The sequence below is a fragment of the Dipodomys spectabilis genome, unplaced genomic scaffold, assembly GCF_019054845.1.
Source record: "Dipodomys spectabilis isolate Male_0828 unplaced genomic scaffold, ASM1905484v1 ptg000050l, whole genome shotgun sequence".
In the NCBI taxonomy this organism is placed as follows: domain Eukaryota; kingdom Metazoa; phylum Chordata; class Mammalia; order Rodentia; family Heteromyidae; genus Dipodomys; species Dipodomys spectabilis.
The window spans coordinates 12,183,849-12,255,937 of NW_024870727.1; positions in this window are offsets into that span (position 1 = coordinate 12,183,849).

Here is a 72,089-nt window from a genome sequence, read left to right on the forward strand (position 1 = left end):
ATTTGTTCCCTGTCTATTGACATTTCTTGAAAGACAAAATTCTATATACCCCCCCACACACATACACAGTAATAAACCCAAGGTGAAGATAAATGAATGTACCACAAATGGAGCACAAGAATTGATACCATGCACAGAAGAGATGTGCTTTAGACTCAGAAGACCCTCAGTAATATTTGTTGACCTTAATTGCATAGATTTCTTCCTACATTACCTCAAAGTAGATTTGGAAAGTGAGATCTATTTCTCCACAATTAGGGCAGGAAAGCAAGTCTGGAGTAATAATTACAAGTTCACAAGAGCTAATGGTTTTTCAACCATTTTGTAATATTGAGAAAATAAGCACTTAATGAATTCTAGGTCAAATGTGATAATAGTCTTCAGAAGAAAATCATCTCTAGACTCAGAATGGCTCCCATGTCTTAAAATACAGAAAATATCCCCTTTACCAAAACATCACTAGATTTAGAAGTTTGCTGAGGCTGTGTAAGCCAGCCATAGTGCCTGCTTCTCAATTTGTGTTCACTAGAGCAGACATTCCAGCCTCCATTTTACACTTCCTATCTGAGGTAATGAAGTGCTGGTGTTTGACTCCTACCCTGCCATGTGAACTGGTTACAGTATTCATTCCTCTTGGCAACGTGTGGTTCCTAAATAGGAGCCACATGATTTAAGCCATTGCCAGTTGATAAAGAGTATAGACTCTTTGTCCAATGAGGTAATGCTCTCTCTCTCTCTCTCTCTCTCTCTTTTTCTCTCTCTTTTTCCTCTCTTTTTATATGGGAATATGGGATCGCAGTAGCTATGTTGTTACAGTTTTCATACTACAACCCTTCCAAAGTGCAAAAGGTATAAGAAACGGTAATATCAAAACAATGCTAGACTAATGGAGCAGCAGCCACGAATTTGTCACTCAATGATATCCTTTGTTATGCAGAATAGCCCAAGAAAAGTTTCTTCAGCCCATGAGGGAAAAATATCCCCACACTGAATGCTGGAGTAGCAGACCCTCTGCCTGTGTTTGAGAACCCCATATACAGAAGCTCTCAGAGAACTGACAGCCATTGGAAGAACTGGGAGTAGTTGTGAAAACATGTAATCCCAGCTACCCAAACTATGTAAGAAGTATAGGATTCCATGCAATGTCTTGGAAAAGAGCATGAGATGTTATCTGGGTCATGGCTCAAATGATGGAGCATCGGCCTAGAGAGTACTGAGCCCTATTTTCATACCCCACGGCCACCAAAAAGAAAAAAAGAAAAAGACATGAATGCAATTTGAATTTAATATGAGACAATAGATCAGAATAATTATAAATGATTAGCTACTGAAATTTTTAAAAAAAAAAAAAGCATTGCATTTGACAGAGAAAAGTATTTGAACAATTTTGGCATTCATTGTAATAAAAGATCTTACTTGTAGTTTTTCCATTAAGCCGATGATAATAAGGATTGGGTTTCTTTTTCACTTGATGATAAAAGAGACCCAATATTTGAAACCACAATTGTCAAGATGTTAACTATCAGAAAATAAAGATGCAGATCCTTGGGAGAGAGGAAGGTAATGACAGTCTTAGAATACAACCTCATGGAAATGTTTGGTTGTGTCCCAATTTTACTCTAAGGGAACTATGACAGACCTGATGTAGGTTTCCATTCCACCTTTCATCCCAAGCCCATGGCCTCTCCCTGCTTCCTTTCTGCTCCTCCTCAGTGTCAGCCCCAACTAATCTTTTCCAGCCTTTCAGGTGCATTTGCTTTCATGGTCTTTCACCAGTGGGGGAGGTATAATTACATCCATTACCTCAAAACTCTTCCTTCTCCGTTGAAAGTGTTTTATTCTCTGAAACCACAGCCTGCAAATGATCTGAAACTTCTGCTCCTCTTCAGAACTGGGAGATCTATTTTAAAAAAATAATTATTTTTCAGTGTTTTATTCATTAAAAAAATGCCTCGTTCCCTTTTATCTCCAACAAGTTGGTTTGAATCAGTGCAGGAACTCAACCTCTAAATTCAGGGAAGCTCATTAATTATCAGACGTAAAGATACCAAAATAGATAGGAGCATGTACCTATAATGCCAATGATGATCATCCTTGCAGAATGCCAAGTCATTTCTGCTTGAGAAATGCATCCTGAAAGGTGTTGTCTCTGCTTGATAACTTCTATGGCTTTATTCATCTCTAATGCCTTACATAGCACAATTTAGTTTCAAACTCCTTGAATATGTCTAAGTCACAAGCTTAGATTGTTTGTGAGCACCAATATATTTCTGCTGGCATTGATGATACACTACACCTTCTCAGTGTGATGACATTCACCCTGTCTTCTTATCTGCAGGCCCTATGGAGAACTAATTTGTTCACAGACCATCTGATGTTGTAAATTAAACATATTTAAGGAGTTTGAAATCAAATATAACAATAACTGTAGAAAAACTTTCTAATTTGATCTATTTTTATAAATACATAAAATGTAATCCCTCCATCTCTGATTCAATGGAATTTGAAGATAAAGGGAATTTGATATAGAAGTAGCAGTTCTTGGTAAATGATAATTACATATTACTGTACTGTAAACAATTACATATACTGAAATGCATCCCAGAAAGGAAAACATGTGACATGTGTTTAATACAAAATAAAAATAAATTCAAAGATGACTGGTTTTAAATAACCATCCTCTGTTTCATTTTATCCTAGAATTCCATTCCTTTATAACTTTGATCAGAGATCCTTTAATTACTTCTCGTGTTAGTTCACCTTTTGAACATTTCTAGCTTAAATTACGTGGTGCTTATAGATGGTGAGATACTGGTCTAAGGAGAAAACTTTAACAGAACTATTGTTTAATCATAACTGCTATGTGGTTATTCAATGATTTAAATTATCCTTTATTGCATTAGAATATCAATAACAAATTAGTATAATATTATAATTACCTAATTATAGCAGAAAATAATTTAGGAAGAATAAAAAAGTAAAGAACATTTCATTTTGATCAAGAAACAACAGGTAGTCATTTAATTAGAATGCAAGTAGAACAAATCTAGCAAATAAGTTTATTAACTTATACTGAAACACATTTTGCATAAAAATGTCTTGGAAAATTGGTAAAGTTATGGTCATTGAATTTTTGTTTGAGAGGTATTTTATTGAGGTAATTTGTATAGTCACTTTAACCTCAGTTTATATTGATGCCCAAATATTATTCCAAAATTACTTGATGGAAATGTTTCTTAAAATCTTATACAAAAAGCATAGATTATAATCATTTGGCCTCCTAAAAATCCATACTACATTTTTGTTAGTTGTGATTTCACAGGCATCAAAATATAATAAAAGATGAAGTTGAAAACAAAATTATGTAATCTAGGTAGATTTATCCTCAGAAAGTAGACTCTGTAGAATATTACAAGTGAGGAGGGGGAGGAGAAACAGGAGGTGGTAAACCATTTTTGTGGTTGCTTTTGTCTTATTCACTTTCCCATTTAGTTACAAATATGTTATTTAAAACCCTTGCTAATGTAGCATTGATCAAAATGCAGTGTCTTCAGACATTGACATGTTGGATCCAATCTCTGTAAAATTGCTTATAGATAATAACAAAAATGAATTAAAAGTTTAACACAATTACAGAACCTTCAGTGCAGTTACATAAAGCAAATTATAGATTACTTATGAGCTACCTCTATAATTCAATATCTCTCTCACAGAAGTCTTCCCTTTAAGTTGAAAACTAATGATCATGTCCCAGTGCATAGGTCTCTGAAATTCACACACTGAGGCCAAAGGCAAATATGCATAGGAAAAGACCACAAGGGATCAATAGCTATGTGCATATAATCATATAAAATTATATTCTATGAGATGAACCCTGTTAGGTTCAGAGGTAGCAGAGTAAGAACAGCACCACACACATGGTATTCAGGTAAAGGGTAGGTTTATTCATCGTTCAGGCTGGCACCAGGCCATCTTGGCCCTCCACGCAGTGGGGAAAGGCCTGGGAAAGAGAGAAAGCTGGGGAAAAGAGCTAAGAGAGAGCTAGAAAAGAGAGAAAAAAGCTAGAAAAGAGAAGAGCTAGAAAAGAGCAGAGAGAGAGAGTCTGGGCCTGGGCTAGGCCTTATCTAGGGTATGGGTGGAGAAAGGTGTGACCACATCAAATTCAGATGTGACCTCAGTGAATGCAGATATGACCTCTTCCAGGTGTCCCAGTTGCCTAGGTAACACAGGTACTGGGTGGAGACTTTGCTGTGAGGAGGGTGGAGTCTGCTAGCCATCCAGGAGCTGACCTTACAAACCCCAGTGAAAGGAAACAAGAAACTATTTTTTTCAGTCACTGCTGTTTCTGTTTTGTTTTCTTTTTCTTTGGTCCTGCTTGTTTATTTGCCTTTGGGAGAGTAAGGAAGGTACAGAAAAGGTGGAACAAAGGTTGAACTAATGGTACTTACAAGGCACTGTGTGGAACATGAACTGTACATCTTACTGTTGAGGACAGGAGGGAATAACTGGGAGAGAACAAGGGAAGGGTGCACATAATTAAAAAAATTGTACTCATTACCTGACTCATGTAACTGTAACCCCTCTGTATATCATCTCTACAATAAAAGTAAAATTAAAAATATATAATTGGTAGAAATTGAATAAATACTGTTTATTTGATTAACATAATAAGATTTCTTACATCTTCATAATTTTCAAATAGTTTTTATTCAAAGAGCAATATTTCAAGACCTTGGAAAATTCCAGGAAAGAACAGAATAAGATGAAAACCTTTATAATAGAGAATGAAGATTTTTCTAAGAAACCGATGCACAATATTTCTTTCTTAACCATTCTTTGTCTTCACTAATTTGAGGGACTTCAGTAGGGTTACCTCTTTAACTTTAGTCAGTGAACATTCCAGTCAATCATAACTACAAGGTTAAATCTAAAAATGCTTCAACTACCTGCAAGAATGAGAAGACAAAGTCTTCAAAAAGAGTATTTGAGTTGAGAGTTGTGTATTTTGATAAAAATACTATACATTTTAATTATACATTATATATTTGTATAAAATATTTTGGTTGTAAAATATACTTTCATCTTCCTCCAGCTATTAGACACTGATGAAAATTATTACTATTAAATCACAAATTATGAACATCTATACATTTTCAATGGCTATTCAAGTGCAGAGGTAGAGATAAAAATTTGCCATTTGTTGTGAAATAAATATTGCTTTTGTAATTATTGTAGTTCTTTCAGAAATAGTAATTTTGTATATTTTTAAATGATAATAATATGATCTTAACAATTATCACAAGATGCAGACTAAACAACTAAATATAAAATGACTTAAATTAGACTACATATTATGCTTATAAAAATGCTAGGCTTTGAGTGGTTCTGTCCTGCATACTTGACCTTTTAAAAATAATCATTATTAAGATGAATCATTTCTCTCTTTTTCCATTGTCCAAGTACTTGTTAATATGATAGACCCCAAAGGTTTAATGAAAAACTCTTAATTAACTAGGCAATTATATCAGCCTTTCTCACTCCAAATTTGTGTCCTCCTGAATTTACTCTTTCTGAAAATAGAAATCAGACAAATAGAAAGACTTGGTGATTATTTTTTTCTTTAATCATTCTCTAACATAAATGACAAGTACAGAAGATTTTATTCTTTCTTGGAGTTTGTTAAGATGACAATATGTTTCTACACCAACCATTCCCATTATGAAACAGGACCAGTTACCTTTAAATGAGGCCTTGTTTGAAACCTGCAGATCTTTCAAACTGATCACATTCAAATGGGAGCCTGTGGTCAAAATGGTCTACAACATGACGTTGGCCTTTTTCAAAACGTTAATACTATTAGAAGACCCACCCACTGGAATAAGTGTACCCACACCCATATGCACCAACACAACTTGTGTATAGCGAAGACTTAGACAAATTCCATCAGACCTACTTCAAAGACTTCCTTCTTTCCTCTGTTGCCAAGATTCCTCACAGGAAATCTATGCCACTTAATTCTAAATATTGATTTGCCAAGAATCTATTCTTGCAGTATATGTTTTGCTATGGCTCTAAAAATGTTTTATATTATGTTTATGTAATTGTACATTGGTGTTTCTATTTAACCTGTCAGTTGATGAGTACAATGTATCTTAAGCAATGTCGCCCCTTTCATCCTCCCAATTCCCCCTATCCCCTGTCCCAGTTACCTGGTTTCATTTCCACATATGGAGGTTGAGTAGTATGACTTCATTCTCTGCCCCCCCCACACACACACACTTCACTTCTCTATTTATTTGACCCCTTCCCCTTAACATTTACCCTCTTCAGAAGAAACTATTTTTTTTACATTCCTGGTATTCACTTTGTGACATTGTTTATTGATTATACAAGTAGTTACACCCTGCAAATCCTCCCTTGCATATACCATATTTTTGTATGTTTTTTATTGTAAAAATACTGTACAGAGGGGTTACCGTTACATTAGCAAGGTAATATGTATATTTCCTATCAAGCATTGTTGCCTCCTCCTTTGCTTTTCTCCTACCATCCCTTCCCTCCCATCTCCACAACTACTATATTTTAAGAAGTAAATGTGGAACCCAGTTCCGGGAAGATGGCGGAGGAGAAGCTGGAGTCTAAACAAGCTCTCGCATAGAAAGCAGTTTTAGAGTTCCAGTGAACAGTCCTAAGCCAGAGAATCACATCAAGTGTGCCATCACAGGACAGAGAGTTAGGCCAGAGAGGGAAAATCCAGGCAAGGAGACACATCTGAGCTTTTGCCAGCAGCCGCCTTGGCGGCTGCAGCGGTGGTGGCTGGCGAACTCAGGCGCCATACCTGAGCCACAGAGAGTCCGGGAGGAAGGAGTCAGACGCAGCGGGCGAATGGATTCTACTCAACACCAGCAAGAACTGACAAGGAGCGGACATCTTCATCCTGCAGTTCCCAGACCAGAGACGACCCAAGAACCAAGACAGGGCATGAGTAGAAGCCTGATGTCCTCATTCCTTCTCAGGGAGCAGAGGAGGGAAGGCCACCCTTCCCCCCCCCCCCCCCCCAGTACCAGAGATCTCCATCTTGGATACCTACAAAGCTCGGTGGAGCTGCTAGCTCCAACTCAAGCCTTGGAATAAAACGAGTTATTTAGCAGGTCACAAGAACTTAACGGCTGCGTGACCTGCCAGACTCAGATCCACCCAAGGAAAAGTCACCCAGCTTGGGCGCCAGCCCTAGGAGTGGCTTTCTTCACTGGGTAATCAGAGCCAGAGGCTGCCCCTCCCTCTAGCAGCCTCGACAATCAATTGAAATTCAGTAAACAGAAATCCTGAGAATGGCTCCAGGCTGGGCTCTGTGAGTTTTTCACAAACTAGCCCCGGGGAAAAGCTACTGTTTGTTGAAAGGACTCAACTCTACCCAGAACCTAGCCTCATCACTGCATCCCCCTCTTTGGTGATACTCAAAGCAGATCTGCCTCCCATTGAACTAGCCTGGGAGGAGGATCGCAAAATCCTGGGTAAAGCTGAGCATTTTTCTGCCTGTTCAAACAAACTGACTTTAGAAACCAACCAAGCCACAGGACCACAAGCAGACCAGAGACTCCAACAAGAGGCTAGTTACGGACACAAGAGAGATACAGGATTTTCCCCACCCCTCACAAAAAAATCAAAGAACTTCTTTCTTCTTCTTGTTCTTGTTCTTGTTCTTGTTCTTGTTCTTCTTGTTCTTCTTGTTCTTCTTGTTCTTCTTGTTCTTCTTGTTCTTCTTCTTCTTCTTCTTCTTCTTCTTTATTTATTTATTTTGGTACCTTACATAAATTTTTTTTTCTTTTTTAAAACTTTTTTTAATCTTTAATTTTTGCCTTTTTTGAAAAAAAATTGTTTTCCAGTAACTTTTTTTCCTCTTATAATTTTTATTTTAGGGATCCGTGAGTGTGCGTTTTTCTTTCTTTTTTTGTTATCTTTCTCTTTTTTTTCTTTTTTAATTATCTTTTTGTTTTTTGTTTAGCTCTACTGAACTTCTGATCTTTTTTTCTTCCTTTCTTATCCTTTTCACCTTTTCCTCTCTTTCGTTCTTCTTTATGTGACTTAATTCTTGTCCTGCACATCCTCAGATAAACCCGCAGTTGACTCTTAGACCCTATCCCCCATTGTGTACACACTTAATCCGCAAATTTATTACTCAATTCAAAACCTCTGAGACTTAAATTCCTTAAGAGCAAACTACCTCTTTATACCTATATAGTATTTTAAGCATTTTTATTTTTAAGTTTTTCACCTCTTTTATATCCCTCCCCTTCTCTCAATATATTCATGTTCTTCTCTAAATAGATTGTTATCGTTCTCCAAAATATTATTAATTTTTACTTTTCTAATTTTTCTGGTCTCTTTTCTTTTCCCTTTCCCTTTCTTCTTTTTTTCTCTCCCCCTACTTTCATCCTACCAAACCTATTTCCTGCTTTGAGATTAGGACTTAGTTAACTCTCCCTGTGCCTCCCCACATCAATCTATTCCTATTTTTTACACACATCTCTCCCTAACCCTAATAATTTCTGGTTTTCCAAATTCTTCTTTGTGGTTCGTAGCCCATTAACATATAGTTGTTTGATGTTGAATAGATGTATCTGTTGAACTAGATTGTATCTGTAGACAATTGACTGTGCAAATTCAGACTTTGGTTGATGCTTGCCTTAAGATAGTGTTCTAGCACAAAACTGGTGCTATTTTCATCTCAAATGCGTAGAGTAAGCCGGAAAAACACAAGAAAAATGGCAAATCCTGGTATCTCAATTCCCAATCTTGCTAATCAGGGAACAGAACAGATAATGAATAATCCAGAGGAGACTTACCAAATAGCTCTACAAACACTGCTGGCAAACATGATAAATGAAAAGATTAAAAACATACAAAGGACTCTGTATGAGCGTGATAGGGAGAGAGAGGAGGCAATCCAAAAGTTTATACAGGAATATCATAAGCATGAGGAAGCTACTCAAAAACTGACCCAGGATTTGCGTGAGCAGCTTGAGAATACTCAAAGAGAAAGGCAGGAATGGCATGAGCAGGCTGAGAACACTCAAAGAGAACTACAGGAATCCCACGAATGGGAGGAAGCTAATCAAAGAGTAATACAGGAATTGAGAGAGCAGGAAGAGAATACACAAAGATCACTAAAGGCATTCATGGAATCCATTAACAAAGAGCTGAAGGAAGTCAGGGAGACCACAAAGGGAATGCTGAATGGAACCAAACAGAAAGAATGGGAGTCCAAGGAAATGATAATCAATCAACTAAATGATTTGAGAATAAACACTGAACAACAAATTAAGGAAGTAAAGAAGTTCATACAAGATCTAAAACAGAGCTTCAACAAAGAATTTGAAGCCATCAAAGCTGACCATTTAGAAGGAAAAGAGATAAAAAACAAAGTAGAGAGTCTTGACAGCAGGTTAGACCATGCAGAAGATCGAATCTCAGGGATTGCAGACAGCCTAGATATTATAGAGAAAGAATATACAACCATCTAAGACAAGTCCAAGAAATATGATAGATCTATCCAACACCTGGAAGACACCATCCGAAGGCCTAATCTAAGGATAATGGGTGTAGAGGAACACCTAGAAACAGAAGTTAATGGTCTAGGAAATTTGTTTAACAGGATTCTAGCAGTGAACTTCCCAAACATGCAAAAAAATAGGCCTATTCAGATACAAGAAGCTTTTAGAACCCCAAATAGACCAGACCAGAATAGGACATCCCACCGTCACATTATAATCCACACAGGATCAACTCAGACCAAGGAAAAGTTCCTTAAAGCTGTCAAGGAGAAAAGATTAATCACCTATAAAGGGAAACCAATTAGAATCACTTCAGATTTCTCAGCAGAGACAATCAAAGCAAGAAGAGCCTGGAATGATGTATGCCATGCCCTAAAAACAAACAACTATCAACCAAGAATACTGTACCCAGCTAAACTCGCCTTCATAACTGAAGGCCAAATAAAAAACCTTCCATAGCAAAGAAAAATTGAAACAATACATCTCCACCAAACCAGCCCTACAAAAGATTCTTAAAGATGTCCTACATATAGAAAAACAACAAGACCACAATAAAGGCCAAGAAACTGCACCCAAACTGAGAATCCAAGAACCATAGGAAGAACCCAGTTTTCACAGCCCCCAAGAAGGTGGATAACATGGCAGGAACTCCCAAATACCTCTCAGTCCTATCTCTTAGCATTAACGTATTTAACTCTGCAATTAAGCGACATAGACTGTCTAGTTGGATTAAAAAACAAGACCCTTCTATCTGCTGCCTTCAGGAGTCACATCTTGCCCGTAAAAACAAACACATTTTCAATGTTAAAGGCTGGAACAAAATCTACCAAGCAAACGGCCCCCATAAACAGGCGGGAGTTGCAATCCTAATATCAGATAAAATAGACTTCAAATTAAAATTGGTGAGAAGAGATAAACTAGGCTGCTACATACTAATTAAGGGATCTCTCATTCAGGAGGATATTACAATTCTAAATATCTATTCGCCAAACAATGGAGCACCCAAATTTATCCAAGAAACACTACTTTCCCTCAAATCCCACATAGATCCAAAGACATTAATTGTTGGGGATTTTAACACACCACTCTCCACACTAGATAGATCAACTCGGCAAAAACTCAACAGAGAAACTGCAGATCTAAACAGCTGCATAGATCAACTAGATTTAACAGACATCTACTGAACATTTCACCCAGCAGCATCAGAATACACATTTTTCTCAGCAGCTCATGGAAGATTTCCTAAAATAGACCACATTTTAGGCCCCAAAACAAACTTGTCTAAATTCAGAAACATTGAAGTTATACCTTGCATTCTCTCTGACCACAAGGAAATAAAATTAGAACTTAACACCAAAAGCCACCAAAGAAAGTCCGGTATCACATGGAGGCTAAACAACACACTGCTGAATCAAGAGGGGGTCATGGAAGAGATTAGAAAGGAAATTCAAATGTTCATGCTATTCAACAAAAATGAACACACAAATTACCAGCTCCTCTGGGACACAGCAAAGGCAGTACTCAGAGGCAAGTTTATAGCTCTGATCTCTTACATCAACAAATTGGAGAGATCTGAAAACAACAATTTAATGACACATCTAAACCTCCTTGAAAAAGAGCAGCAAGATAAACCCCAATCCAGTAGATGGAAAGAAATAATCAAAATTAAATCAGAATTGAATGAATTAGAATCCAAAAAAACTATAAAAAGGATCAACAAAACAAAGAGTTGGTTCTTCGAAAAACTTAACAAAATTGACAGACCCTTAGCAAATCTTATCAGAAAAAGAAGAGAACACACCCAAATAAATAAACTCAGAGATGAGAATGGAAACATCACCACGGAAACAACCAAGATTCAGAACATTATAAGGGAATACTTCTCAAACCTTTATGCTAATAAGTTTGAGAACTTGACAGAAATGGACCTTTTCCTAGCAAATATTGACATGCCAAAACTAAACCAAGATGAGTTAAACCAGCTTAACAGGCCCATATCAAGCATTGAAATAGAAACAGCAGTAAGAGACCTCCCAGCTAAGAAAAGTCCAGGACCAGATGGTTTTACAGCGGAATTTTACAAGGCCTTCAAAGCAGAGCTCACACCAATACTCCTCCAACTCTTCAATGAAATTGAAAGAGAAAGTTCACTACCGAACACATTCTATGAAGCCAGCATAACCGTCATCCCAAAACCAGGGAGGGACTCATCAAAGAAAGAGAACTATAGACCCATTTCTTTGATGAACATTGATGCAAAACTTCTCAACAAAATTTTGGCCAATCGACTTCAACAATTCATCCAAAAAATCATACACCACGATCAAATAGGATTCATTTCAGGGATGCAAAGCTGGTTCAATATACGCAAATCAATTAATATTATTCATCACATCAACAGGAACAAGAATAAGAACCACATGGTTATCTCAATAGATGCAGAAAAAGCATTCGACAAGATCCAACACCCCTTTATGATGAAGGTTTTGGAAAAATTAGGAATCCATGGAACATTCCTCAATACAATAAAGGCTGTATATGACAAACCTACAGCCACCATTATACTTAATGGTGAAAAACTAAAGCCATTTCCTCTTAACTCAGGAACAAGACAAGGATGCCCACTCTCTCCACTTCTCTTCAATCTAGTATTAGAATGCCTAGCTACAGCAATAAGACAAGATGCAAACATAAAGGGGATCCAAATAGGGAAAGAAGAAATAAAACTCTCCCTCTTTGCAGATGACATGATCTTATATTTAAAGAATCTCATAGACTCCACTCCCAAATTACTCAAGCTGATTCAAAACTTTGGCAAAGTAGCAGGTTATAAAATTAACCCCCCAAAATCAATGGCTTTTCTGTATGCCAACAATGAGAAAAGTGTGGCTGAAATTAGGAAAGCAACTCCATTTGTAATAGCCCCACAAAAAATAAAATACCTAGGAATTCACTTAACCAAAGAAGTGAAGGACCTCTATGATGAAAACTTTAAAATCCTGAAAAAGGAAATCAAAATAGAACTTAGAAAATGGCAAAACCTCCCATGCTCCTGGATTGGAAAGATTAACATCGTGAAAATGGCAATACTTCCCAAGGCTATCTACAAATTCAACGCGATTCCTATCAAAATTCCACCCTCATTCTTCAAGGAAATAGAAGAGGCAATCCAAAAATTCATATGGAACAATAAAAGACCCAGAATAGCAAAAAATGCTCCTCAACGGAAAGAACACTGCTGGAGGAATATCAATACCAAATTTCAAACTCTACTATAAAGCCATAGTAATAAAAACAGCTTGGTATTGGCATAAGAACAGACCTCAGGACCAATGGAATAGAATTGAAAATCCAGAAATGAACCCACAGACCAATAGCCATCTAATCTTCGATAAGGGAGCTAAAACAATAGAATGGAATAAAGACAGCATCTTCAGTAAATGGTGCTGGCAAAATTAGTTAACTACTTGTAGAAAACTAAATCTAGATCCTTACATATCACCCTGCACCAGAATCAACTCCAAATGGATCCATCTTCAGTAAATGGTGCTGGCAAAATTAGTTAACTACTTGTAGAAAACTAAATCTAGATCCTTACATATTACCCTGCACCAGAATCAACTCCAAATGGATCAAAGACACTCTGAAAACATTACAGGATGGAATAGGAGAAACCCTAGGTCTCCTTGGCTCAGGCTGAAATTTTCTGAATAGAGACCCGGAAACACAACAAATCAAAGAAAGGTTGGACAAATGGGATTGCATGAAGTTGCAGAGCTTCTGCATGGCAAAGGACATAGCTAGCAAGATCAATAGAAAGCCCATGGATTGGGAGATCTTCACTAGCCATATAACAGACAAGGGTCTCATATCTAAAATATACTTGGAACTCAAAAAATTAAATCCCCCAACAACAAATCCTCAAAGAAACAACTGCCCAATAAGTAAGTGGGCTAATGACCTAAAGAGAAACTTCTCTGAAGAAGAAAGAAGGATGGCCAATAGACACATGAAGAAATGCTCAACCTCCCTAGCCATAAAAGAAATGCAAATCAAAACAACATTGAGATACCACCTCATTCCAGTTAGAATGGCAAAAATCAAGAACTCTAACAACAACAGATGCTGGAGGGGATGTGGACAGAAGGGAACCTTACTTCATTGTTGGTGGGAATGTAAACTTGTTCAACCACTTTGGAAAGCAGTATGGAGGTTCCTCAAAAGACTTCACATAGAGCTCCCCTATGACCCAGCAATCCCACTTTGGGGCATTTACCCAAATGTTTACAAACAAGACCACACTAAAGCTACCAGCACAACTATGTTTATTGCAGCATTATTTACCATAGCTAAGATATGGAACCAACCCAGATGCCCCTCAGTAGATGAATGGATCAAGAAAATGTGGTATATATACACAATGGAATTCTATGCCTCCATCAGAAAGAATGACATTGCCCCATTTGTTAGGAAATGGAAAGGCTTGGAAAAAATTATGGTAAGTGAAGTAAGCCAGGCCCAAAGAAACATAGGTCCCATGGTTTCCCTTATTTTCAATATGTAGTATATGTATGAGTCAAGCGGAAAAGATCAGATAATGTGTTGTTACGAAAATGAACCCTTAGATATATATTTTAATGCTTTTTTCTTTCATGCATTTGTTTCTAAAGCGTTTATAAGATTATCTCTTTGTTCCTTTGTATGTCCCTCCCCCACAGTATAACCCTGCTTTCACTATATTTGATTTCAGTATAACTTGTGGAGGAGATGGGGAAAAACAAGTCGGCTAAGGATACAGGTGGACCTGTTGCAACAATGAGAAGTAGAAGTTGTCATGTCGAAAACGAGCTTTACAACGTTGGTGGGGGGGGAGGGGGGAGGGTTGGGAGGGGGGGTGGAGGCGGAGGCTGGGAAGGGATGTGAAGGGTAAACAAAGGAGGAGGCTGCAATGCTTGATAAGAAATGTACGCATTATCCTGTCTATGTAATTGTAAACCCTCTGTACAGTATGTTCACAAAATAAATTAAATTAACTTAAAAAAAAAGAAATAAATGTGCATCTGGCTCTGTGTATGTTCTCATATAGGTTTATATTTTAGATCTAACTTCCATATACCAGAGATAATGTGTGTGCATTATAGATGGTCACTCCAGACTCTGCCTCATATGCATGCAAAGAGAATCCAGAAAAATGGGAAAATCCCAAGCAAGCACAAAAAGTGTCTTCTTTACCACATACTCCAAAATACCTATCAGAAACAGTCAGGGAAATGCTACAATTTTATCTCTATCTTTCTGCCTACCTTTCTATCTGCCTATCTCCCTATCTGTCTGTCTGTGTGTCTATCTATCTATCTATCAATATCTATCTATCTATATCTACCTATCTATCTAACTATCTTATCTGTCAATAGAACTACTTGTCTATTTATTGATTCCCTTATTATGATGCTAGCATTGGGGCTTGCACTCCAAACCTAGGCACTATCTCTTAGCTTTTGTTCTCATGGCTATCATTTGAACTACAGCTTCACTCATTTTGATTTGTTTTTGTTTTTTTCTCCTTTTATTCTGGTTAATTAGAGATGAGAGTCTCACTGACTTTCTGCTGCCTAAGCTGGTTTTGAAGGACAGTCCTCAGATTGTCAGCCTCCTGAGTAGCTGGCATTACAGGTGTGAACCAATTGGCACTGGGTGTGTGTCATAATATTTTCTTTTCTTTTGTTTATGTTTTGGCAGAATTAGGGTCTGAATCAAAGGCTTCATATTTTCTAGGCAGGTGTCTATTGCTTGAGCCAAGCTCCCAGCTATATATATTCTATTGTGGGTTTTTTTGTATTCATGAAGAAAACTTTAATTTAAAAAAATTTAAAAAATTGAAGAGTGTGTAAATCTATCTACCTATCTACCTACCTACCTACCTACCTACCTATCTATCTATCTATCTATCTATCTATCTATCTATCTATTTAAATAAGACCTTGATTTTTTTTCCCCCAAACTGGAGCAAAAATCTTTCTGCTTCACACTCCTCTTCCACACACATATAACTAAGGTAACGGTGTAATACAACATCCAGCCTTTCCTCCTGAGATGAGTTTTCATGACGTTTTATTTTTGCTGCATTGGAATCCCAATATTTCAAACGCGCGTTTCTGAGTAGCCAGGATTACAGGTGTGACCTATGGTGCCAGTGCCAAGTGCTGTTCCCTCTCCATGTCCCTCTCCTTCTCGCTCTCCCTCTCCCTCTCTTCTCTTTCTCTCCCCCACTTCTTGTATTTTGGTACAAAAACTAGGGTTTGAATTCAGTGCCCTGTGCTCTCACTTGACTTCCTTGTTGACGCTCATGCTCTACCACTTAAAACATACCTTAGCTTGTCTTTTTCCTGGTAAATTGGAGCTGTGATCTCTGAGATTTTTCCACACAGGATGAATTGAGCCATCATGCACAGATTACAGCACACAGAGGTGGACTACTGGTGCTTGAACCCACGTTCCTATTTTCACAAAATTGTTCTCACTTAACACATATTTCTTCATTATAAAATCGTTATAGAAATAAGCTGAATATTTTATCTAAATTAATCTTCCCCGAGTTTTAAAATCTTCTGTTTTTACTTTTAAAAAATGTAACAAAGTGGTGTCCCTTTAAGGCTAACATTTTTCACAGAAATTAGGCTTAAAATTTGTATCACAACGCATCACACATATGTAGTAGAATTTGTTGATAGAAATATTTACCGTTCCTAGTATTAATATAATGACCTTCCTAATAATTTAATTGAACATGATGCTTACTGAATTTTTGTTTATTTCATTAGGATAGGATCCTAAAAGTGAAATTAATGCGTACATAAGTACAAATTTTAATATAGATCTTTCTTACAGAATATCTCAAGAAATAGCTTGCTGACATGAAATGGAACACTCTCAATATAGATGATTCACAATAATCATGCTCTTAGATCATCCTAACACAATTATGTGTTCTCACCAGAGATTACGTGTCAGCTTGCTTCTCTATCAAACTCCTTGCCAGTCCTTCTCTCTGCCAGAGAGGCCAGAGGAGAGTTTATCCATGATATAAAGACCCATCGCAACAATGAGATGTACAAGTCCTTATGTTGAAAACGAACATTACAACTTTGGTGCGGGGAGGGGAGTGTATTGGGAGGGGAGAGGATGGGAAATGATGGGAAACAAAGGAGGAGGCTACAATGCTAGGTAAGAAATGTACTCATTATCTTGCCCATGTAATTGTAACCCCTCTGTACAGTATTTTCACAATAAAAATAAATAAATAAATAAAACAATAACAATAAAAAAGATGTGATTCATAATCATTAGCAATTTTACAAGTGATTCAAAAACCATAAATGAAAATCTGGATTGGAATACATATAAAATAATAACAGCTGATAACTGGTGGCTCACATCTGTAATCCTCGCAATGCAGGAGGTTGAGATCTGTGGATCATGGTTCAAAGGTAGGTCCAACAGGAAAGCCTGTGAAACTCTTATCTCCAATTAAACAGACACAGACACAATAGATACACACACACACACACAAACACACACAATAGACATTTTTTCTGGACAGTTTCAGGTCTTCAGACATTGTGCTATTACATATAATATTTGAACACATTACAGTAGTGCACTGTAGTTAGTAAATTTGATAGCTCTGAATTTAAAGTATTAGCAAATATTATTTGTAACACTTTTTGTGTATAAATTGCACTGTCACAATTTAGAATAATAATTATAACACATGCCAATAAAAATAGTTGAACTTATGTGTAACAAAATACTGTCAAAAGCTGTGGATAAACCAGTAAGTCTAGCAATCAAGATGTATAATCACTAGATACTTTTCAGGCAATTATCTGAAACTTTGGGTGCAAGTTATGGTGGATTGTTCTGCCTGTAGCCAAGAGGTCATCCGGAGATCAAGAGTAGCCAAAACCCAAGATGAGGAATGGTGGACTACAGCAAATGGCCACTTTGGAGGACAGGTCTGGGATTCATATATGCAATCCTAGCACTCAGGAAAGATGAAAAGGAAGAATTGGGAGTTCAAAGCCAACCTGGGCTACATTGAGGAAACATGCTTCAAAAATAAGAAACAACAAACAAAATAAAATCAGTGTGCAATGTAGCACCTACCAAATCCACCAGAACCTTGAACTAGAGAATAAAATATAAAGAATATATTTTTTAAATTCTCAAACTGAATCTAATATAATGAGAGAGTTGAGACTAATTTTTCTGAAGTAGAATTCTATTCTCCTTTATGTGAACTAGGAAAAAAGTAAGTAAGTCTCAAACATCCCGAAGCACTACATAATGAATCTGCAAAGCTCTTAACAAAAATCAAAGTCCTTCCTCAGGAAATTTAAAATAGCCCAATAATTTGTTTATGGGGATTTAATGTTGAAATAGGACTAATTCTAATATGTTGATTTAAATAAATTATCTTATTAAAATTGGGGCATGTTTTCAATCCACATAAGCACGATGTCTAGAACATACTAAATTCTATGCACGTGGTTCCTTTCCTATTTCACATTTTAGACATGAGTGAATAGAGGACACAAGCTACGACAACCATCACCTCACCCAAAGGAAGGTAAAACCAAAGACAAGCCACAGACAGGGAAACAGAACAAGAGGTCTGGTGGAAACTTAGAACTTGGCTGGATGTCAGGTATTTGCTGTTCTCTTTGCATCCTTTCTGTACTAGGTATCTGTTCAAGCTTAACAAATAACCCTCGGAATCAGTTGTTGAAAACAATAAATATCTGTGACTTTGCAGTTCCTGTACAGCAGGTATCTAGATGCAACTCAGCTAAGAACATCACTCACGAGTCTGCCAGGACACAGTCACCCAAGGCCTTGAGCTCTGGTGATGGTTTGACTTCCTGAGAACCTACTACAAGCTCTTCAGATGGTGGCTGTCACAACTCAGTTCCTCCCCGGCTTGTCTACATGGGATGTTAGCAAAAAGCCCCCTTCGTTCCTTAACATATGTGTCTCCACAGGACACCCTGCAACTTTCCATCTGGTTTCCCAAGAGCAAGATGACAGGACAGGAATCTCAAGATAAAGCCACTCATCTCTTGCTGACTGATCTCTCTAATAACTGGACTCTACTTTTGCCACACTCAGTTCGTACAAAGTGAGCGACAGCATCCAGGGAATACTTAAGGAAAATGATTTCATAGGGGCATGAATATTCAGACATTAGGCGTCAAAGCGATCTGAGAAGCTGCCTGCGAGAATTCTTAGAAAACCCTCTTTTCAGTTTCAGAAGCAACTACAACTCGTGGTCACAACCAGTTAGTGAATACCCACTCATCTCAATTTAAAAGTTAATAAAAATCATTGATATATAGAATATAATGTATACAATATTACACATAGTATAATATGTTGCTATAATATTTATTATTTCGTGTTATACCTATAATAATCTTCTAATATATAGTTATACATGATATATCTATAATAATATGCTCTATTCATATTACATATTCTATTATTTATGCTATACATATTAAAATAAATACTATAATATTTATTAGTTTTCCTCCTCAACATTATGTGTAGAAATTATATGCTATATAATAATTATATTAATATAATATATTGCTATAACACTTATTAATTTATTTCTCCTCTCAACATTATGTGTAGAAATTATATGCATAATGAATGTTGTTAATACTAGATAATCCTGTTTATATACAGTTTACCTGATCTCTAATATTTCCCATTAAATCAATAAACCACAATGATTTATGCACACCTCCTACTAAGGAGTTTTTTATTTTCCCCACCTTTAAAATATTATAAACAATGCCATAAAAGACACTGTGGTACATGTTCTCTGCCTACGTGAAAGAATCCTTCTTGAGATGAGATTCTTGAGACACAACTTGCTCACAACCAACTGAAACTTTGTTGTTCATGGAAGAGTTGCTTTCCAAAAAGTGATATTTATTAGGATCTCACCCATAAAGTTATAGTTCTTGTTTCACTGGCAGTTGAAATTACTGGCTTTGACAACATTTTCCTCTTTGATGGATTTAAAAATCACATTTTATTATGGTTTTAATCAGTGTTTGCCTAATTACTCCTGAGGTTCTGCACATTCCACTCACTGATACATATAAATTTTGGCACTCAAAATTCCTTCTCTGAGGCTTATCTGTTTTTATAATTCGTGACCCCTACATAAGTTACTTTTTCTTTCTTACTAAATTCGTGGAGCTTTCTATTTATTAATTCTTGTCGTCCTGAGATTTTGACAACGGGTTCTTACACTTACTAGGCTACTTGAGCCATGGTCTCAGTATGTATTGTCTTTTAGTTATTTGTCACAGTTTTGCCTGGAATTACCTTGAAACCATGATACTCCTACTTCTGCCTTTTGCAACCTCAGATTATGTGCAGATACATGCAATCTTTAAGATCTTCTTTAAGATGAGGTCCAACTAAATGTCTGAGTATTGCCCTGTCCCACTATTAATTCTTTATACAAACCTTTTATTCAGTATGTGGCTGACAAATAATTTTTTCTTCATACCACTTGTTTTGCTCACCTTTACACATTTTATTTTATACAATAGAATTCCCTCTTTCCCTCTTAAATTACTTGCAATATTTCTTTAATTTTTAAGATTTTATATATCATGTAAAATATACCCACAACAATTCCATAAAATATTATGTTTACCATTCTCTTTTTACTTAATTTTCCATTTTAGTGTATTTCATTTTATCCCTGTTACTTTAGCCATTTTGTGTCAGCATTTCTAGTTACTTGGAAGCTATAGAACTTTCAAATATATCATATTGCATGTGTTCTCCAAACCAGAGGTGGGGGGAATACTTGCATAAACTCTCTAAAAATTTTGGGATTTTTTTTCTCATTAATTGTAGCCAAAATATCTTTAATAATGCAAGAGTCAACAAAGTAGATGACATGATAAGGGATTAAGTATTAAATATTTAAAATTATAAAGAAACCTAAGGAAACTAAGTTAAACTGTGCCTGATAGCTAAAGTAGTAATTGCTCACCTAGTTTGGATTGAAATCATAAGGCAGACCTCAAGATTTGGATACACTCGTTCCCTAAATCATCGCAAGTCATCTCCCAAGACAGGAATAATGTATGTGGGGGAAAGGTTAGTTTGGGAAAAGCACAAAGTAGGGGGCCTGGGGTGGGATGGGTGGGAGGCAGTGTGTGACATGGAGAGGTATAATGACAAGAAAGACCAAGTAAGGACCCAAATTGGAGTGAAATCCACCCACACCCGATGTGATTCCCCCATACACCAAGTAGATTGGGAGCAAATGTGTTGCTGTGGGTTATGGCACAATGCTGTAAGAGGGAAGACATAATTCATTCTTTAGGCCAGGTATTAAAGTGATCTATTGTGTGGCATAGCACATGACAAAGACAAATAAGACTCAGAGGTGTAGCAAGTTCATGTGTGCAATGACAATGCAGCCCTTGCCAGCTAGAGCACATGATGTTAAAGGAAAGAAACTATACAGAGGAAATACTGAACTTCTGGATTTCAGAAATGCTACCATTCCAAATTCTGGCAGGATTTTCCATATGGCAAGTCAGTTTTATCCAAGAAATGATGAGGTCACTGGTGTTGTGTCAGATACTTCATCCATGTGTAGAAGATAGTTTAGATGGTAAGATGGCCAGAAGATCAGATAAATAATGGCTGTTAGTTCTGAGTATAATATTCTATAATGCGAAATATGTAGTTGTTAAGACATGACAATTTGAGTTCTGATGCATAGAATTAAATCTAAAACTGTAAGTTGTGTTAATACTATTTTTTGGGGGGTCCGGTTGTGGGGCCTGAACTCTGGGCCTGGGCGCTGTCCCTCAGCTCTTCAGCTCAAGGCTAGCTCTCTACCACTTGAGCCACAGCGCCACTTCCAGCTTTTTTCTTTTTGCTTATGAGGTGCTGAGGAATCGAACCCAGGGCCTCAGGCATGCAAGGCAAGCGCTCTACCACTGAGCCACCTTCCAAGCCCCAATACTATTTGTTTATCGTACTGAGCTAATTGATTTTTACTAATGAGGCTATCTGAAGAATCAAATGTAATAATTGATATTATATTTATCTAATGTGGAAAGTGGTATAGTATTGTCCAACTAGGTAAAATGCTCACATAATAACAAACACGGGATACTATATGGAAGCTGTCTAATATATTCTCATTTGTCTAATATATTCTCATTTGAATTGTGCCAATATTTGAAAAGACCAAATACCTTTATTCTACCTCAAATGAAACCTAATTAGAAACAAAAGGTAGCTTGTCTTTGATTATACGGTATTGATCAATACTCTGCTTAAATAAACAAGCATCATTTGATGTAAGTTATTATCTACCTTTGCCTAGAAAATACAAATGAATTTTCAGCAGGAAAACCAAATTGCAACTCCACTTAAGTAATAAGGCACAGCAGGCCATGGTATTGTTATAGTAAACACCCTGAAGTGAGTTAATGTGATTATAATGTGGTTTCTTTAAACAAACTAATTATAGCATGCACAGGTGATTGGTTATCATAGGTAGTCCTACAGCTAGCCCTTCTGTTTTTTATACACACGAACACTTGAAATTTCATATCCTTGAAAATGAACATCATTAATTTACTCTTTCACAGTTTGTTCAGCTCCATATGCTCCACTTGCCATGAGTTTTCTTTAACGTATTCATTATTTTGTACTCATATAAAACTACTTACACTGAGAAATTCACAAGGAATGCAAACAAATTATAAACACATATACCTGTAGTATACATGTGATAATTATTTTTCTTTATACAGACACTATACTGTAGCCACATTACCTCACTAGAAGGTCGAGAAGAGGGATTTCTTTATTTTAAAATTTAGAAGTCTTCAAGGAGTCTATAATCTGATAAGGAGAGAATGTATTCAGAGCAATAACTCAAATGTCAGTAAAAAAATATTCAAAACTCCATAATAATAAAGCTGGAGATTCGGGAGAGGGACAAATAGTATTTGAATGAGGGAAAACTTTTAAACCAGATAATATTTTCAATGAACCACAAAGATAAGTAAATTTGCTTCAGTCAAACATGAGAGCTGTTGCCAAGGTAGGAAGAATAATATGGTGCAAAAGATCCCAAACAAATGCAGAAGTTTACAGGCATTTACTTTGCAAATTCTTTTTTTCATTAAAATAATATGGAGGCATTTTCATATAATATTTCTATAAATAAATGCATTCATGATTTCCAATGAATTATTTGAGAAATATTTGGTGAAGATTGACTGTGTAGCCTGTGCTATAGAGCCAAGATTCTTAAGATGAGAGAGGGAAATCAAATGTATGTATGATCTATTCAGATTTTAAAGTGCCGGTTTTGCTGATGAGGTATGAAATTGTAAGTGAATAGAAAACGTAAATAACAATACCACCATGGCTTGACTTTACCAATTACCTGGATGATACTGTCATTTACTGAGGATGGAGATCAAATTTGTAAGCTGAAAGAAACCCATGATGCACTGCTGGTGCATCATGGTTCATGAGTGTATGCCAGCATTATATTATATATATATATATATATAAATATATATATATATATATAAATATATATATATATATATAAATATATATATATATATATATATATTGCAGATTTAGGAAGGTGTGGACATGCTATTACTTTTTTCTCTTAAGAACTAAGAAGAGCTGGGCACCTGTGACTTGTACCTGTAATCCTACCTACTCAGGAGGCTGAGATCTGAGATCACGGTTCAAAGCCATCCTGGGTAGGAAAGTCCATGACACTCATATCTCCAATTAACCACCAGAACCTGGAAGTGGCTCTGTGGCTCAAGTGGTAGAGTGCTAGCCTTGAGCTGAAAAGCTGAGGGACAGAGCCCAGGCCTAGAATTCAAGCCCCACGACCAGAAAATATCCAAACAAATAAACCAAAAAACTAAAAAAGTTGTCTGATTTCTAGGATTTTCTCTGCCTAACCCTTGTCAAAATCCATACTTGTCTTGTCTCTGTCATTTTTACACACAATGAGAGGAAATTCAAATGTTGTTACCTGCATTGTGTCAGCTAGCATAAATAAACACAGAAAATATTGTTTGAAAAGAGATGTAGAAAGTGGGGAATGAGAGGAACATAAGGAACTTTATGTCCCTGTTCAAAATACACTGGACATATCTATGAAAATTTCACAATGCAACATCTTTGTACAATGAATGACTTCTTTTTTAGTGGGTCCGGTCGTGGGGCCTGAACTCTGGGTCTGGGCGCTGTCCCTCAGCTCTTCAGCTCAATGCTAGTGTTCAACCACTTGAGCCACAGCGCCATTTCTGGCTTTTTTCTTTTTGCTTATGTGGTGCTGAGGAATCAAACCCAGGGCCTCATGCATGCAAGGCAAGTGCTCTACCACTGAGCTGCCTTCCCAACCCCACAATGAATGACTTCTAAATACATAATAATAAATAATGAGACATACAGACAGACAGACAGACAGACACACACACACACACACACACACACACACACACGTTCTTAATGTGCATTATACCACGTTAAATGATACTGGGTAGCATTCATGAAAATTCCTCACCAGATATTTGAACAGCAAGCCCTGAATTCATTTCCTTACACTTCCATAGGAAGGGATAGCCTAATCAATGGAAGCCACATTTATTTCTTCAGTTGTCAAATTAATTTGGCTATTCTCATGTTTGCGGTGAATCTGGCACACTTATTTGAGAATCAGCCCAGGGAAAATTATTCTGCTTTACCCCTGGAAAAGCCTGCACTGTTCAGCAATTGCTAAATTGGAAACTTTAAATTAGTTAATACAGCAAAATACTGTACATTGCACCTGTGTTTATACTTCATCTTTCAGAAAGAGCAAGCAATTAAAATATACTTCAAGGCACAATGTTGGAGTGTTAAGTATTTGCTTGCTAAAGGAATCAAATCCATTTGTGTAGTAGGTAAATTATTATCAAGTCCTTGATTATACCTCAGTAGAATTCACAGTTGCAAATGTGGACACGTCTTGTGTTCATGGATAGAACTGATCACCATCATGGGTTATAACATTCTGATCAATCCACATTATCCACATCCATTGTGTATCATGAGTGGACTACCTCCATGCATACCCTACCCACACTAGAATAAAACCACCAAAAACAAAGAAAACCATACCTCACAGACTTCACTAAAGATTCTCAGCTTAGTGAGATTTTATTTTTCTGGTAAAGATTATCGAATGTGTTCTTTGGAATTACCTTTTATGATAGGTGATAATTTCTCCCATAACATAATATGTCAAATTCGTTTCACAATTTTTCAATCATATTAAACATTTTGGACTTCCTTCTAATAGCACTAGAAAGTTATTAATGAGTGCTTCACTAAGAAGTGACATAACGTATTCAGTGTGTTAGAAAAATTACTGAGTCCATAGCGTGGAAGAATGTGAATGTGGGTCAAGATGCACTAGGAGACTTTTCAAGGCCTCAAGAGGAACGATGCTGTTATTTGAATTGATAAAATGACATTGGAAGTATAAGCTTTAGAAGTACAATGATAAGGTCAGAAACATACACAGCTAGAGAAACATGAACAAGAGACACATGCATGAAGGCAGATTTCTGGCTTTGTCCAGGAAGACTGTACAGTGCATGAAAGCATGGAACAAATGAGACTTCCCAGTTTTCCTTAGGCTGATCCTGAGCGAACTCTACTCAGGTATTGAACATTGTACTGTGACTGTGGTCCTCTACAAAGATAGGATCTTTGGTTTTCTGATGAATTGTCCATGCTCACGGGAGCTGAATCATGAGAAGATAGAAAACCCTGAAAGAGAACAATGTGAAAGACAGGAAAAAGACTGAACAGGCCAAGAGGATTCTCCCCAAGATAAAAAAGAGGAGGCGTGTATGTATGTGACAGTCTTGCTGAGATTATTTATACGAGGAAAAAACAAAATAATGGCAAGTAGAGGTTGCTGGGAGATTTGGAGAGGGAAGAATGGGGGCTTGTTGCCCTCTATTTTCCAAAGTATATGAAGTTATACTGAAATAAAAGACACAAGTTATGATGGTCTCTGCACAAGATGAAAACTACCGATAAATGTACTGTGTATTTAAAAAAATAAAAATCTGAAAGGGATTTTGAAGGTTTCCCTACCAAGAAGTAATTCCGACTTGAAGAGATAGATATGAGTTCCCTGATTTGAATAGTACATTATGCATTCATACAATGAAGTATCACACACATTTGTTGTTCTTGAAGCACTACAGTAGGTCTGTATTCAGGATTTTGTGCTTGCTAGGCAAGCACTCCACCACTTGAACCAGCCCTCTCTCCCATTTGGCTTTAGATTATTTTCCATATAGCACCTCAGGCTTTGGGCCCAGGCCAGCCTCGGATGGTAATTCTCCTACCTATGCTTTCCGCCTAGCTGTTATTACAGAAATGTACACCCACCTGGCTTTTTTGTCAAGACCTGGCTTACTCAAATCACAAAGCCTTTTCAAATCACAATCCTTCTGATATCTAATTCCCACTTAATTGCATGCATGGGATACCACACAAGCATAAAATGTAATGAGTTAATAAATTATGAAAATGTATGTAATATACACACTTTTTTTTTGGTCAGTCACAGGGACTGAACTCTGGGCCTGGGCGCTCTCCCTCAGCTCTTCAACTCAAGGCTAGGGCCCTACCACTTTAGCCACAGTGCCACTTCTGGCATTTTTCTTTTTGCTTATATGGTGCTGAGGAATCGAACCCAGGGCCTCATGCATGCCAGGCAAGCGCTCTACCACTAAGCCAACTGCCCAGCCCTACACACATAATTTTTTACAATCTAAATTAATCCAATTAAATATATACTTTACCATGCTGGGCTGTGACAATTCATGAATAGAATTCTAGCTACAAAGAAAGTTGAGATTCAGAGAAATGAGCTTCAAAACCAGCCTTGACAGAAAAAGAGACTCCTCCAGTTAATCAGGTAAAAGCTCAACTGGAGGCCTGGTTCAAGTTGTATAGCACCAGGCAGGCAAGTAAAAGGCCTTAAGAAGCCCAGAGTAGACCTATTTGGGTCTACTCTGCCTCTCTTTCATGAAATTTTCCTTTTCTTTTCTTTTTTGATATCTTTACTTGATCATAAAGAGGTTGATATTTTCACAGAAAATCTTTCATGTCCTCAAGATGATTTTAAAATACATCTCTTACTCTGTAGAATAATTTCCAATACTTTTCCAATAATTTCCAATTTGTATCTTCTTTCTCAGTACAAATATAGTATGATTGTGCTTTTTTATTTAGTCAGAGTCAACAGGATGATATATTATTACTATCAACATTTGGTTTCCTTTATCTTTTTGATTTCTTCACTTTTCTCAGTGAATTGATGTGAACCTTTTACATTTGTTAATATCACTAGTTTCCTCCAGCTTATTTTGTTTTTTGTTCTCTAATTTGTGAAGTTATATGTTGTGCTCATTTCAGGTTGATATTTTTTCCCAAAATAAGACGTCACAATTATACAATTGCTTATAAACTTGCATTGTGTCTGTAGGCTTTGATAATCAATGCTTTTTATTAAAAACATTTTTTATTAAAAAACAGAAAGGATATGCCCCCACTGATTTCATAAGTCAAAACTTGTATCCATTGTATGATACAAAAAATAGCTGATTGTACTACTAGAGCACCAGTTTCAAAGGAAGTAAGTTAGACAACAGGTAAATAAAAACATTGAATTATGGCATGAGCCATACTAAAACATATAAAGGGGAAGAGGGAGAGCACAGAATGAGTGGGCACTGATAAGAAATCTGTAAAGTGTCAAGATAGAGCCCAAGAGGAAAAATGGAGTGTGAATATGGAAGACAAAAGCATAATTAAATGGTTTAAGAAGGGACAGTGGAGAAGGAAATTGAAAATAACAGAGGACAGTGGATCGTGAATGACTCCTTAGGATGAGAAGGCAATCAGTTTCACTTGTATGCTAGACAACCTGCTTTAGGAGTAGTAAAATCTATTTTACATATATTTCAGGGGAGAGCAAAGGACAAATTGGGTGAAATGAAGGGTGTTTGTTCAGATGAGATAATTGAACTGGAAGAAGAGTTAGCCTGAGCACACCTTCTGTGGTTGTTACCTCCAGAGTGTGCCTTGGGATCCCCGGAGATTGGGGGAAGATGGACAAGTGCCCTTCAGAAGAAAGGAAAGGATCAATTAGAAAACAGTCTCCCGGACCCCTGCAGACACAGCCAATGTTACATGGCCTGGGATTATAAAGCGGTACATCTGCATAGTTGATCAGCATCAGTTGATGCTGAATATTAATGACTCTGTAATTTCACCTGGATTTCTGTGAGTAAACTGAGTCAAACAGTATCATTATGTCTGCCAAATCTCAACAGAAAATCACACGTGTGGCTTTCATACTCACACTTATTTCTATGGTCCAATGATAAAATTGATGAAACTGTTAGGATTGTTTAGCCTCTCCTTCTTTTATGTTGAGAAATAATTATCCACGAATTCCTTCTGTTTCTATAAATACAGATTGTATAGACCTGCTCCACAGTATCTTCTCATGAATATTTGTTTTTATAGAGAAAAAGAACAGATCTCATTCTGGAGCACCTGGCGTTAGGTTTTCCCATAGTACAGGTGCTTCTCTGCAGAGTGATTGAAAGATGAATTTCTCCTGAGTTATTTCAGGTTCCTAAACAGAGACTTCTAATGTTCTTTATGAGACATTTGCTTGCATGCGAAGGTTAAAAAAAAAAGATGTCTGTCTCAGTAGGGGAAGATGCACAGGCTAGCTCACATTCTCTTTTTAATACAGAGTGCATTAAATATGGAATTCTTCCAGAACAAATGCAACTCTGTGCCTAGGGATGCCTCTGTCCCCGTCATTCTCTCTCGTGGAACAAGATGGGGAAATGGAGAACTGACACAAGACAATGCCTTGCTAATCCTTTTATTCAGAGTCAGAAACCTTGATTCTTTCCCAAATCTTTCTACCAGTGTGAAACTAAAATTAAGATTTCAGAACAGTATTCTTTACTTCCTGACCCCAAGGCAAAGTGCTAGATTATTGGTGAGGTTAAAAACCATTTCACATCTTACTTCGTTTTATTGCATCTTTAAAAAGTAAGTTATCGTTCTCCGTGTTTTTCCTTGAATTTCAAAAAGTGGTGTTTTGATTAATGATCGTGGAAGACCTCACACATGAACATATCACCTCTGCTTTATTTACTCCATTGGTCATTGCTTTTTAACTTTATTGATTTGTTTTACTCTTTTTTTTCTCAGTTTGGAGCAACATTTTGGTCGTGGGGCTTGAACTCTCTGGGCCTGGGCACTGTCACTGCACTCTTCAGCTCAAGGTCAGAACTCTACCACTTGAGCCACAGAACAATTTCCAGTTTTCTAGTGGTTTATTGGAGATACAGAGTCTCATAGACTTTCCTGCCCAGGCTGGCTTTGAACCGTGATCCTCAGATCTCAGCCTCCTGAGTAGCTAGGATTACAGGCGTGAGCCACCGGCGCCAGGCTCATTTTGTCTTTCTTCTTAAATTTATGTTTAGAAAACGGCTTCCCATTCTGAGAAATTTCCTTGTTCTCCTATTCTGAGCATCAATAATCTCAAACAGATAAGTGGAGCTTCCAATGCTTTTAGTGATTTCTCTTTGATTCTGTAACCTTTAACAAATTTGAAGTGTATCTTGATATATCCATACCACTAGAAGTTAATTAAAAGTGATCAAATACACTTTAATGGACACTATTGGTTGAAAAAATACCTTACCTATGAGATTTTGAATGGCTCTATTTGTTTTGTACCTTAGTATATTCAATTACTTGGAGTTAAAAATGTTTGTAAACTAGTATATCAAACATATTAAAAGTAAGATGGTAATTGAACATGGAATTCAAAGAAAATTTAATAATAGAAAATACTTAGAAGATACATCTCTAATAATTTTTTTTTGTTTAGCAATACTTCAACAGACATTTTGTGTTTCACATTGCTTCTGTTTCAGTAATCCTGTCAGGGTGAATTTCATAAGTATATTTTAAAGTTTTTTTTTCCATGAGAATCTCTGGTTCAATGAAGCTTAAAACGTCATCCATGTTTTAAAATTGACATTACTGGATTTAGAGATCGTTTTAATATAAAGCAAACAAATTGTGAGGTCAACACATGATTGCCTTACAAAACTAAAATATTCCTAAAGACATTCTCATTCTGGCCATCCATGATGCTAATAAAGGAGATAGTCTTTCTCTTTGATGTATATAAAGGTTCATCTTGAGCTTCTCTGGAATGCAGTAATTAGAGAGAGCTGATTCACTGTGCAGTCTGCATAGAGTAGAATTTATAGCCTTTATAATTCCCAGGAACAAGATCTATTGGGCTAGAATGGTTTTATCATTGATGGAGTATTTTGCCAGAGGGTTTTAAAAGGAGGAACATCTAATCTAACCACATTTTCAAGTTTTTTCCACTAAAAATTGTAGGAAGACACACACAGAAGTAGTATAAAAAATGTGCAGCTCACAGGATTTTCTGAAAGAAAAGCATAAAGCCAGAATTCATTCTAGATATAGACCCCTTAAGTTCATCATTCATTGTGAAAGATGACCATTAAGCACATGCTAACATGATCATGGGTTTGATTACTTGGATCCAAAGTTTACTTAAGTAGAAGTGCTCAGTATAAATCTCTTCTGTACCTTGTTTCTTCCATTTATGTGTTTAGGTATGGCTGATTTCACAGTTCTGTGACCATGCTTCTCCTTGCATTGATCAGACTTTAAGGAGCACAATCCCTTTTGCCAGAGTGGCTACCCTGTGTCTTAGAAGATAGCATAATTCCTGTCATCTAGTAACCAATAGCTCTTCCCGAGTTGTGACAACTCAACACTCGCCAGAAAACTGTCAAGGCATCCCTTGGAATAAAGTGACCTTCATTGACAACCACTGTCCTCTAGAATCCAAGTGAAGATGCTAACACTATTTTGTCCATGACCATGGGTTAGTATTTACTTCATACTACTTATGTCTTATGGGAATAATATCTGATATGATATCAAATAGTATATATACTTATCAAACCCCATAAGGATATGCATAGGAATCTTGACTGAGTACAAGAATATCTTTTGTAGATAGGTGGAGTTGTTTTCAAACACAGGTGTGCTCATTTATTCTCCCATGAGAAATGGTTGGGAGCTCTGCAGCTCAGTGTGCAATCTCAGTCACTGCAACACCTCCAGGGGGAGAAGTAGGAAGTATTTTATCCATATGCTTTCACATTTTCTATCAAGTAGCTAAATGGAACTCTTTTTTCCTATGTTGAGTGAGCATTGGGATGTTTGCTTTGTTAAAGTGCCTGCTTGAGACTTTCACAGATGTTCTTGAGATTTGGCAAACCATGAGTTACAAGTCTGTAGAAACATCTGTATATTTTGGACGTCAATAACTTGTGGAATATGGGTAGGACAGTTATCTTTCCATAATGTGGGCCTTGATATTCTCCTTTAGGAACAGAGCTTTCGGGAGAAGCAGATGTGTTTAAGGTAATTTAATTCATAATATCATTCCTTTGTAATGTTTCCGTGAGCCACATGAGAATCTTTTGTTTGTCATATTGTTATGTGTCGTATTTTTCAGGTATTTTTCATCTTTGTTGTTCCTTGGGCGGAGGGGGGGGGCGGGGAGTAAGGGTATTCTGTTTCATTTGATGTATGTGTTTTGTTTTTTGAATATTCAGTTGGATTTTCATGACTCTAGATCTGGAGAAGTAGGGTGAGGAGCCTTGAGTCACTAGAACTCTGGTCTTTCTTTTTTCTTAATGCAGACCAAGGTCAATAGTCCAGTTGTCTCAGACCTAAACTTGGCTTCAAGTTTGCAGAGATTCAGTTCTTCCTCTGGGGAGCTCATTCCTGTCTTTGAAGTGGCTCCTGTTGACATGGCCAATATTGGAATTAGGGTATATTTATTTGCTTTGACTAGGTTATTCTAGTTGCTTAAAAAGGTTTAATTGTGACATTCCTTCATACATACTTACAATGTGCCTTGATCAAATTTACCCCTCTGTTGCTCTTTCACATCCTACTCTTTACATTTTTTGAAAATAATCTTAAGGTGCTGAGAAGGTAGCTCAGTGGTAGAGCGCTTGCCTTGCATGCATGAGGCCCTGGATTCGATTCCTCAGCACCACATAAGCAGAAAAAAAAACAAAAAGCCGGAAGTGGCACTGTGGCTCAAGTGGTAGAGTGCTGGCCTTGAGCTGAAGAGCTGAGGGACAGCGCCTAGGCACAGAGTTCAGGCCCCACGACTGGACCCCCCCCCCAAAAAAAAGAAAATGATCTTAAAACTTTTTACCTAATTTTCATACATGCATGTATATACTATATATAATATAACATATATATATAAATTTGGATGTGTTGTCAATCCAAGCTAAGAATATTCTCCTTGTGGATTTCCTTCAGAGAATTTTCTATCAGCGATTCTGCTTTTTCTTGCTGGAAACCCCAGACCATGCAAAGCAAAGCAAAGCAAAACACAAGCCTTTCCTCAGCAGAAAAAAAGCAAGCTGTTTCCTGGTAGTTTGTCTGCATCACAAAATAAAACCTTTCTCAAAGGAACTCAACACTTATGAACTCAATAATAATAATGCATTTTGCTGGTCTCCTGTTTCAAATTACTAGCCAGGAATTTCATCAGCAGCTTTTAAGAATCAAGTTCATTATGTCCCTTATTGCAGAGAACTTATTGCCAGTGATTTCTAGCCCCTCCCAGGGCTGGGATCCATGTCTGTTTTACTCATCAGGAATTTCACATTGGATTTTGGATAAATCCCAGACCACGACACAGGCATCTCTTTTTTACTCTGGACAAGGTATTCTGTTAATACTTGAGGCAAAAAGGTAATGCAAGAAAAACTGCTTTATCTCATCTGGGAAGATACTTTATCTAGTCCCTTCCCCAAGAAAATACCAACTCATCAGTGGATAATTTCCATTAACCAAAAAGAGAGAAAATAGTCATACAAGTAAATAAAAAATAAGGTATTCTGCTTCTTGGTAATTTTGATGACTCTGTACTCTGGTGCTAATCATGTTTTCCTTCTGTTATTTCTTTTTCAAAGTACCAATGAAGGTGCATGAATAGGAAGTTAAGCACCACACAGATTGGGCATTTGTATTACTTCCTGTCCCTCCAGAATTGATCGGTATATTTTTCTGCATAGTGAGTTCACTTCAGTGTGTCTGCATGTAAGACCTGTTTATACACATTCAATCAGGCAGCCTTTTTCTGGAAATCCCAGATGGAAACAAGTCCCCGAGGAACAGTTTTATGATCGTGTAAATGGATGACTCACTCTGATACCTCTACTAGGTACATCTCAGTCCTTGAATCTGTTCCCAGCAACCTCTTAGCTAAAGAAAGCTTCTAGAAGTAAAAGAAGCTGAAGCAAATAAGTTCTCCATCAATCAGTGTCCTTTCTGAACTTGACTTAATTATAAACAACAACAAAAAACCCTTCACTATTGGTAGTTTATTAAGAAACAAACAAAATAGCATGTGGCATCCCCTACATTAGCCATTTTATAATGCTTCTCATCTAAAACTCAAGTGGTTGTGGATATTTCATGGGTAGGATTCACTGAGTATTGATGATCCTTGTCAATACTTCAATACTTCCTGTGGTTCCCACCCAGAATATTTTTCTCCCCTTCCTCAATCCTCAAGACAGCTGTTGACAGCTGCTAGTGTAGGTTTGGCATCACTGGTCTTACATTTTCTTAGGGAAATAAAACACTAACGGTGATAGTCAAATTCTACTAGATTACAGATGTATTCCCTTAAACTTTTTTTTTTTTTTTAACAAATCTTAACCTGGATTGTCTTCTGTTCTTCTCTTCAAATTGCAAGTCTTTACAGCATTGATTCTTTCCACCTGCTGACTAAGCTTTTAAGAACAAATTCCAATTTTGCCTCATACCAGTGCATTTTTCTAAGCCCACGACAACATACAAAATGATAACTCTTGTTCTCTCAAAAATCGAAAGTTATTTATCATTTTCTCCAGACCAACTGCTAGAAGAAACCTTAGAGAAGTTCTGGGTCTCTGAGGATCCTGTTGCTGGGGTTTCTAATGTTTGCAAGCGAAGTACAATCTATAGAGCATCTGACTAGAAGTTGAAAAATCTGCACCTGTAGCTCAGAAACGTTCACAAGAGATTGTTGTCAGCGCAGTTAAGATTCTCTTTTAAAATTGCTTTCAATTGCTTAATATCTATAAAACTTCGTTTTTATTTGGCTTAAGCATTAGGGATTCCAATTCGACAAGACAATACTTATTTTTAAACACACGGTTTGTTGTAACTTCTCACATCACACCAAAGCAAAGCAGTTTGACAATTCACGATGTGCTACAGGGACTGTTCTTGGGCCAAACACAGTTCCAGGTCCTGAATTCGGAAAACAAACAGAGACCCACAATGAAAAGGATAGCATCGTGCATTCCACCCACACGTCTCTGGAGCCATCAAAATAGCTTCCATTGCCTGCCTTGAAACATGGCTGCACATTCTCTTATCCCTAAGATTTGGAACTTTGCTTGTACCCTCCCCCTTCCAAAAAAAAATCCATCTATCAGCTTGGTCCCCTCTGTGGCAATACTGCATAATTGCATAAACTTGAAGCAGTAAATCCTGGGGAGAAATGATTTATTGTGGATTTATGCTCTTAAAGAAAATTCGGAAGCTGAAGTTCTTTCCTCCTCCATCCTTTGTGTTCCCTGCCAAATGGTGAGGACACTTTGTCCTCAGCAATTGCTCCACCATGGTGCACTGCCACAGGGCCCAATGTGACCAACCAGACATGAGCTGCCATCTCGAACTTGGAGCCCAAGGAAACCACCTCTCTTCATGAGTTCCTTGTCCCAGGTATTTTTTAAATAAGTTTTTTATTGTGAAAATACTGTACGGAGGTGTTACAGTTGCATGAGCAAAGTAATGAGTACATTTTTTATCCAGCATTGTTGCCTCCTCCTTTGTGTTTCCCCTACCATCCCCTCCCTCCCGCCTCCTCAACTACCTGGATATAGAAACAGAACGCCAACTAATCCGCACACACCAACAATGCAAAAGAAACTTTAAAAGCCCATCTGAAATAAACCATAATCAGAAGACTTCAATGGAACTCCCAGAGGCTGTCTATGTAGGGTGGATATCATCTGTAAAATGCTTACTTCCAAACCATCTTGAAGGAGATGTGAGGAATAAGACTCAACACCATTAAGCTCCAAAATATTTATAGAATGGGTTGGATGTAAATAAGCTCATACATGATAATCATATCAATATATTCTTACTATTGTCTGTAGGTTTTTTGCTGATTGGCTGGTGGTTTTGTTTAGGCTTTGCCTTTCTCTATGGTGAAAACTCACTTCTTTGAGAGAGCCCACTTTGCTAAACTTGCAACCAAACCTTGTAGCTGGTTTCTTGATTAAAAGCTTCACTCTCACCATTCCCCAGAAAATGGAAATGAATGAATGTACACTCATATTAAAATTGACAAATCCAGCTGAAAACGGGTGGCTCACCCAGGAGATTGAGATGAAAGGATCACAGTTCAAAGCCAGGCAGGGCAGGAAAGTCCATGAGACTCTTGTTTCCAATTAACCACCAGAAAACAGGAATGGAACTGGGTCTCAAACAGGTAGAGCACTAGCCTTGAACAAAAGGGCTCAGGGAGAGCACCCAGGCCCTGAGTTCAAGCCCATGACTGACCTCCACCCTCCCCCCTAAAAAAACAACACCCAGGAAATATATGTAATTAAATCTAATTAAAACCAAAGGTTGTCCCATGAGTTTCCATGACCCTCTTCTCCCCAGTTCTGCTCCAGTGGAAACCCCCAGAATATTTTCATACAAACTTCATACAAGATGCCCCTGTGTTACCTAATGTTACCTCCTGTGACATTAGATTGTAACAGCCACCTAATCATAGGGAAAAAAATGTTTAAGTTGAATGTAAGCTTATTATAAACAAGGTCAGTTCTTCTTCCCTAAAATAAAGCACGAGAATACTCTTATACGTTATTTTCAGTAAAGAAATTCAGTTCTGAAGAAGTGACTTGGGTTTAAAAATCTTGAAGGTTTTGGTAATTTTGGCCACAGAGATTTTTCTGTAATTTTCCTTTTCTGAAATACTTTTACAGTTTTTGGTTCAATGTGAAAGGTGAATTAGTCAGTTAAATTGGGACATTTTCTCAATGTTCTTCATTTGGAAAGGGCCTGAAAAGATCTAGTGTTTGTTCTTTCTCAAAGAACAATTTAAGCTTAACTAGTTTCAATCAATAAATGAGTTTTTTTAACTGATAAGATGCCTAAGTTGTGTTATATTGTATTTCAAATACAATTATATTTGTTCAAAATATTTTCTTCTGTGTCGAGCTACTCTGGGTATGGAAATAAGGAATATTGTTTTTGACCTGGGCATAAAGCTAGTGAGACCCTCATTTTATTCAGCAGCTATCATCAGTCATTAGGTTGTATAGGATGTGTAATAGGGGATTCACAGTTCAGGCTTTCCTGGCCAAAATACAAGTACCTATCTGAAAAATTATTAAAGCCAATAGGGCTGAGTGTGCCTCTTGTGCAGTCATTTCTGAGTTCAAACCTCAGTATATTTCAAGCCTTACTCTTTTCTACATATTTATTAAGCTAACAGATCACAAAACATATATAAAACCAGAGTTCTGGGCCAGAGACCTAATTTTCTGGGAGGTTGGAAATATCCATGCAGCCACTAAACGCAATGTTCAAAACAAAGAGACAAGCAGTTGTTAAAGTCAGAGAAAAGAGATTTTTTGTACAGCAAAGGCAGTGGTGAGGAAAGGTAACATAACCTTAGTCCATTTGGGGGTTATAGATAGATGAGCTGTAGGTTTAAATAGAGTAGGAACTGGGGCAGGAGGAGGGAAGCCTCAATAGTTAAACTGTCCTAGGCAAAGGGTGGCCTGGTTGGTCATTATCTCAGTTCTGGTTCTGAGAATGTCTCCAGAAATATTGTTGTAGCTGTCATCATTTGAGGGAGCATTCTGGCTTCTAGTGGATGCTTGATCCTGCTCCTAGCTCCTGCTCATCATTATGGATTATTGTCTTTATTTCGGTGTTGATCTGTCCTGTAACCTTGTCATAGACATGTTATAGGTCAGTCATTTTCTTTATGGAACCCAAGGCGATTGCAGCAGAAAGACATTCAGAATAATAAAGACAGATGTCAAATGGAATCCCAGATGCCAAGCTCTTATCCTGTTTCTAGTTAACTTGGGGGTCCAAGTAAGGAGTCACTGCTTTTTAGCAAAAGCAATTTCTGTGTACCTATGGAATGCATGGTTAAACTACATTGGCTAATTTATCCTCATTAAGCAAAAATAATGCCTTAATTTAAATTGAAACTTCAAAGCTTATTCAAGTTTATACATATATACTTGAATTTCACATGTTTTAATGGAAGATACCTTCTAGTATTGTTCATATTGATTTTTGTTTTAGACCAATTCAACAATTCTACATTTGGTAAATGTGCAATAATTACTTCTCTGTAACCTGTGGCACACGTCTGTAATCCCAACACCCAGGAAACAAAAGCAAGAGGGAATTCCAAGCCATACTGGGTTTCCTTTAAGGCATTGGTGTTTAGAAAACCATATTACTCTTGAAATTACAATGACAAGCTCTACAACAAATGCAATCAGTTTGTCCTCAGAACATGCCATAGTCATAATCAGTGATATGAAACAGAAGCTTTCCTATTTATTTATTTATTTTTGTGGGGCTTGACCTGTGAGCCTGGGCACAGTCCCTCTAGCTCTTCAGCTTAAGCCAAGCACTGTAGCTCTTGAGCCACAATGCTACTTCCGGTTTTCTGGTGGTTTTTTGGAGATAAGACTCTCACAGACTTTCCTGCCCAGGCTGTCTTTGAACTGCAATCCTCAGATATCAGCCTTCTGAGTAACTAGGATTACAGGCGTGAGCCACCAGCGCCTGGCTCCTATTTATTTTTATCATTGTACTTGGCATTTTGATTTTTACAACCAGATTTTTTTTTCTGACCTCAATAAATTGTTAAGCATCATTATATTTTTCAGTTTGATTACCAGATATGACTGTTTTTTATAGATATCCATGATTCATCAGTGGTCTTCCTCCCACCAGCCTCTTGTGTGGACTGGTATGGTCCTGGATCCTTACTTCTCTGTCTTAGTTGTAGAAGTTGCATCATCATGGGTAGGTCAGATTTTTCCTTTCTTTGATTTGTTCACTTTTCTTTGATGCTCCTTTTATTTATTACCTTCAGTGAGATTTGAACTCTCATTTTGTTCATATGACCAGTGAAATTATATATCTTAGCCTCAATGTAATCTGTGAATAGAAAAATCTAACAGATCAGCTGGGTGGTGGTGGCTCATGCCTGTAATCCTAGGTACTCAGGAGGCTGAGATCTGAGGACCATGGTTGAAGTCAGCCTGGGCAGGAAAGTCCTTGAAAGTCTTACCTCCATTAAACTACTCAAAGAAAGCTGGAAATGGCACTGTGGCGCAAGTGGTAGAACACAAATCAGCTCAGGGACAGAGCCCAGTCCCTGAGGTCGAACGCCAGGAGTGGCAAAAAAAAAGAAAAAAAGAATCTGTCTTATCACAATTAATTGAAGATTGGAGATTGTTTTTAAGATTTTATTGATGGTAACTGTATAATAGAACAATCAGAACACTCCAAAAATTAGACCAAACAGCCTGGTGAGGAGAGTACATCAAAACTAAAAAAGAAGAAAAAAGAAAGAAAGAAAGAAAGAAAAAATTTTCTAGAAACAATTTTCCATGAATGTAGATCAAATCCATAATGCATGATCAAATAACTGGGTTGTAGGACACTTAATAACTTACTTCAATTCTGATCTGATTATATATTTTTCTTCCTTATTTGTAGAGATCCTATTGCCATGATCAAGGTGCTGATATAATTGCACTCTGTGTAGATATTTTAAATTTTCCCATAGGTCAGGAAGTGTTGGACATGAAATGAAATTAGAGCATCCTCTGTCTATTCAAGAACTGAGGCCCAGAAACTTCCTGTGGATATCTTCAGGATATCCTGAGAGCAAACTTCTGTCACTTGTCTTCAGTGCCTACAAACAATGCCAGGCCTGGAAGAGAATGTCTTGATTTCTTTGAGATTTTAATCCACGGTGACTTAAAAGGATAACTTTGAGTTTAATTCCTAAAACCTCTGGGTAGCTTTGAATGATTTGAGAGTCTGATGCATAGGGACTTAAAAGAAATTCAAAGCTCACAGCCTCCTGCACCTGTGCAAATGCTATCTCATTGTGATTTAGAAAAGGAAAGGGTATTTTTTTTAAAGCCCTTTGTTTTCAGAAATGAAAGACAACCTTGAAAATTAAAAATTATTACGCTAATATATTCAGAAAATGTCAAACTAGACAAGATGGAATGAATTTTTTCATGGTTATTGCCAGACATGAATTCCATATCATATTTGTAAGTATGTATTCATTATAAAAACACAGAATGGTCATTTGGAGTATGAGCTAAGAATCAGTATTTATGTGTCACTGGAAAACAATAAAAGTCAAGAACATATTTTTAAAAGATTTGACTAAATTCACAGATGGAAAATTGGAACAAGTTCTAATATCTTTTAAGTATGTCCACCTCATTATCTATTCTTCTACAAATGGGATATTTATATGTCATAAAGTATGGCTATTTTTAAAGAAAAGAATAGAAATATCCCAATGTCTCAAACCCAGCTTGCATTGTGAATCATTATTATTTATTATAGCAGGTCAGGTCAAAATGACAGATAGATAGATAGATAGGATAGATAGATAGATAGATAGATAGATAGATAGATAGATAGATAGAGATATATCAGGTTACTGTTTGGAAGCCTTCCTTTCCAAACCTAAATACCTATGGAAAAGTAGAAAAAAAGCAATTTATTGTGTGTGCATTGTTTAAGAAGATATTGATTGATGCAAAAAAAAAGAAGAAAAACAAGATAAACATAAAGAAGAAAATGAAAATTCTATAGGTTAAGATGAAAACCAAGATCTGTAACTAGAGGCATTTGCTTTCACCCTGGGAAAAGCAGGAAGTTACAGAAAAGAGTGAAATTAATTCATCGCTCAGAATAAACAAGAAGTTGTGAGAAATTTCCACTTATGATTAAATTTATGTATGCATATATTTATGTATATACTAATATTTTTGTCTTCCCTGAGCATGTAAATTTATATTATTGAGCAAGAACAAAGAATAAAATCCTGCTCCAAAAGATATTCTAAAACATTTCAATAACAACCACTGAGTATCTGTGTACAGAAATGGAATGAAGTGTAGAAAGACAGGAAGGACTAAAAGCAGGATTGATTTTATCTGGTTCAAAACAACCAAAATGATCATGTCATTAACAGGAACACCTAATGCTTCCTACCAGATTGTCATCAATTACATCCAAAGTACACCATGGACTTACAAAATGAGGAATGGGCAAAACAAGGGCTTTGTATTCTCTTCAGATGCCCAGGGAAAGCAGCTCAGCCTCAAGTTGCACACAGAATTTTCTTCTAGTCACCAGGACTCTTTGGCAAGGTGTTAGTTGATAGTTGGATGACAGTACTATATCTAATTTACCTCAGCAGAGAAGGTGACTAGGTTCCTCTCCAAAAACAGTTAAAAATGGAAGAAAAAGCACATATTTTATATCTCCCTTATAAGACATGTTTCTTCCCTTCAGAATTCTTTATCTCTGAAGCCACTATCAACCCCTGTTGGCATATATTGAATTGATTTCTCCTTCATTTCTTCCTAATATAGAAAACAGTCAAGTGAAGTTAATAGGCATTTAAACATCACTTGATTTGAAAAAAATAATTTGTATTGTCAAAGCTGATAGAATTCACAAAGTGTATAGGCTATGATAATGACAATTTGCTTTGTGAAGGTTAAATGTGTTTGTGACTTTAACTAAGTATCACTATAATATAATACTGTGAAAGATGTGAAATTTTGTAATCACCTAATCTCAATTTTAAAAAAGAAGTGAGAGAAGGGATGGGTTAAGAGCGATGCTGAATAATGTTGTCAGACATCTTATATTCATATACTGTTTTGTAGAATGGGAACTTCTTTGTATAACTACTTAAAGATAATAATAACAAAGAGAAAAGAAATAAAAAAATAGGCATTTTAATTTCTGAGTAGAAATTTCCTGTTGAAACCAAAAAGCATAGATGAAAAAGTTTAACAAACCAAACAAAATATACTTTCATGTAATCTAATGATTTTTTCAGAATCTAAGTTTTCATTGTTATGTCATATTTCTTAAACCACTGGAAGATTTCAGAGGGAGGGACAAATGCTTATGATAAAATGTCCACTTAGTTTATTTGCCAAGTTAGTCCACTTGTAGTTGATTATGTTTCTGTTGTTGGAACATAATTCCAAGTCAAGACTTTTGGTTTTCTGCCATTGAAATTTCCAAAATTATTCTAGGATGGACAGTATGCACAATATTTTATAGGATATCAAATCTGATTTATGACTTTAGCAAGACTTTGATTCATGAACAGAGAGCCAGACTACTTTGGAAGCTCTTATGTTGCAATTCAACCTTGACACTATTATTTGACCTCTTCCAAATAGACTTATTCTGAGGAGACAACTATATATATATATATATATATATATATATATATATAATATATTTATAAATGCATAATACATATATATGCACACATATGGGGATATTTTAGTGAATGTTTATATGAACATATGTTACTAATACATTCTTTTAACTTTTGATCAATTTTATTCATAAATAATAATAAATACTTCATAATAATTACAATAACATTTATATTTATACATATATTCATCATAATAAATAATTCACAATTTGTAAATAAACTAGTAAAAAATATTTTTCTAGATTAACATGATATACTTCCTGCCTTTGTTAAACCATCATTACAAAAAATAACTAATGCCTATCCTTGACAAAAGAGTATTTGGATTAAAGGCAAGGATTATATTTCCTTCATATCTTTTGTAGTGTCTCACATGCTATTCCTGGTATATAACTATAATATTATTCATGTTAAAATAAAGTCAATTCCATTCATCCATACTATGATTGATATATGAATTAATCATTTATTTAATCATTTATATCTTTATATATTCCTATTTATATAATGTAATAATATACGAACTTAGTATTTAATGCTTAGTAATATATATCCCTATATTCATGTATACTATATATTTAGGTAATGTCATATTTGTATATGTTATATATTTAGTAAATAAGGAAGCTCAAAAAAGGCATAATAATCATATGAAAAACATCTGCATACACATTTTTGCTGCCTTTCTGACTTACCCATTGTGCAAACACGAGCCGTATTCAAACCTGTGCAGCTGTGTCAGCGCTAGATTTGCCCACATTTTTACCACTTCAGCATTCTCAGAAAATCTCCCACATGATTTAGTCTTTTACTCTTCATTTATTTACACTACTTTTTTTATTCCACTCTACTTAGAACCCATGCCTTTACTTTGCAAGTTCCTTCCTCCAGAGTAAGTTCAAAACGTCCATCCTCTTGAACTTCCTGTTGTCTCAATGGTTGCAAACCATGGCTACTTTATATATTAATGTGTCTTTGTCATTTACAATGTAAATAGGTGTTGATTTTCTGTTTCCTTACTTATTACCTTTAAAGTACACTCTCCAAAATGTAAGCTCTCTAACTTGTAGCTATTTTGTTTTTCACCTTTGAATTTGAGTTGAATTTATTACTAACTAAAATATGAAGAAGTGTTGATATACTTAAGACAATCATGCAAATGATGCAGGAGGCAATACTTGTATTTATTCATCACTTACTTTGTTTGCATTAATAAAATCTTCAAGAAGTGCTTATTAACTAATAAGCACTTACGTGTCAAATCCCCTGTTGCAACTTGTTGGAGAAACACTACTGAAAACCAAATTTCCTTCCAGCTCAGACAATTACTCTACAAACAAGAAAGGAAAAGAACATTTTTGTTTATTTGCATGTGCTTGTTCTGGGGCTTGAAGTCAGGGCCAGCTTGCTGGGTGCTACCTGAATTTTGCTGCTCAAAGATGACACTTCCATTTGAGCCACAGCTCCACTTCTGGTTTTTTGGTGGTTAATTAGACATAAAAGACTCATATACTTTCCTGTGTGGGCTAGCTTTCAACTCATATTGCAGCCTCTTGAGTGTCTAGGATTAGAGGAGAGATCCACCAGTGCCCTGCAGGAACATATTTTTATTGTTGACTAAGTATTAAGGCAGAATATGGTATACATTACAGTCAAAGTATTAAGGGAATACATGGAAAGCAAGAAATCTCACCTTCATGTATGATGAGCACAACCCATGCATATAGAATCTCAAGAAAAATGATAGCTGTTCTTGCAGCAAGAAAACTTACCACCACAGACATACAGAATTTATGATGAATTTATCTCATAATTGGATAGCTATTTGTATGAGCTGAGTGGTTTTAGCCAAAGGAAAAACCAAGCCTCATTGTTATCTCAGAATGTGGTTTTGGGGAAGAAAATCCCTTTAATGTAAAATCCTTGCCTTCTAAGAAAGCAAATATAGAAGTGTATTCTAATGATCACATTTCAAAAATGGCTCCCAGTTTCCTGAGAAAGACTACAGACTAACAGTGAAGGAGTTTTTATTACTAATATGAGTTGATAATTACAAATAATTTTAAATCAATGGTTTACTTAATAGAAGATTTTTTTCCAATTCTTTCCATTTCCTTGCATATGGTACAGTAGCACTCTTCTTGATTATATTAAGTGAAGTAAGCCAGACCCAGAGAAACACAGATTGCATGATTTCCATCATTTGTGGGAGCTAGAATGTGCATGTAATTCTATAAGTAAACACACTGGGTGGTATGCAAGCAATTATAAATGAATTGATGGAAGTATAATACTCTATGCAGAGAACAAACAGTGTAGTTCTTTAGAAAGACTAAGTTAAAGTCCAACAAAGTAAGTACCAGGAAATGGGTACTCACAAAAGGGAAAGGAGAAAGAAAGAGAAGGGGTGGGTCCAATGGGGGCGGGGTGAAGATCTTGAAAGGATGACACAGATCAAGATGCTTTGTACCCATAAACTGCTTTGTTAAATGGCAAAAAAATTCAGTACATGGGCTGGGAATGTGGCTCAGTGGTAGAGTGCTTGCCTTGCACGCATGAGGCCCTGGGTTCAATTCCTCAACACCACATAAGCAGAAAAAGCCGGAAGTGGTGCTGTGGCTCAAGCGGTAGAGTGCTAGCCTTGAACTGAAGAGCCTGAGGGACAGCACGAGGGCCCAGCGTTCAAGTCCCACAACTGATCTCCTCCCCCAAATAAATACATTACATTAAAATTAAGAAAAGTGAGGGCAGGGGTGGTTTGGGAGGGTGGGTGAGAATGGTAACATTGATCTAGGTTGCCTTACTCATAATTACTTTGGTGAATGGTGACTCCTTTGTACAACTTCATAAAGATAATAAAAATATTCAGAAAAGTGAAACACTCTCATTTGACAAATTTATTCCCTGATTCAAGTTTATCTTTACAGGATTCATGTGCTTCACAATTTTTGTCAACACAAAAAATGTACAATGAGTTTTAAAAGATCCATGATGTATATACATATATAATTTATATATATTATTTCATATGTATTTATGTTAAATAATGTTTTTGAAAACAGGATGGATTTGGTTATTTTTTACCCTTCCATCTCCTTTTCTTACACACAAACCAAAGCAAAGAGAATCAAATGATGTATTGCACACTAGCACACAGTTAGTGTCTGATGCTTACACACTGAGATCTTAAGAAATTGTTCAGTGGGTTAATTCTAAAGACACATATGTTCATATACTTGATGACTTGTTTATATAAATGCATTGAACACATATATTGTTCCTAAATTTTTTGAATTTCTATTCAACATAAAAGAGCTGGAGCAGTTCTGTGTACAAAATACTGTTGTAGAATGTACGGACATCTGCTTCCTGCCAGTCAAGCATCGTGAATTACTCCAAAGTTTGAAACAGAGCCTTTGTGAGAAGTCATAAATACATAAGAAGTCTATTTTTATGTGAGGAAGGAAGTCAAAAGATCTTTTTAAAAATCCTTGTATAATTTTGAACATCATTTTAATAATGAGTTCATTGTGCAAGAGTGAATTTCTCCTGAAAACAGTTTAACATTTGTCCAGCTCATTTTTTTTCTCTTTTCCTTAGCTGAAATTATACATTGTAATGGCCATTGTCAATGCCATTGCTACTTGTAGATAAATATAGGACATTTGATGGGAAATTATTCACTATAAAAGACATTCTGTTTTGGACAATGCATCAATTGTAAGCCATTAATTTCTTCTCTCAGATCCTATAAGATGGAAGCAATTCATTTTGATACTGGTGTGCTTCTTATAATACTCTTTTGACTTAATATTGGGAGGAGGGAATTTTCCTGATAAATGGATTGAATATACCATTTATATCTTTCACGGGATGGTATTCTATCTAAGCAACTAATTCTGAAGATATTTTTTTCTTTTTCTCTTCTCACCTCCACTCTTCTCTCATACTTTCATTCTTACCATTTAAACGCTTAAACATAAACCAATTCTTTTTTGAAATTCTGTCATATTATTTTTAATCGTATTTTATTATCTTTAAGACATTGTACAAAGGGGTTACTATTCAACAAATAGGCTTATAAGCACAATTCATCTTGATCTATGTATCCCCTATTATCATTTTCTCCCATCCAACCCCACCCAGCCCTTCCCCTCAGTTTTCCTAGTTTTGGAGACTTTGCATCGAGTTTTATGACTGCATTTTCCCACTTTCTCTCTTCATTGTCTATTTCCCTCTCCTTTACCTTCCCCAAGATCTTTCAATACCAGTTTCCTGGTGACCATTTTGTTGGTCTGTGTGTTAGTTTTTGTAAGGAATTACACCATTTCCATTCTCCCCCTCATTTTGTTTTATACATTTGTGTGAGTTTGCACATAACCTGGTTTGTGTTTACTTGTACATTTATAAATTAGCTCCAGCTTTCACATATGAGAGAAAAGATGAATTGTTTGTCTCTCTGGGATGGACTTACTTCACTGAACATAATTGATTTCCAGGTCCACCTTATTTATTCAAATGATGTAATATCTTCCTAATAGGTAAGTAGAATTCCATTCTGTAAATACACTATGTTGTTTTTGTTTTTTTTTTTTAAGTCTGTTTGGCCAACTAAGGGCATCTAGGTTATTTCCATACTGTGGCTATACTAAATGGGGCAGCAAGGTACATAGGGTGCAAGTAGCTTACTGATAAGAATATAAGAAAGTATCAATGAATGCCTGTGATCCAAGCACACACTCCTTGCACAGTCCCAGAATTTACCCAAAAACTTGAAAATTTTATACAGATGATAGAAGTGATGTTAAAAAGAAGTAAGGGTATTATACAGAATGTATCCTGAAAGATAAATAAGTGCATTTTTATTCTTCATCTCTATTTTTGTTAAGTAAAAAATGAAGAATAGGTTGAATCTGATGTTTTTATATGATATAAAAACAAGTTTGAAAGCTTTTGGGGCATTGACCCAAATAAATTATTTTGAGTATGGAGTAATAATTCCTTATTTTGTGTGCAACATAGATAAAAGTTATATAACCAGAACTAATGAGTCAAAAGAAAATCTTAGCTTAATAAAGCTAGATGCATCCCTTATTAAGGAAGTTAATTTCTACATTTATTTTAAGGATATCCTTGTTACAAGTCAGGCTCATAAATTCGTATTTATTTTCAAGGAAATCATCAATCTTGGAAAAGATGTTTTAATAGTCTAATTTAACCCTATCTTTGTGATACTTTCTGATTTTCCAAATTATTATTCTAATTTTGACAGTTTTCTGAATAATGTCTGGATAAATATGCAAATTTCTCCATTTATAAAATATAATTATTAATATGTTACATATGACATGTGCTGTGAAAGACAAGAAAAAGAGATCACTTATGAATGGTTTCTTTTTCTGAGTTCATTGTTTATACAGCTTTATTTTATTTTTTAATCTATTTAATTCTCTGATATCAGAATGATATCATTCTTAGGTTAGTGGACTTTTCAGGATATAAAATTTCCCAGATTAGTTATAATAGCCAACAAAGAGTTGCCAAAAGTATTAATCCTGCCAACAGCAACAATAACAAAAAGCTACCATTTCCATCATTTAAAAAAGGTAAAGATATTTCTACTCTAAAAAAGGAGGAAGTTAAAATTTCAAAAAAAGCGAGCTCTGTGCTCTTCTCCAAGAAATACTACTTGTCAACCATAAGTAGGTTAAAAGAATATGCATATAGTTTTATATAAACACAGAAATATTTATAACATTAAATTTGAATAATTTATGACAATGTTAAACAATTGTTTTCTTAATAATGGAAGTGCTCTTTATATCTTTCTAGCCTATTTTAGCCTATTGCCCCAAAATAAATAATTAAGTTAGATAAACAGCATTCATATTTTTTTTTACTGAAAAGATAACATGGTACCTAGTGTGTAATCATTTGGGTGATGTCTTGATTAGCAAGCTCAATGTCTTCAAGATTTCCTACAATTTATTCTGCTTATTTGATAGCCTCAGAATATGAACTCAGTACCACACCCTTGCAGGAGTGATTGTTAGGCTGGGTTAAGCTATGTCTTCTGCTCTGCTCGGAAGACATATGGTATTTGCAATATGGTATTTTATTTCCAAATATAGTACAAAGTATCAGAATTTAATTTGAGTGATTAGAAAGTTTTTAAAAATGATAATGGGGTTTATTCTTACTTCATTTGAAATTTGATCTTTTAATAATTGACTGTGGGGCAGAATACTGCTGTAATTTCTGTGGAATTAGGTACTGCCTTTAAGAAATCTCTAGTTTATTTCTACTTTGTGAAAGTATTGAATCATCAGTTAAATGGCAAATTTATTATCGGTGTTTCCTGTGTTTACAGAGGTGATTATTAGTTTTTCTTTTTCTTTTTAAACTTTACTTCATTTCATTTAGTTTTCTAAATGTAACCTCCCTGACACTTCTGCAATAAAAACCATCCCAGTAACATTTAGCCTTGTACAAACTACTCTAAAAGTTCTTCTTGACCTTCAAATGTTCTTAATTAGTAGATTTTATTAGAGAAGTTCCATTTAGGAAAATTGTACAGCTTGTACAGTGATGTCTATGGTCCCTCTAACTTGTGCCCCCCCCCCGTGTTAATTCTTTCTCATATCCCCATTGTCCATTTCTTATGGTTGATGGACAGAGTCAGAACATTATTACTATGAGGTAAAACACTTAATTCTGAGGTTCACCATGGATTTAAAATTTTAAAGGTTTTGACAAACTCATAATATTCAGAGAATCATGCAATCCTTAGAGCACCAAAGGCTTTAAAATTTCCCCAAGTGTTAATCTTTCCTTTCCGTCTCTCAATTCTCTGGAATCCAAGATTTAATGTGTCAATAACTATGTAATTTCCAATATTCAGTACACTTGGTATCATAGAATATTTACATTGAGTTTCTTTCAGTTTTATGAAATAGAAACCATGTCTTCTATGCCAACAGTTTCTTTTTTTAACATTGATTATACTAGTTTGGAGGACTTTTCCTTTGCTGCTTCTTTTTTTTTTTTTGCTTCTTGTTTTTGTTATGAATTTATGCTCTATTGTGAATCATGTGTTATTTTGCATATGAACATGAGGGATTTTTTTGTTTTTTGTTTTTGTTTTGTTTTGTGCTGGTCCTTGGGTTTGAACTCAGGGTCTGGGCATTCTTTTTGTCAAGGCTAGGACCTTATCGCTTGAGCCACTGTTCCACTGCAGGCTTTGTCTGGTAGTTTATTGGAAATAAAAATCTCATAGAATTTCCTGTCCAGGCTGGCTTCAAAGTGAAATCCTCAGCTCTCAGCCTCCTGAGTAGCTAGGATTTCAGTTGTGAGCCACCAGAACCCTGCAATGTGTTCTTAGTGCATTTGGGTGAATACTATATAGCTCACCATACTCTCATATATAACTTTTGTAAGAAACTGCTGGATCATCCTCTATAATGAGTGTAATGTCTATATCATTTTGGATTCTTGCCAGGAATGAATAGACATCATTTTTGCCATCCACTACCATCAGTGTTTGGTACTGACAGTGTTTCAGACTGTTCAAAAGCAGTGCAATGTTTTCTTTGTTCTAATTTGTAAGTCCCTATTTGGCTATAGTATGGTACATTTTTTATATTTTTCCTTGCAACTTGGTATAATATCTTTGGTAAGATGTTTGTTGAAACCATTGCTTCAATTTTAAAAATTGGACTGCACAATGTTTTATTTATTTTAAACTGTCTAAACTGCACTGAAGAGAACAACAATATAAGAGACAACATTTCAATGTCTTGTGGAATAATTCTAAATTGTTAAGTTAACATACATATATGTCTCCTAAGAATAATAAAGACATGTTGGTGAAGAAAATTATTTAAACTGTTTACATTGGATGTTGAAATAGTTTCCAAATTTAATTACAAAAATCAATTTGCTGGTTCAAATAACATTATTTGGAGAACTCTCCTGTTTTTCAAATATAAAATAATAACTAAACCTTGGTTTCGGGACCTTCAAGTCAATAACATTTATACAGTGCTATTTATTCACTTGCAACCTAAAACTGCAGCTATACTTTGTGTTGTCTGCTATTTCTATATTTCTATATAAATATCTCACAAGAAGTGAAATTATGTTTTATTGGCTTTTTTGATGTCTATTAGCTTTTAGTGTGATGATTTGTAGTAGAGGACATTTCTTACGCACAAGCCCCACATGCTGCCCACTGGGGCTGACAACAAGATGAGTCTTCTGAAGGGACCTATTTGAGCAGCGGCACAACTGCTTGGTCTCGTTTGTTTTAATTTTTTAAAATTCTTATTGTGAAAGAGAGGTCACATTAACATAAGTCAGGTAAGGAGTACATTTCTTTTTGGACCATATCACTCCTTCCTGCACTCTCTCCCAGTTTTTCCCTCTTTATTTGCTTTTTGTCTATAGTAACAAGTAGATAACATTTAAAAACCACATTGACAATTGTTGAATTGATCAGCCTTGGTAACCACTTAGAAGTGCCAATGAACTTGTTAAAAATACTAATTAGCAATATTTTAATATTAAATATCTCATGTTGAAGTCAGGCCCAAAGCATATTGTCTGTTTTTTAATGATCTCTTTTCCTATATTAACTGTTCAGTTTCAAATAGTATAAGAATATGGTTCATATTTTACCATGATTCAAAATTTTAGACTTAATTTTTTTTCTGTCAAAGATAGTAAACAACAGAATAATTCACCAAAGGAAAAGATTTAATTTTCTTTTACTCTTATGATGCAAACAATTTCCTATAATTATTCATGTATTCATGTATTCTTTTTCTAGCCAATGCTTGTTTAGTACCACTATTACAAGGTTGATCTTTAGTTTTGCATTTTATCTGAAAAGTTTGACTTTATCTCAAAGAAGAAATGCTTTTTGGACCTCTTAAGATGAAGAGCTTGCATGATTTTTTAGAAACATATTTAATCTATGCTTTCTATTTCTTCTATTTAATCTATGTCTCTATTTCATGACTTCCATGAGAATATATACCAACATTGTTCTTGAAGACTAAATGTTTTCAACTTATTCTCTCCATGCTTTTCACAAAGGTACACAGTTTTGAATATTTCATATATAAGCAAAAATCTCAATGAGCTAATAGTGAAACAATCATCATATAATTGTTACTTTAGATAAATTTGAAGAATATATATGTGTGTGTGTGTGTGTGATGACATATTTGAAGAAAAGAAATATAGATAGATGATAGATATTTGCACGCTAGTATCAATAATAATTCTTTCTGCCCTATAGTATTCGGTAAAGGATCTAGCAATTTCTAAAATCTCTTCCAAAGCTAAATGCTTGGGATTCCACTGCTTGCTCCTTGAAAATTTTGTCCTCCCCAAGTTTACTTATAGTGAGATGAATTGTTAAAGTAGTTACTTTCTTTAGATTAATTTTCATTAAATATTTTGTAAGAGATACCTTCAGGTTAAAATTTTGAGCTTTGTCACAATTCCTAGAATGTTATTTCATAGTAGAAAAGTTCTTCCTTTAAGAAAACAACACATAATAATGCCTGAGTGTTTTACACACTTTTAATATGAAAATGTAGCCATTTTTTCTTTTCTTTGCTATGTTAAAAACATAGCAAAACATAACCAGAGTGTTACTGCTCTGGTACACCAAAATTTCAACATTAAATTTTTTTGTTTTTATCAAAGTACAACTAACTGGTTTTAAATTTGTCAATGCTGCCAAATTTGGATTTAGTGGGCCATAAACGTCTTTTGCCAAATAACAAGAAAATATATATTTTAGAAGATATGAGATGTGATTCCTCTGAGAGAAGCAAGAAGGGAAGAAATACATTTTCTCCTGAGATGGAAGTAGGTCAGAAATGCTGGGAGATTTATTGGTACCAATTCTTGGTACCAAGGAGTTTGTTCTGGTAAAATTTGATATCATACATACTCTGGAAAGATCAGAGTGGGTAAATTAAGCAGAATCTCAATGAAGAACCTCCTAGAAAACCCTTAGAGTCCCATTAGACTGGAAACTGCCTACTTACTCATCATCCATTAGTAGAGAAGAGGCAACTCATTGTCCAAATCCCAAAAATTATTACTATCATTTTGGTGTGAAGAAAAATTTCCCTTATGAATATTTCCAAAATGACTTTAATAACACATTCCTTCACATTGAATAAATTTTAATTGTATAAATTAAATCAGGACATCTGGTACTTTCAAGGTTATTGCCCGCAGATCACAGTTCATGGATCATAACCATTTATTTATTTAGCACATTACTTTTTCAAAGAACACTTAAGCTTGTAGTCTTATTTACTACCTAGAATTAAAACTAACAGTGAAGTACAACTGAAACATTTTGAGCTAGAATTCAGCAATCCCAGTCCCCATTTGTCTACTTCCCAAGTCACTATTGTGAAAAGTCACAATTATAGTAGGCTTTGATAAATGGAAGGTGATCCTTTTGTTCTTGCCTCTCCAACATCCAATATCACTTGTTTGGTGATGATTTTCTCTTGCATTAATAAACTGTGTATTTTAACATACTGGATTATGTCATTTAAGTGGGGACAAGTTGTTTCCACTTGTTCATAGGTTAGGCAAGCAGAATGCAAGCCAGGGCAAGTTTGGAAGCCTAATCATAGATAGATTGCCAATAGATAACCCAATGCAAAGGAATGCAATATCAGAAAGACAGGAAATATCCATCAACATGAAAGTGCATGTTCAACCACATTTGTCAAGTATATTTCTAAGCCAATTTGAGTTGTAATTCTGTCATTTAGAAGAGGACAAGTAACTACCCATATACTAGCTTCCACTATAAAAATAAACTACTTAAATTATTTTAGCAAGAATTCTAACAAGAACATACAGAGTGTATTCTGTCTAAATGAAGGTGTTTTCCACTATTTCTGATTTATCAACACCAAGAACAATATCTGGCAAGTAATGGATGCCCAATATATAGTTACCAAATGAATAGTTGAATTTTTAACACTTAATGTTAGTGTTCGTTTTCCCTAATTAGTTTTTGCTAAATCTTTTCCTTTATCAATCACCTATCAGAAAAAATATATAATTGTTTACTTATAATGAAGAGTGACATTAAATTAAACCTTATCTTTAATTGGTTATCATGTTTGCATAAGAAACTTGGAAACACAGGAATCGTTTTTGTCTCCATGAAATTGCTAAACATAGGCTAACTACTGCTCTTATTGAGACAATGATAGTGAATAAAGTTATCTGTCACTAATTGCCAGGTGATGGACAGGTGAGGAGGGGAGGAAGTAGTAGCTGGAGGAACTAATTCCTGGGGCATTTGAAGGCTCTATCTTACCCCCTTTATCTCTTTTGCTTTCTCTGTTTCCTGATGTTCTTCCCTCAAACTTGCCTGTTGCTTGACCACAGTCCGGAAGCAACCCAAGCAGGCAACCATGACTGAAACTTCTGACCCTGAGAACTAAAGAAATCAATCTTCCCTTCAATTATTTATTTATTATGACAAAGATACTTCATTATAGTGACAAAGTGAGTAACACACCATCAAATCCATAAAATCTAAAGCACCTGCTTTACCATTGTGATCAGTCCTTTACTGGAATATGGCTTTGTCAAACACTTTTGACAAGCTAAGACTCAATCTACTGTAATATTATTATACAAATAGTAATTTAATTTCCATGCAGAAAATTAGCAAAATGACACATAAATGCCATTGTTTTTATCTATCTGTCTATCTATCTATCTATCTATTTATTATTTTGGGCTATCCTAGGGTTTGGGCAAAGAACTTTGTTTGCTCACCTGGAACTCTACCACTTTAGCCATTCCTCCAGCCCTGCTTTTTGCTGGTTACTTTTGAGATGGAATGTAGTGGACCTTGTTTTTTTTTCCCCCAAGCCAATTTTGAAACACAATCCTGGAGTGACTAGACTTCCAGTCATGAGTCACAAGCTCTTGGCCTTAACTGGATTTTGAACACAGGCAAAGATAAAAATATATTTGTGACAATGGATTTGTAAACTGGCAATTAACATGTACATCTACAAGCCTATAGAGGTGACTTTTCACTACCGATGGAAACCTACTTCAAGGACATGAGCTGTTGCAGGATCCAGCAGGGCTGTCTCTGCAGAATAAGGCGTGGATCTTGCTCTCTGGAGCATGAGTTCAGAAACATCCCACGAAGAATGAGGCATGATTATCCTCCTGAGTCACATCAGTGGTAATAACTCATTTATCTTGCGTGTCCCGTGACCGTGCAGTATTAAAATTTCAGTCACTGTTTGAATTTCTCAATTCATACACAGAGTCTAACAGTCAGCTTGATGTCCATCCATGGCCCACATTGACCTTACCTCTTGATCATCTGTGCACTTGGCCTCCCATAGAGTTGCAGAAGGCAGGATCGCTCTATTGTGTACTCACAGGAAAACACTTCGGTTTTCTCCTGTCCTCCACAGCTGGATTTGGCCTCATATCTACCCACCATTCCTGAGGCTATCTCAATGCTGTGCCCTCTGCCAGCCATTTCTATTCCTGCTAAGAGCCATATTGCAGGAAGACAATGACTGTCTTGAAGAAGAAGCCAAGAACAACAGCAGTTAGCTTTATTGAAATCTGAGAATAGCACAGAAACACAAGCAATTCATACCATTCCAATGTCTGAATAGCTGGGGAAGAGCAAGGTGCCTGAAGAGTTTTTAAGACAGACTAGCCAAACAAAGTCCGGTTGATCAGTAGATTTTCTTGTTCAATTCTGCAGATATAGGAACTTGAAGTTACAGTCATCACGGGAAAGATGTGGGAATAGACATCAAGGCTCATTCCACATTTTGCTACTATTGAAGCACAAATATGAATTGAGAGGTAACAGAAAACTCATACTGGTAGAAGTGTAGAAGTTTTTATTCATTTAGTGTATTGAAGTTAGATACCTAGTAGATCTGGCAATAGACTCTGAGGAATTAAAGAATGCTTTATCACTTTAGCCAGGATGTTTTTATCACAGATTCTTTGAATTTTCTATAGTCCATATTAATTAAGCCCTCCAAAGGAATTAGATTTAAGCTATAGGAATCTGGGAAATGGGCTTTTTGTTATTGGAACAGTATTGGGCATAGAATCTTTTCTTCTGTGGTGGGGTGAATTGTGTCCCTTGAAATTCACTTGTTCACATCTCAATCCACAGTAGGTGACTGTTTCAAAATAATCTTTACACTGGTACTTAAATTAGAATCACCAATTTAATATAAAATGTGTCCTTATGTCAGGTGCCAGTAGCTCACACCTGTAATCCTAGCTACTCAGGAGGCTGAGATCTAAGGATCATGGTTCCAAGCCATCCCGGGGAAGGAAAGGCCGTGAGACTCTTATCCCCAATAAATCATTCAGAAAACTGGAAGTGGCACTGTGGCTTGAGCTGAAGAGCTGAGGGACAGCGCCCAGGCCTGGAGTTCAAACCCCACAACTGACCAAAAAAAAAAGTGTCCTTATGAAAACAGAAGATTTGTTCACAAACAGCTACAGTAGAAAGCCTTGACCTTACATTTCCAGCTGCCAGGAATATAAAAAAGAAAATTTCCATTCCATTAAGCCTGTGGGGCCTTTTTTGTGATAGCCATAACAAAATAATATGCCTCCCATTTTGAGTTCTGAGAGGCTCTTAAGAGAGCCTGTTAAAATGGCTTCTTCAAACCTTATAATAAGTTTCCACCCAAAAAAAAATTCTTCCAGTTTTGGAGTACCCATCCCCAAATGTCCAATAGGTCTGAGTCTCAGTGTCAGTGCAGCTTACATTTCACATGAGGCACACGCATCTCTTCTTAAGTCAAATGGTCCTACATTTAATGAAGACCCAACATGCTACTGTTGACTGTACTGATATAATAGATGCTTCTCTTAAAAGGTAGAGATTCTTTGCCCTAAACCAGGCTATCATTGACGGTCATTGGTGTAAACTAACACAAGGTGAAAGGACAAACTTCGAGAAAAGAGTAATGCATTTGTCCAACTCTCTCTGCTTTGTAAAACACATTTAGGAGAACTTCTTGATTGCTCTTCTGTTTTCAAGTTTTGGTCAATACCTGAAGTAATGGTGTTGTCGTTAGACTTGCTTAAACATAAAAGCCTTGAGGTGTCAAAGAGAATCTTCATTGAAAGAAGAATTGACTATCCGGCACACTTGAATGTGCTTGTACTTCTAAATGAATTCATAGGCTCATCTTGATTGATGACACACGGGCCAACAACTTGCAGGGTTGGAGAAAAAAGTTAAATACAAACAGACCGTACACAGATAAAAGGACTGTGCTCCTTCTATTGCTCAGTGTGATCTATGATTTTATTACAGGTCAAAGTAATTCATTTTCTCCCATGATAAGTTAATAGATTAGATGGTGAACTGGAGTTAAACATAAATTAATTATAATATGACTCCCCTGCATAACACTTTAGGATGCTTCTCTCCCTTTTTTTTCTATAAAATATTCTAGTCAGTAAACTAGGGGAAATAATTTCAATTCCACAATAGTTAGTTATAAGGATTATTATTGTCCAGTGCCTAGAAATTAGGAAATGGTCAATAAATATTAGTTTTTGGCATTAGTCTGAATGGGCAAAAATAATGACATTACAATAGAATGTAACTGAATCTGAAAAAGTGTTGATTGTATTTTTCCTCCTTTAAGGGCATGTCTGAATTTTCTAGTACCACTACAACCAAGTACCATAAAGAAGGGGGCTAAAATACCAAGAAATGTGTCATCTCAGTCCTGGAGGGTGGAATCCCCAAATGAAGGGTGTCAGAGGCTGCCTCTTCTTGAAGTGTCTGAAATCAGTCTGTCATGCCTAGTTCCATGCTTTTATGGCAAAAGCAAGTAGTGTTTTGTGCTTTCATGCTCTTGGGTTTATAGATGCCTGGCTACACCTCTGCCCCATGTTCATCTGGCCTTCATTATATCCCTGCCCAAGTTGTTCTCCATAGGACTCACCTGGGTCCTTAGCACACCTTACCTTAATTAATTAAATGCTCAAAGGCCCTATTTCCTAATAAGTTTCCTAATGAGATATATTTTTTTTGGTCTTGGGGCTTGATCTCAGGGCCTGGGAGCTGTCCTTGAGCCTTCGGGCTCAAGGCTAACACTCTACCATTTCAAGCCATGGTTCTACTTCTGGTTTTCTGGTAGTTAATTGGAGATGAGATTTTCATGGACTTTCTTGCACCAGCTGGTTTCGGCTGGAATTCTCAGATCTGAGCCTCCTGAGCAGCTGGAAGCAATAGGAGCTCCAAATCTACACCTGGCTCACAGGCAAGATACCATCCCACCATCCCACCGTTCCTCAGCCTCTTGCTCATTTCAGTACTAGTCATACATGCAACATTATCAAACATTTTGTCACTCAGATAAAATCAGATCTTACTGTAAATGTGGGCATGATTCATCCAGGGCAACATTCTTGTGGATGTGTAAAACCAGAATTCAAGATGAATGCTTCTAAAATACCATAGTAGGATAAGTGGTTGGCAGTATGGAAAGAATGAAGGAGCCACTGGCCTGCAACTTCCTCTTGCACTTCTCTGCACACGTCACAGAGGTCGTAGTCCAAACCTTCACATTTTATTTAGGAATGTTCTTAGGTAAATTTCTAAGTTCATCACTACATTCTCCTTAACACTAGGAGACAATTCAAAGGAGTTTCCTGTCATTTTATAAGAAGAATCATCTTACCTCCAGTGTCCAATAATGTACCCCTCATTTCCCTCTGGGCCTTTGCTGGAAATACCTTTGTGTTAATCCTTCTGCCAACACCCTTAGGTGATTGTGTTCTCAGCAACATAAAGCCCTTGACCATTCATTCTTCTTGTTTTAGGACTGTCACTAGAATCATATATACTATCAATGTTTCTGCTCAGTTTCTCTTCATGGTGATCTACGATTGTCAATCAGAAGTCTTTGCCCACTGCTCACATCCCTAGACACTTCTATAGTTTTTGTTACAGCAGGATCCTCCTATAGTACCAAAGCCTGTACCTACCGTGACAAATGGCCAATCTTTGCTGCTCTGTGACTTATAGATACTTCTCTCCAGTCTCTGCCTACATCTTCCCTTGACTTTCTTTTGCTACAATGACTGCAGTCATTGCAATCAGAGGCTATCCTCCACCAGCAGGAACTTCACTAAACTCATCTTAATTCATTATACTGCAACATTATTGCATCGTTGGTGAGCATGAATGGTGAGACATTATTCAACACGCAGGGAGACACATGCTTCTAATAAGTAGCAAATAGACTCCAGCAAACTAACAAAATGGAAGGAATGTCATAAAACATGAATTAAGGCAAAAGCATTCCTATAAACATCCTATTTTCACTTCCAGGAAACACTTTTTAAAAAATGCAATGCACCTTAATAGGAAATGGATTTCCATTCAAATGACGTTCAGATTTCCACAACTAGAGGTTTTCATCAAAAATTTGTAAGGAGTAAATAACAAAGCTACAAAAAAAAGATCAAAAGCATTTCCAACAGTGATGAAGCAACAGATGCTAAGGAAAATTCACAAGCCAAACGTAACCATGGGACTACTTAGTCATGCCATCAAACTTTCTGTGTCATGGTTCAACTATACAGTAATATTTACACCGACTTTGGGTTGCATTTTCCAAATTGTTAATAATTCTCCTAGCATAGTTTGATGTCTCCACATGATGAGGACTTGAGGTGCAAAGGGAAGGCAGAGGGAGGAGAGAGATTGAGCCAGGCTGCTTTGAAGAGATGCTTTCTGTTTCTGGGTTTGGTCCTCTGGTCACCAGCAGGACAGAGAGGAAGGACTCTAGTGGCTCCTTCCTGCCAATCCTCCCCTAGAGCTGGCGAAAGGCAGTATGTCTTTGAACAGGGATTCCAAAGACATTTGTGACCAGAGTAAGGAGCATTGTGATGGTTCAGAATAGCAGAGCTGAAAGTAAAAGGTAACTGAATAAGCAGGGTGGGCTTAGGGGAAGTGATTAAATATTCAGATGCCACCTGGTTTCCCTCACTGTCTCTGCTTGGTGAAAGAGGATTACTCAGAAACACTTGGGGTAGTGCCCAGGCCTGGGCACTTAGAATAGAAGCTAGAGTCGTCTTGCATAGATGAGATGATTCTTTTGTTCATTTTATAAATTATATTAGATCCTTCTAAATTCAATCCATATCCTACAAAAGTAACAAAAGAGAGAGAAAAGGTGTTGGGAGAAAGGCATGCGAATATTCCAAGGAAAGACATCTACCAAGAGGCATTATATTTACAAGCAGCTTTGATGAATGGTAACTCTTTTGTATAATTACTTAAAAATAATAATAATAATATTTATTATTATATAAAGAATCATAAGCATTTTCATATTTTATTCAAAGCATTGGTCGTTAGGCAATTCCTTTGGTTTGTCTTTGTTCTACTACTGGAGCTTGACCTGTCAGGCCTTGTGCCTCTGTTAGCTTTATTGCTCAAGGCTGGTGCTCTACCACTTGAGCCACACTTCCACTTCCAGCTTTTCACTGGTTAAGTAGAGATATTAATCTCTTGAATTTGTTTGCCCTGTCTAGCCTCAAACTGTCATCCTTGGATCTTAGACTCCTAAGTAACTAGGATTACAGGCTTAAGCAACAGGTGTCAGCCTTTTTAGGTAATTTTGACTTAAAAAAAACTTCTTTAAACTGTACTTCTCATACACCTCTTATCTCCTCACACAGCACTTTGATTACACAAACATTTATAATATATTACAACTTTCCTGTCCATAACCTCCAGCTTCCTTCTGAGTGTTCCCTGGCTTCAGAGACAGCCCAAGTACAGGAATTCTGCAAAACGTCATCCACGCTCATAAAGAGGTCCTAACAAGACACAGAGTTCTCCCTGTCATTTTCCTTCTGGAATCATCCTTTGCCATAGCCACTCAAGCTCATTGCTATGTGCAGTGAGTTTCACAGTTGTCCAGCCTCTGCTTCTGGTAACCCCAGTCCAGCAGTGCCAGTCTGCAGACCATGACAGCCCCTAAGGGCACTGACCTCTTGCTACAATTACAACGTACCCAAATGATCTGCTTTCTGCAGACCAGCACAAGGGGTGCCTTGTATCGCATCCCAACCCAGCTGAAGGATGTGGAAGAATTTCCATGTTATGCTCCTATGTTACATTTCTAAAGTGGTGCTACTCACTGAGGCAAGTTTCCTGTTTCCATTTCAGTGGAGTGAAAGCAGCGTTCATAATTCCTCAATGCACATTCTCTGACCGATTCTTAAAGATTTTCCTAGGGAAAGTACTCCTCTTCATACAGTCTTTAGTCAATTTCTATAGCCAGAGTGTGATGCCAGATGTCTTGAATAGTATTATACTAATGTTTTTACATACCACATTTATATAGCATCAGCATATGAAATGTATAGTCACTTGCTAAATTTCACCTCATTCAGACATACGTCTATAGAGAATTATCTTATGACCTTGAATATGTAATTTTCCACTGCACCACATGATGGATACTCTCTGTTTCCATTCTTTAGTATTTTAAGAAATATTTAAAAATGAATAACCCTGAACACTATGGATAGATATAATCCTAAAATGTTGAATCTCTTTACCAATACCCATGTTTGTTTTAAATTGTCACAAGCATGTCATGTTTCATAGATGCTGTCTCCAAATAAATACTATAGTAACATGCCCCCCCCATTTTCATACTTAAAAATTGCTAGTCCAATTGCTATAAAGCAGACTTTCATTAAAATTTCAATAGACGATCCCTGTAGTTTAAATTGAGCTTATTTTCATGAATTCAATTTTTTTACCATATTTTTAAAATTTCTTCTACATATATGTTACCTGTTAGGCAATTTTTTGTTTACTAAGATTGTAAAATATAGACGGCCATATTAGAAATATAGCAATCATCTACGGCAAGTATTCAAAATGCTTTACATACCTTGTCATTTTTTTTGAGTGGAAGGTTTGTGTATTGTTTTCCATAACAGGGTTTTATAGAAGGTTCTGGGTCATCAACAGTACAAAATAAACAGCCAGACAAAGGTTTTGATACACAAAGCTGAATTAATAAGTAGTGTAGCAAGAAAAACAGTACTATGTGAGAATGTTAATAATCTCAAAGGAAGAATGGCTTAAGAAATGGCAGTCAGGGTGTTTATATTTACACTGGAATGGTTTAGGTTCTCAAGATAGAGAACTGATTAGAAGTGGGCAAAGTTTATAGCTCAATGTGGTAGGTTTGTTGGAGAAAGAGGAGTTATTAAAGCAATTCCTCATGTGCAAACGGTTGTTCTGATAAGTGAGTTGTTCATCTAGGTGAGCAAATTATTTCTCCAGATGGATTGATTTGCAAGAATTTCCTCCTGCAAACAGTGACGTTATTTATTGGTTAACAGTCTTATCATCCTTGGCAAGAATTTAGTTAAATTATGTTGACCCAAGTAGTTTTAGTTCCCAGTCTAACCAACCATTCATTTTATCAACACAGGTGGCCTTAGGTTTTGTGGCTCAATGTTTAATATTTTGTAGTTTAATATTTAATATTTTGTGGTTTAATATTTATACAAGTCTTCTCCGTGTTAGTTATTTTTAGAAATCCAAAAGGGAAAAGCTTTCTTCTAGTAATGCTAAAGTTTTTCACTTTAATTCCTACTCTTCCCCTTATTTCTCTTTCAAATTTTATAAATTACTTCTGAGATAATATAAAAAAGGTGTTTGTGTGAATTTAATTTTTCAGGTGACTGACCAAATATCCCAGCACCACTTATTAATTAATGTACACTTTCACCAATGATATAAAAGAATATCATGTACTAAGTTTCTGTTCATATATTCATATCTCTGTGAGTTTTTCTTCTTCACTACTGATATACGTATAAATCAGTGCTACAGATATTAATTATTTAAATTTATAATATTTCATAATATACTATATTATATCAAATCTACTTTAATTGTTTCCATTTATAAAAGTTTCCTAGGTAATTATTAAATCCCAATTTGTAAGCATAAGCTTTAGAATTTTTTCATCCTATATTAATAAAGAATATATATTGGCAAGTTGCAAGGTCATAATTTGCACATTGATTTAGGATCCATTGAGATTCTTCTAATATTAAGTCTCTCTATCCAACAAGACTTTTTTAAAAATCTGAGTTTCATTTATGATCCCATACTGTGAGGGACTACTGCTATCATTGATTTATTTTTGGTTTTCTAGATTTTCTGTCAATATGATATTTTTTTCATTGACCTCTCCTTTACCAGCATTTATAATTAACTTACTTTTCCTGTGAATCATATTAAATAAAGCTTCAATCAAAGTCTTAGATGTAATGCTTCATTTCTTTATTTTAATCTTTAAGATATACTTTGCACCATAGACATCATATTATATATAATGAATATTGCATGCATGTTTATACATATATATGCATTATGTGGAGGAGAAAAAGTCTATTTAACACAATAAAGCAATGTATTAGTACACTTTCTCTCATTATAACAAAAGTCTAATAAAAATAACTAATGAATACAGGAAAGAATTGCTTTAGATCTTTATTTGGGGTGGTCTATCTGCTGAAGGCTCCAGGAAGCAAAGGCAGGCAGTGCATAATAAAGTCCAGTGTTCATATACTGTCTACGAGGCAAAAGAGAATAAACAGAGGAGACTGTGTTCCCCAAACCTGTTAGGGTGTGCCCGCAAAGACCTGGAGACCCAACAGGAGGCCCAGCACTTTAAACTCCCACAAGGCTATAACAGCCCCCTGTGGACCATTGCTTTAAATTCAGGGAACTTTGAGAGCCATGGAATTTCAGCCTGCAGTGTATGTTAGAGTCCAGCCAACTAAGATCTTCCTTATTCTTGCAGCAGTGAGGAAAATAACTTACAGTGGTATGAAACTACAAAAATATGTTGGTAGTCAATCTCAAAGTATTCCTGGAAGAGCTAGAAAACTGTATCTATTTGAAAGTAAATGAGCATAGAAAAGCTTTACTTTTAAATGCTGAGGCATATTCAATAAATCAAATTTAATCAACATTTTAATACATTTACTATGCGCTATGTGACAAATTCTATTTTGAACATTATGTGTTAAGTATAAGATAGAAAAGAATCTCTTTTCTTTGAAAACAACAAAAGAAAAGCAGAGAGAGGCAGATAAAAGTGGTACATCCATAAATAACCAGGGTAATTTCAGATTTATTGCCTGCATGAAGACAGCTAGAAGGTGTCATGAACTGGAAACCCTTCAATTAAGACAGTTTGACCTGAAATTAACATGCAACTTGTCTTCAAGTGTCTCAGGTAAAAGTGAGATTTATAATCACACATAAAAAGAAAACTAGAGTTCCTGGGGTGCAAGAGTTGGCTAACACAATAGTGTCATTTAAATTCAGTTTCTTTCATTTTCTTTGTCATCCTGAGGGTATTTGCTTTTATCCTCAGGCTTTTCTCTCTGGGCTTCAAACAGCTAAAGAAATTATAAACTTCAAATTTTTGCACAAGCACGTGGAGCTGATTGTGGAAAAATTAGGTCTTCACTGAGCCCTGAACCCATTTAGGGCAAAGCATACTTAAGACAATGAATTCAATCAACAATCTTTACTGATTCTCATTCACCAAACTGCAATATGTGCTTCTTTATTTCTGCAGCAAATCTCTTCCAGTTGACTCAAAATACAATAGTGTTGTTTGGGGGAAAATCTTTTCTACTCAGTCTAACATTATAAGAATCACTTCCAATGTATAAGCCTCTGGCATCAGTTGAACACTTCAATTAATGTAAACTGAAACTCGTCAGATTTACATGGATGAAATTGGAAATCTAAAACACCTGTCTGTGTGTGAGAGGGCACAAAGTTGGCATTGTTAGAAATGAATAAAGGGCAGAATTGCGTCTTCTACCACAAGGCAGGGCAGAACACTGCAGTTGAGAAGTTAAGCTGGATCTCCTAAGGCCAGGCAAAAGCTGATATCTAAGGCAGAGAATGCAGCCAGACATATCCTACCAAGCCCATGGAGGTGAAAAGTCAGAGACTGAAAACAGTCATGGAGTGATCTGGACAGAAAGAAAACTTAGGTTAGAGAAGTTGGTGGAGTGAGTTCCTGAAGGGTCAGAAGAAAAACTTACTGATATTGATTCCCATGGCAAAGGTTAAAGCTGGGATTGCTACTCTGCTGGATGTTGCATGGGTAGAGCACAGCAAGACTTGCCTTGTTCTACTCATTGGGTTGTAAAACAAATCAATCAATAATGTAGAGATTTAAGTAAAAATAGGGGAGTCTATTAAATGTTTCTGTAGTTAGCCCAGGGATAGCAGTAGAGAAATAAATAAATAAATAAAACTCACAGATCTTGCTAGTGAATGGGGCATGGAAGATCAGAGAGACAGACAGACAAACAGACAGAGACAAAGACAGAGAGACAGAGACACACACACACAGAAATTCCAAATAAGAAAGTACTCTTCCTTTGAAGTTTAAGTTACAGACAAGATCAAGACTGATGCAGAGTATCATGAGAAGATTTAGTATATCCACACAAATACAGTGTGATATGACAACTGAGTGTAAATTAAACATGCAAATACATATAGCACACATACAGACAGATATGCATACACACAAATATAATATATATATATAACATGTATGAATGATCTTGCTCACACTGAGCTCAAACATTTGTACTCAAATGATCCATATTCACATACCAATGTGTTCAGCTGAATTATATTATATTAGCTTTTATTATAATTTCAAACCTAAAAATCTGGAAATGATGAACATTCATTTTAGTTAGCTTGTTAATGCCATACTCTGTAAAGTTGTGATCAAATATTTCAGTATACATGAAAATAGAACCAGGTAATTGAGGGGATGAGTGGAATTAATGGAGACAGAGGAAAATGATACATGTGGTGACATTGAACATGATGGATATAACACTTAAACTGACATGAGGACACAAGACTCCTCTGTACAGCTACTTTAATATAATTTCAGGGGAAAAATTACACCATACATCATAAAAGAACTTCAATAATCATCAAGAATATCAACAATTGTCTTAGAATTTCCCTGGAAATGTAACAAGAGAAATCTATATGTGTTGAAAATATTCATGCAATATTTATTCTTGGAAAAGAAATAGGAATTTCTTATTGTCTTTCTTATCATCAACTTATCATCTTTCTTTACAAGCACACTCAAATATATTCATGCATGAAATCTTACTATATTAAGATTACCCAGAAAGAATGGATCTAGTTGTAGATTAGTTGTAATTACAGTTCTAGTTGTAGACCAGATCTAGTTGTAGTTGTAGTTCTAGTTATAGATCAGATCTAGTTGTAGACCAGCTCTAGTTGACTGAACTCTACAGAGTAAATCAACTACCACCTTCAAGAAATAGTTGGCTAGAAGAAGGAAAGTTTGCTGTAAGCTGTGTCAGAAGATAATGTGGACAAATGAAGACCAAAAAATGCATTGCCAATCAATCTTAGTTACTGATCCTGTTACATAGTGTGCCAGATATTAAGATAAAATAGGAGTATATCCACACAACCATGTTTGCAGCCCAATTCTGTTAACTATAATTGGGAGTCCTTAGTACTATAAATAATATGCTCACACACATATACCGTAAAGGTTTATAAAATTGAAAACTAAATAGTCCAGGACCTTTTGAAAGGGTAAAATTTTGTTTGAAAGAGTCAAATTGATTGTAGTTTATTTATTCATTCCGTGAATATGTACTGAATATCTGCATATGTCCAGTTTTTCTCCTGGGGGCTAACTAAACACATATAATAGTTTCTTTCATAGAGTTTATGTGTTAGGGCTATAGCGATAAACAGAAAAAGCAAATGCACAACAAATAAGCAAAATCCAGCTGACAGAGAATATTTCTGCTATTTCTAAGAGTTATAATATTTTCTCAAACTTTTCTATGCAAGGGATTTTTTGGTTGGAGATTCATAGCTAGAGCACTTGAAGGGGATGTTACACTAACTGCAGAAGATTATATTCTAAAGCAAGATTCAAAGCTCTTCACAAAGCGGGGCATAAAGCTGAATACAGTGAAAGCTCTTCTTTAGACAGTTAATACCCTAAGACCCAACCGTGCATGAAAGGATGCTTCTCCCTCTTCTGCCACCAGCCATTCACACTCTCAAGATGGTTCTAGAAGATCTCAAGATGGTTCTCAGTATATGAGTGGCAGCTAAGATCCTGGTGTGCACAGAGCTGGCAATGGGGGAAAGGTCTTAGGATCTCCAGGAGAAGAGAGAGAGAAAATCCATTTCAGTATCCTCTCAATGACATGTTGATTTTCACAGATAGAGATCAATGATTTCAAGACCAGCATTGTAGTTTACACCTGTAATCCCAGTTCCTTGGGAAGCTGAGGTAAGAGATGGAGAGTTAGGTGTCAACAGGGCCACAAGGTGAGTTGTAGTTCAGTCTGAGCTACATAGTGAATTAAAAATAATCAGTGTATCATTCAATCATCACTGAGTATCTACATTAAAACCAGAAATATACTCAAAAACTGTTAAATAGCCATGGCTAAAATGTATTTTTTGCCATTTACTGAACCTGGACTGTATTTGATCATTTTCTTGCAGAAGAAAACTCTTTTCTGTTGGAAAACAGAAAAGAGTTGATAGCAACTAAAGCTGATGAAATCACTCTGCCAATATTGTGATAGCAGTATATGCCAGCCCCTGATTCTCGACTCAGAAAATACAATAATATGTGGCAGTAAAAAAAACCTTTGTTCTTAATACCTCCCAGAGCAAGTGTACCATCTCCTTTTTACTGTCCAGGGTGGACGACAATGTGAGGATTTGAAGTTGGTAAAAAAGGAGAGGAGATTCTGATTTCATTTACATTACATCTATTTCTTTGATTGTCTCATTCCCACATTAATCCAATGTGTTTACTTCAGTCATTTCTAGCATTGCCCATGACAGATTATATGTGTTTAAGCTAACAGTGACAACAGTGATGGATCGATATCTATATCATTTATATATATATATATATATATCCATCTATCTTTGTATTTAGATTTATTTATAGTTCTCTATATACTTCTATACATCTGTAGATCTATGATAGATCTAAAAATAGATATCTGTATGTCTAGGCTGAATAGATACATAAATAGATGATAGATGATGATAGCTATCATCTATCTAATATTATCATTAGAGAGAGAGAGAGAGAGAGAGAGAGAGACTGGGATTTGAACTTAGGTCCTAGTGAACTAGCTCAGCTTTCCTGGGGCTGGTGGGACTCAAATCCATGATCAGAGAAAGGAGTCACCAACACTCAGTCAATAGGGCTAGGAATCGTTTATTAGCCAAGGCGGCTGACTTCCACTCTACCATGACAGTGAAGACCAGCAACCAAGTTCAAGATGGTGTAGGCTTCTAAGGAAAAAAAAACAGCAAGGGCGCCACCCAGAGGTAGCCAGGAGTCATTTCACAATTGGCAAAGAAGCAAGTTACAGAAGCAGAGCTAGCAGTTAGTCATTTTGATAGCCAAGGCCATTAGTCATGAGGCAGAGTCCTTATCCCAACTTCCCTTTGTTTTCAGGTCGCAGTTTGGGGTTTAATTTATATTGACCAGAACACATTCCAAAGTTCTTACTTACCACACCCTAAATCAAACCACCTTCTGTGTTTTCTGGCTCTTCCTGAGTTTCATGTTATTTATCAAATTCCAGTAACCTGGTGTTTAACTCACAATATACTTCAAGCCTTTATCTTTGGAATTTCTCCTTTTAATGACTATCCTGGAGTTTTGTTTTTTGTTTTTTTCTCTACAGGAAGATCCTGTTATTCAAGTTGGGCCCTATTCTTACTCACTTTGCAAATTTCAGTAAATGCCAGGCCTCAGTTTGTTCTATTCCCAGGATCTGTACCTATGTTTCTCAGGTTACCTGGGATTTGTTTGTCCCAGTTAAATTTCATTTTTCCTTGGTCTAATTAATACTCTGTTTGTTTAATTTAATCTAGTTCTAATACTAGCACTTACTAGGCAGGTGCTCCATGGTAAAACCAGGCCTCAAGACCTCATAATGGGGATTTTAATCACAAAAAGCAATCGCATAGCATAGCTAGCATTCACTATGACTGCACTTATGAATCTGATTGAGAAAATAAGGCAAAATGAGAGTAGTGATCCATATGAGAATGTGTTTATTTGATTCACATACAGAAACTTAGGATAGCATAATACTCCAAATTTGATACATTGAAATCCAAATGCTATATGATATATATATAAAAGGTTTTTTTCTTGTACACTACATTATTGATGTTCTATTTGCTGTCTACAAGTATCTTTCCTTTTTGCCATCCATGCTTCTTGCACTAACTTGCTCATCAAATCAATTCTCCAATTCTACCTCTTTCATTCCCAGTTTTCTTTTTTCTGGTCTCTGTATATTGAATTGAATCTCAAAAATCCACAGGTTCTCCTTCAAGATGAGGCACTTGCTTTCAGATTCACAATGGTGGTAGTCAATGAACAATGGTGGTCCAGACATGAAGGCGCATGCCTGTTATCCCAGCACTTGGGATGTGGATGATCATGAGTTACACATAGTAAGTTGCAGGCCAACTTATTATCAACTTTATTTTAAAAAACTGGGGAAGTGGGTAATGCTTCCAATGTTTTTGTTGTAACAGTTGCTATTTTCTACATTTAGCTGATTTCCCAATAAGAATATGAGAAAAGTGACTGTGATGGACTCAGTTGGAAAGAATTCAGTAATTCCAGAAACATGCAGCTAGCTCACCACTACCAATCAGAAATATCACTAAAAACAAGGTAGCAAAAGTATGTTTCTACAGCAAAATTGGGATGGACACATTATTTGAAGAGATCAGTAAGCAAGATTTCATTTCAATCTGTACTTCTTATAATAACAATGAGCTCTAATAAACTTCAAGTGTCAGCAATATTAGTGGACACTTATGGCTCATGCTTGTTATCTTAGCAACTTGACTTGGAGTATCACAGTTCAAAGCTAGTCAAGACACAGAAATCATGGAAGCTCTATCTCTAATAAACAAGCAGAAAGATAGGCTGAGAACATGGCTCAAGTGGCAGAGTGCCAGCCTTGAATAATCAAGCAGAGGAACTGTGAGAATCATTGAGTTCAAGATCTAGAATGGGGAATAAAAATAAAAAGGAAAGTGTCAACAACTTTGTTTTAGCAGTTTGTTTTCCTGTTAGTGGTACCTGATCAGAAAATGTAGCAATTTTCATCATATAGATTGCTTCATATGTATCCAAACTATTGATGCTGCATTTTTCAGTTTTCTTTGATTCACTCTAAAGATACTATGATTCATCCCAAATGATGGCTATCATTTGACTAAATGATAGAAAATATAAATAGCCTGAAGCATAAGAGCAGAGATAAAAATGAAACAACCAGGAACACAGATATAATTCACAGGGTTACAGAGTAGCAGCCAAGTGCCCATATGTAATACTAGGGTTCACCAGGCTACATTGCAATGGCCTACTTCAGTGGAAATGATTTCAATGAGAACAGCATGCAATTCACAGTTGGCTTCCATCCCACCCCACCCCCCAAGCCATGACTATGAGTGGTTAAATTTCAAAGGTTTCAGGGTATAGCCTGCCAGCATCCACATTTTTACATGTAACTAGAGCATATTCATGTTGTGTAATAATTTCATTCTCTGGCTTTTGTCTCACCGATGATATTTTAATAGAGGAGTGTTCCATCAGTAAACAGACTGGTCTTGCTGACACATCTTTCCTTTTAAAATATACTTTGGCTGAATTCTAACAAAACCATTTTGAATGCAAAAGGGATGCTTTTCAAGCCAGATGGTTTATCTAATAGGAATGTTTTCTGATTAGAGAAACAGCAGTAGACTCATGATCACAGCAGGTGCCAAACGGGTTCTGTAGTTTACATGAATTTGCAACTGAACAAGTCATGAACTAGAGGGAATCTGTTTTGCAGTGTGCCATGGTCTATTCAGAGGAAGAGTGAGTGCAAAAACAATTAAAAATGTAACCATATGAGCCAGGGTTCATATGTTCTTTCTTGAAATTATCATAGACATTACTACATTTATGATGACAAAATTTATCTGTAGCCGACATTTCCTGAGTATATAACAGAGAAAATTAATAATACTTTTCAATGTCTCTCTCCCTCCCTCTCTCTCTCCCTCCCCGCCCCCCCCCCCTCTCTCACACACACACACATACACAAATCCACAGTGATTTCTATGATGGGGAAAAATCTATAGAACATTATGTCTTTACCAAAATAATTAGAAATCTTTTTTTTCTGACTAAATGATTATTGTTTCCTTTGTCACGGCTTCTTATTCCTTATTTATTTCAAGAAACATTTTTTTTCTTTATACTGGCAATAGTATTTGGCAATATTTGGAATATTATTTTGCAAGGTCAATGCAGTTATTCCTAAGTGTACATAAAAGGGAACTTCCCCGGCTCTCCTCACATGGATGAGGCCCAGGTGGTCAGAAATAATGTCAGGGTTGCTTTTTGTGAAGGTCCAGATTTTAGATGTGTTTAGATGTGAGTGCGGGGGGGGGGGGGGGGGGGGGGGGGGGGAGGGGATAAAAGGTAAGGAGGCTAAATAGTCCTGGAGTGACTCCTTTCCATGGCTCTGCCAATATCACCGAATGCCCTGGCTGGAAAGTTCATGAGACTCCTACCACCAAAGTGCCAGAAGGGGAGCTGTATCTCAAGTGGTGGACTGCTAGCCTTGAGCACAGTGTGCCCAGGCCTTGAGCTCAGGACCCTGGCCAGCTCCGGGCAGTTCCTTAAAGTGTAGAGATTGCTGGTTCCTGAGACCTGTTCAGGTCAGAGTTGTGCCAATGGTGACATCATAATTACCTAAATTTTGAGCAGTTCAAAAGATAGAGCGTGTATGTTTCTCCAGTGATAAACATGTACTCAAATTAGGCCATTCAAAAAGGGTTCCGTATCAACATATGTCTAATTGCAAGCTTATTAAACTAGAGATCCCCTTTGTTAATAACGTATACTGATGTGGTCAGATTATTTTAGAAATGGATTTGTGCTGTGCTCTGAGACAGGAGTTGATTGTGGTGGAGTGGAAGGGAGTTATCAGCAAAACACAGAGCAAGCTCACAGCAGCTGGGACTGGGAAGGGGCTGACTCCACCCGAGGTCTGCCTATGTATGGACGACTGACTGGGCAACCCAATGGCTGTGGCCCAGGTTGGTGTTTGCAGAGCTAATGATCCAACTCCAAGGTACTTGGGACTCAAATAGCCCCAGGTGGCTTTGATGTGCTAATAAGCATAAATAGTGGCCAGACAGTGGCCCTGACTCACCCTAAGCTAACCTTGACTGGAAGACCTTGACCATAGCCCATAAATACTCAATCAGAGAGCAGTTCCTCATGGGGCTGTAAGCCTTGCACTCTAGCTTTGAGCTCAAGCCTCAGGGGACATATCCTTGTTCCCAGTCCATGGTGGTTTCTCATGCCAGCCTTCCTTCCTTTGGTGATTTCAGGTGATTTCACAATGTCTGCTTGGTGGGTGAGCAGTTACTACTTGTTGTGAAAAGGTTATTTTGAACTGTTGTATTATTGAAAAGTGTCTGTGTTTAAGTCTTCCTTGCACACCTTGGCCACCACCGTCATCTCAAAAGAGATAATTTGTCATGATGCTAAACAGAACATTCTAGGATTCAATATTATATAGATTCTTATAGTATGTTCCTGTCATGTCATTGATCTCATAAATCTAAGAGATTCACAATGGAAAAAGCAAAACCATTTGTGTGAGTAGGTTTGCATATACAATCTTGAAACCCAATGAAATCTAACTATTTAATGTACTATATTTGGTTCTTTTTCCTCCCTTAGTTACTTATCCTGCTCACTTCTTTTATAATTTTACTTTATGCAGAATGTGTATGAACAAATTTATTTTTATCAAGATTGAAATATTTATGGGCAAGGTAAAATCTATTGCAATAGCAGAAACTTGTGGATTCTCTGCTTGAGTTTTAGAAGACTGTAATAAGAATTGGTCCAGCATTAGATAATGCTATATTACATAAATTTCCATCTTCCTAATTGAGTTGGGCACATCTGTGTACAATGCAATTTTATGTACAAAAACAGGCAATGGACAGGATCAAAATATCATTTTCTTACCTTTGAGGTATCTAAGTGAACAACTGATCTATTTCTACTTCCAAAAGAGGTAGACAAGTACAACAAGCATAGTTTCACAAAGGAACACCTTTCCAATTGATTTTTATTTTCACCAAACACAAGGTCAAGGTCAAGTTCAAGGCCAAGGCTGGACAGTCCCTTGGTTGTCACACTAACGTGACTGTAAAGGAGTCACTGCTCTGAGGATACATGCCTAGGAACAGAGGCCTGGAAGTTTTCTACGTATGGTGTTCATCTACTTAAATTTTAGTGCCTGAACTGGGTAAATTAAAGTAATATCTTGCCAGAAGAAAAATTGTTTGGGATTTGGTAGAAATCTAAGACTGTGTTCTGAATTGATAGGAGGCACTCTAA